The sequence below is a fragment of the Camelus ferus genome, chromosome 25, assembly GCF_009834535.1.
Source record: "Camelus ferus isolate YT-003-E chromosome 25, BCGSAC_Cfer_1.0, whole genome shotgun sequence".
NCBI classification, from domain to species: domain Eukaryota; kingdom Metazoa; phylum Chordata; class Mammalia; order Artiodactyla; family Camelidae; genus Camelus; species Camelus ferus.
The window spans coordinates 18,056,077-18,128,165 of NC_045720.1; the positions used below are offsets into that span (position 1 = coordinate 18,056,077).

The window sequence follows — 72,089 nt, forward strand, 5'->3', positions numbered from 1 at the left end:
AGCAGTTTGTCAAACATGCATTGACTTCCCCATGAGACTAATGTCCCATGCTCTTGCCTGAACACTTCTGACAGTGTCTGAGTTTTGTACAGCGGGTGGGTACGTACACCAAAATGTAGACAGTTCTCAGAATATCAGGATGGAGCACACATAAGACACTGCTTCTCCAAGAAGCCCATTTTTATCTTATTTATTTCGGCAGCTAGTAAAAATTTACTAATTACATTATATATTTTTATATCATTAGGAGCACAATATATGTGCAGTTTCATGTCATTATTTCCATTTTTCTTAGTATTATAACATATTTTCCTATGTAATTTTTTAAACCGAAGTATAGTTGATTTACAATATTATGTTAGTTTCAGGTGTACAACAGAGTTATTCAATATTTTTTAGATTACACTTCATTTTAAGTTACCAAAAAAAATTTGGCTATATTCCCTGTGTTGTACAGTCTGTCCTTGAGGCTTATTTATTTACTTATTTATTTTTAGTTGAAGTATAGTTGATGCACAATGTTATATAAGTTACAGGTATACAATATAGTAATTCACAATTTTTAAAGGTTATACTCCATTTATAGTTATTTTAAAATACTGGCTATATTCCCTGTGTTGTACAATATCTCCTTGTAGCTTATTTTATACCTAATAGTTTGTACCTCAGTCCCCTACCCCTATATTGCCCCTTTCCCCTTGTCTCTCCCCACTGGTAACCACTAGTTTGTTCTCTATTATCTGTGAGTCTGCTTCATTTTTATTATGTGCACTAGTTTGTAGTTATTTGTAGCTTATTTACTTTACGCATGGTAGTTTGCACCTCTTAATCTCATACCCCTATCATGCCCCTCCCCACTGATATCCACTAGTTTATTCTCTGTATCTGTGAATCTGTTTCTGTTTTATTCATTCGTTTCATTTTTAGATTCCACATATAAGTGATGACATGAAGTATTTGTCTTTCTCTGTCTGACTTATTTCACTAAGCATAACACACTCCAGGTCCATCTGTGTTGTTGCAAATGGAAAAATTTCATTCTTTTCATGACTGAATAGTATTCCATTATATACATATACCACAGCTTCTTTGTCTGGTCATCTGTTGATGGACGTTTAGGTTGTGTCCATGTCTTGGTGATTATAAACAGTGCTTTTATGAACATTGGGCTGCATGTATCTTTTAGAATTAGTGTTTTCATTTTCTTTGGATATATACCCAGGAATGGAATTGCTAGATCATATTCTAAGTAGCCCGTTTTTGAAAGTGGTAGGATTGAAAAGTAATTTTAGCTATTGGTACCCACATTACTCTCTTGTTTTACATTCAACACAGTAGAAAACTCCAGTTTTGATGATTAGCTACCCCACTGACAATTATATGTTCTATCTTGTTTATAGCTTCTTCTCCAAATTTCAGTACACTTGTATATATCAACATTGCCACAACAATGCCATGTGAAAACCATTCCAAAACCTAGTGCCTCAAAGCAAGCATTACTATCCCTCACAAGCATGTGGATCATCTGGGGTTGTTGTCTCTGGGCTTGGCTGATGGTGGTTGGCCTCACCCCTGAGTCTGCAGTTAGCTGGGGACCTCTGATCTCGGATGGCCTCTCCAGCATGACCAGTGCTTCACTGAGGTCACTAGATTGGCTCTTCTGCTCCATGTGTCTCATTCTCTAGAAGACTAGCCTGGGAAAAGGAAGAAGAAAGGGAGCAGAAATCCACAAGACCTTTTAAGGCCTAAACTTGGAACTAGCATTTCTTTATTCTACTACATTCTGTTGACTAAAACAAGTCACGGTGTCAGTCCAATTTCAAGGATTGGGGAAAAGACTCCACCTCTTCATAGAGGATGTGGAACAGATTCATTGCAAAGGGCATGGTTGCCATAAACCACTGACTTGTGCTACAGTTGGTAAAGCCAACTGTATACTGGAAACCTTTACACCCTTTGTATACTGGAAACCTTTACAGTTGTCTTTTATTTAGAGATTGAAAACATTTCTCATTACCTAACTTCTGGCTTATTTTGACTTTCAGGGTGACTTTCAAGAATAAGACGTACAAATCCCTGAGGCTCACACTTTGTTAGACCCCAGAGTTGAGCATCCTGACCACGCTAAGCAAAAATCATATTAAGCACAATGAATCAGACTTCCAGGGCCCTTAGGAGAGAGAACTTCTAAACCAAACCAATGGCTTCTAGCTTCCAACTCCTAATGTGTTTGAGCAAGAGTACTCTTAATGATTTAAAGAAATAGTATAACCTGACTTAAAAGTTCTCTGTGAGATTAAGTAGAAATCAGCAAGGCAGTGGGTCTCTTGTCCAGAGAAAGTAAGCAGGGAAGTCCTACAGGTAGATGAGGCCAATCTGACCCTAACCTGAGTCTATTCAAGACTTGGGCCAATCACTTGATCGTTACACTCATACCAGTTGAGTGGTTTGAAACTTCAAACAAGCTGTCTGAGATGAAAAATTCTGTATGTGCCCCTCTATCTTGAAATTCTACAAGAAACACCCTTATTATTGACTTATCTGCCTATAAGAGCCTGAAGTACTGCTTGGACCTGCCTCATTACCAGCAGGAAGGGTCTCCATTTGAAAGCTCCAAGTCCAGAGCTTTAGAGGGATGACAGCCACCTCTAAAGCCTACCACGCTCCTATCCCTGTTCTGTGCTGGCCCCAGTAGCCCTGGGCAAAGCTGTCTAGTGCTAACAAATGATAATTTTAAAAATCAAAACCCCCACACAGGAGCCTATATATTTGTACAGAAGGAGAAATCGTATCTGTGTTTATATACTTTATGAGATGGATTATTATGAAAATGCAGTATACATAATAAAATCCCCCAATTCTTGCTTCCTGCTGACTTGATAGTTGGCAAAGCTAGCTTTTCAGAAACTTAAAAAGCAAACTAATTTGCAGAATAGATAGGAAGGGCTCTGTGTGATTCTCAAGTATAACTTGCAATTCACAAGTCTTTCATCTGTCCTCACTTTTTATCTGCCCTTCTTCCCTTGAATATTATTTGAACCGCAGCATTTCCATCAGCATGAAGATTGTGAAGCATTGCCTGAAGGCTTCCCTAAGGAGTACAGAACCATCTATACAGATATTCTAAGGTTCTTTTAATTATAGGACAGTGTCTCTGGACGTTTGCCATATGTCATATCGCTTGGTGAAATCCAGTCAGCTCAGGATTAACCTGAATAATAATCATCATAGTATGTTACACAGTAGTAGTAGTGGTGGTGGTGGTAGTGGTGGTGGTGGGAATAGTAGCAGTGGTGATAACCGTAGGAATAGTAGTAATACTAACCACCATCTTGATCACTTTATACACGTTGTCTCACTAATTACCCTGGACAAGCTGTAAGATAGCTCTTTTAAAAGCTGAGGAAACTGGCTCCAATTTCTCGAAACTATACAGCTAACCCAGGTTCATCTCATGCTCTTAGCTGCTTTTCTGTGTTGTTCCTAGAAAGACTAAGATCTTGCTAATTTGCCTGTTGCACAAGTCCTAGGCCAAAGCCACTGGACCAAGATTACTGGCGGCTTTACGTAGAGATGCTCCAGCCGCAGCTGGCAGGGAACTGACATACCCAGGGCAGACTGAAACACGTGTGAGGGACAACCATGCACCCGACGTGAAGCAGCATAATGGAGCTTAGATCCCACCTGGGCAGAAAGACGCATCAGAGTGTGTGGGGTCTTGAGATAGGCTGACTCCAAGCAGCAAGCATTTGACAGCTACTAGGACAAAGGAGCAGAACAAAGTGACAGGTGCCATGCAGCAGGAGGCCCAGCAGCTTACTGAGCACGTGGCGCAGGGAGGTCAGGCGCCAGTCTCACAGCCTTGGGCACTATCAGCACTCAGGTAATTATAAGTACTGGCGCCCTAAAGCGTCAGCTCCTAATTGAGTTCATACATGTCATCCACGCGTTCGTAGCAGGGATTGTTGTTCACTAGACCAGGTGGCTGTGTAAAACACAGAATAACCAATGTTTTTATTATTTTTAATTAAGTAATTTCTGTATACTTTAGGTTAGATTCAATATATTTCAGCCGCTGGCTTCTGTCTTTAAAGACTGTAGAATCTAGTGGGGAGTTAGGGAACAAACAGCTCCTGGGATTTATTTTAAAAATTAGAAGTATTGTAGTTGATTTTTTTAAAAGAAACACTTTCTTGAGTTATGACTGACATACAGACAGCTGGACATTTGTAATGGGTGCAACCTGACAGGATACGTGTACACCTGTGAAACTATCACCACAATTTATGCAATAAACCTATCTGTCGTCTCAAAAAGGTTCTCTGAAGATTTGTAATAACAGGCCCATACTGATAAACTGAGAACTTTGTTTATTATTGTGTAACACAAGGGACCAACCCTAGCCAAAGCTTGCATTTATTCATTCATTTATTCAGCCAGTACACATTTCTTGAGCCTCCATTACATGTCAGATACTGTGTTCATCACTGGCAGGTACTTACAGTCAACATAGGGTGGCAGGGAAAAGTCATTTGAAAAGTCTGTGTTTAATTATAGAAGTGATTAGTGCTACAGAGAAGTTCAGGATGCTATGGGGGTGAAATACAGGGTATCTACCCCTGGCCTAATTTTGTGTCATTTAAATCAAGACTTGAATGAGAATGTAGCCTATACTCCGTTAGAGAAGGTCAGAATCTTCCAGGCAGAGGAACAGAATATGCAAGGTCCCTGAAGGAGATAGTTGGGATTTCTGATGAATGGAAATATGCCTGGAAGAGGAACAGAGGGAGGGAAAGAAAAGAAGTACCAGAAGAGGCTAGAGAGATGAACCATGGAGGACATTGTCAACCATAGATTATTCTGTAGTTGACACAGGACTTGATTCTGACGGCACTGAGAAGTCACATGAGGGATTTTAAGCTGGGCTGTGACAAGCCAGGAATTCTTGTAAGCACTTATATGTATGTTAACTCTTCAACCCTACCCTAGAAATTTGATCATCCCTCTTTCACAGATGGGGAAGCCTAGACTTAGAAAATTTCAGTAACTGATGTCAGGCAACCAGCAAAAAGCTAAACTTGGATTCACAGCTAGGTGGTCGGGCTCCAGAGCCCAGCTCAACTGCCTCTGATACTGAAGGCAGATTCCTATGCCCAACACACCATGTGGCCAAACCAACTGAAACATCGAAGTTTGGAGCAGAGAAAGGTTTATAGCAGGGCCAAGCAAGGAAGATGGGGTGGAGCATGCCCAAGAAAACCTCGAACTCCACAAAGGGTTTCAGCAAAGCATATTTAAAGGCCAAGTAAGGGAGGGGGTCACAGGTATGTGATCAGCTCGTGCACAGTTCTCTGCTTCGTTGATGCGGAGGGAACAGGGCATCAACACGATCAACCCCTAGGTGCCAGAAGGTCTGGGGGCCATGTGCTCACAATCATCAAGTAGTTCATCTCTTCCCTTAGGTGGTGGTTTTTAGCATCTGAAAAACTCAGGAAATACATATGAGATACTATTATCTGGGTACTTCAGAGAGGAGCTACAGCAGAGGATGGGGAGAGGAGTCTGTACCGGGAAGATCCCATAGGGTCCTGCTCTAATGATGAGCTTTGTGCTTCAGAGGAGAGTGAGTTGTTGAGTTTGTTACATATATGTCATATCAGTGGGTTATGTGAGTGAACAAGAATAGACTAAGATCTCAAGAAGAAATCACTGGTCATCTATCTGCCTTGGGTACATACGGCTGGTGGGGGCCTTTTGACAAACATGACCATCACTGGCAGAAGTACCTTCTGTGCTCATAAGACATTCTGCACTTAAGAGGTTCTGCAAAGATGGGAGGTAGTCTGTATTTCAGCAGCTTCCATTAAGCTGTCATATACCTTCCCTGCATTTCCTGCCTTATAGCAAACCTTGGATTAATAAGACCTTCTTTACTTGGTGGGAGTTTTTCCCTCTCACCTGCCCAACCATCCTGTGTTCTGCTCCTGCTGTCACAGTCTAATAATTGTAATGTGAGCTGCACAAGGTCAAACCCAGATCTTGGGCCCTTGAGTGATTGGGAATCATGTAGCTATTACAGCCAACTTTTAATGATGACTAGAAAGTATTGAAAGTTTTGAGCCTTTCTTTTCCCCAAATGACCTGTGCAATAGAGCAGTGATAATCACTCTCATAGGTAAATGTGCCTTTTCTGAAATTCTAGGTAAAACTCCACCCCCTGCAATCCGAGTATGAAAAATAAGATGGCTGTAGTAGAAAAGGCTTATCATTTAACTTTGTTTTGTGTATTTTTATATATGAAAAATTGAGAGATCTTCTCTATAGATGTAAGTATATATATTTTTTAATTGAAGTACAGTCAGTTACAATGTATCAGTTTCTGGTGTACAGCATAATGTCCCAGTAATGCATATATGTACATATATTCATTTTCATCTTCTTTTGCATTAAAGGTTATTACAAAATATTGAATATAGTTCCCTGTGCTATACGGAAGAAATTTTTTTATCTATTTTTATATATAGTGGTTATCATGTGCAAATCTTAAACTCCCAGATGTATACCTTCCTGCCCCTTTTCCCCCAGTAACCATGAGATTGTTTATCATGTCTGTGAGTCTGTTTCTGTTTTAATTAAGGACTTCAGGTTATTGAGATTGACTGGTTTTCAAAATTTATTTTTTAAATAAGCAATACATTCACACAAACACAATTTTCCACCCATATCACTGCAACATTATATACATATCTATATAGAAATACATATATGTATATAGATATGTACATAGACAAACTTCTAGTCCCTCATTCTTTAAGTAGAAAAATTGAGGCATAATCAAGACCAGCAAGTTTCTTAGGACAGTCAGTGTTTTCAGGACCTGGCACGTGTGGGTGGCATTCCTGATTCTATAGCTAATGAACCTTGATGATGCTTTGAGTTTTATTCAACAGCTGAAAAAAATTTTCTCTGAAGCTATGTGCTCATCATCATCACCATTATGATTCATATAACTGCCTTTCTCAAATGAGGCAAAGTTCACTACCCCTCAGGGTAGTGGGTCCAGGAGACAGAATGCTAAAAAAAAAAAAAAGGCGTTGCTTTACTTTCTTCGCTTCTAGGCTGCTCACTCCAGCCCCCATCTCGTCACCTCACTGAGAAATTTTGCTCCTTAGTACCAAGTGAGGGGCTTAAAGGCCCCTTCTTGACCCTCAAGTCATTTTCCGTGTTATCCATGTCTCCTTAATGAGCAGAAAGCATGTGCTTTGGGCTGTCACAAACCTGGGTTTGAATCTTAGTTCCATGACATGTTAGCTTCGGGAAGGTGACTTATCCTCTCTGAGCTGTGTTCCATCTGTAACGTGGGGGTTACCATACCTACATCAGGAAGTTCAGTTGAGAGTCAAATAAGAAAATGCATTTAATTTCTCAACCCAGTACTTGACACCTTGCCAGGCACTGTTAATGTTATTATAATGTTACGTCAACAATATTTCACTCTTATGAGTATCCTTTATAATTCGGAAAAGGCTAGACCCTATTTTCTCACTCCAGCATTCACTCCTGTCCCTTGTCCAAGACTTCAGATGGGATATGCCGAGTTCAGGCCATTACTGCTATTTTGATTATTTAACATTCACTGAACACTGAGATGGCGCGGCATTTGCGGGGCACGGAAGGAGGTGGGGCAGCCTCTCCCGCTCTGAGTTGGGCTGGGAGCGCGAAGCTGGCTGGGTGTGTGGCTGAAGTAGCACAGCCAAGAAAGACCATCTGGACCAGTGCAGTCAGGGATCCCAGGAGCCCTGTGGGGCCTCGGACTAAACCAAGTTATTTGGCTTCTAATCAACTTAATATTAAAATTCTCCAAGCCCTCCTGTCTAAGATGCTAATTTCTTCTAAAGAGGTGTGTGATGTCGAGAATCCCACATCAGTCAGGCTGCTGATTTTTTTTCTGCCTCACCCCCCTCCTGTCAGCTGGATTGATCCACTGGAAAACAGAGACTTTTCCTTTATAGTAAAGCAAAGCCCTAATTTAAATAATCATCACTGCCAGACCCTTACCTTGAGAGGCCTGAACACATTTGGGGGTTTACGGCTCTGTCACTCCACTAATACTTCTGGGACAGGTGCCAGCTTCCCTGTCTTGTGAGGAAAGTGGGCAGGCTTTTTTGAACCCACCTCACCTCCTAGAACCACCTAGCCCTTGACTTTCAACCCTTCTAAAAATCGTCTGAAGGCCAAGGGTGTCCTGAATTCCAACACAGCATTAGTACACAAGCTGTCTCTTCCAACATGTCAGTTAGTGATAGGATTCTTTTCTAAGTCATAAAATGCATCCTGTGATCACTTTCCTTATTTCATTACCTGCTTCAGCCAGGTCAGTGGCATTCGGAGAAGTCTGTATCAACATTCCCATGACAGGTTAAGTAAGATTTTCCTATTAAATCCCTGCGTTATGAAGCTAGCCTATGGTGCTAGTGGTGGGGGAGGGTGGGGGTTGTGATCAGACGCTCTGCCTCATTTTCCATTGAATTACCTTGAGTTCCCCAGAAACACAGTGCTGCTCAGTCAGTGTTTGCTGAAATGAGAACAACAGTTATTACCAGAAGAATTATTCCTCAGCCTCCATGGATTTATCTCTGCAGCCTCACGGTCAAGTAGTCTTACAGGAAGACCTCAATAAGCAATTCTCGGTAATTCAGACAAGCAAATAGTCAGTGTGTACGTGCGTGTGTGTGTTTTAGGTATGTTGAAGGTTGGAGAGGGGAAGCAGCTATACGCCTGCAGAAAGAGGTAAATCTGTTGTACGACTTCTGCAGTATGAGCCGTGCAGTAACCACTGCAGTTAGTAGTGCTAATAATGACGATGATGATACCTGCTGATTATGTGATGGTGTACAGCTCACGGAGTGCTTTCATCTGTGACATCCCATTTGATCTCCGTAACAGTTGAAGGGAGTAGGAAGGGTCAGGATACTTATTCCCATTTTACGTGTGGGGAGACAGCTCCAGAGTCAGCCGTGAACAGTTTACAGTGACAGAACTGGCCCTGGTGACACCAGTCCTGTCACACTTCCTACCTCCATTCCATCTGCTCCCTATGCTCCACTCCCTTAAGGCCTGATCAGAGATCATGAGCATTCCTATGTTTTAGAAGTTGATACATTTTGCAATTTTTCATTAGACAAGTTATCCCACGATTGCCTAGATGCAAGGCACAAGGATGGTTTCTGGGGGAAGACAAAAAGCTAAATAAGACAAAGAGCATGGCTTTTGACTCAGAATCTATTCATGAAAGTCAAAACTGTAAATACTTTTTTGTGAAATATGGTAAGTGCCTACAAAGTGTCGAATAAGCAAGGGAGATGGAGGAACTGACTCTTGAGGGAGGAAGGCAGAGAAACTTCAGAGGTGATCTCTGGCAAGACTTTAGAGGATGACTAGGAGTTTTGTTTTGGTTTGCTTCCAGTTTTATTGAAATATAATTGACATGCTGTTTTATAAGGTGTATAACATAATGGTTTGATTTATGTATTTGCTGCACAGTAAGTGTAGTTAACATCAATCACCTTACAAAGTCACATTTTTTTTCTTGTAATGAGAATTTTTAAGATTTACTCTCTTAGCAGCTTTCAAATATACAATACAGTGTTGTTAACCAGTCACCCTGCTGTACGTTACATCCTCAGAACTTATTTGTCTTGTAACTGGAAATCTGTAGAATGTGAGTTATTTTTAAAGAGGAGAAGGGAAGTGAGGGCATCCCAGGTAGGGGCAGTGAGCCAAAGCACGGAGCCATGGACCGTGACGGCCTGCTTGTGAGCAGGTGAGCAGCTCAGCGTGTTACAAGTATAGGATAACGTGTGAAAAGTGGTTATAGATGAAACTGGAAGATGAAATCAGGCCAGATGACGCCAACTGAGAAGTCTCATTTTTAACCCTGTGTATGATGTATATGTTCAGAATGTAGCTGTTAAAAAGGCAACACAGTTTGTAAGTAATACAACTTTAAAATTCCTTCTCTGGAGAAAGGCCAGGATTGGCCCAGATCAGGTGTGGGAGGGATACAGGCCTGGAAGTCAGCGGTGGGGATTGTCTGGGTACCATGACTTTTCCTTGGTGGCTGCATGAAGGAAAGGGACAGCTTTCACAGACCCAGAGGAGGAAATTAGGCCTTAAAAGCAAAAAAAAAAAAAAAAAAAAGAAAAAAAAAAAGAGAGAGAGAGTGAGAGAGAACCAAGTCTGGGTTTATTTTATTATAATCTTGTTTAAATGTTGGTGATGGCAGGCAGGAGAAAAGCTCCAAAGGAAAGCTGCTTCTTGGGAGCGTGGAGACTGACTCCCATCTAGTCATCCAGCCTCCCGCCTCTAACAGCTGATTCTCCTAACACTGATCATGGGGTCTGTTTCCCTGAGTGCAGTGTTTTGCTTCCTCCCTCTCCCTCCCTCCCTCTCCCCCCCACCCCCCCTCTGTGTTTAAAAATAAAGCATTTCCTTACAGGAGAGTTTTGAGTACTTGGTAGATCTTTGATGAATTTGAGAATGTATTTTGCAAAAACAACAGAGAGCTACGGAATTGCTGCAGGCCAAGTTTCTGCTGTAGCGCCCCCTTCCATCCAGTGGAGAGCTTTGCATTTGCTAAAATTCCAGCTTTTCCCCATGGCCTGCAGGGCTTCCACCCAGTCCAGCTTATGTCCCTCCTCCCCTGGCCTTGCTCAGATGCTCAGGCACATAGACTTCTTTTCTTTTCCTCAGATACCAAGTTCCTCCCGCCTGGGCCTTCACACACACTGCCCTCCCTCTTCTGTCACCACTTTTCATGGCTGGTTCCTTCTTAATATTCGGGCTCAGCCCAAATGTCATCTTCTCATAAAGGACCTATGTCATCACCCTGTACAGATAACTGCTGGATCCCCATGTCTTCCACAGAACCTGGCACATATTAACCACGAAAATCTTATTAAATAAACAAGTGGATGAAACAGGCAAGGCAGTTTAGGGTGACTTAAACTCTGCCCTCCAATGGCATGTGTATTTAAAGAGCCCCAATTTCTGTTTGACTTTGCTAAGTGTGGAGGAAGACGGCTGTCTGTTATTAAACTTGCATCACATTATCTCCATGTCCTCCATCCAGGATACACATGGCTTATGAGTCAGTTTTACTCTGTTATCCCCTACGTCTTACCTTCTCTCTCCTGCATGCCATTCTCCACCCGTCTCCACGTTCCCAGTTTATTGTATTTCTGTGCACAATAAGAAAGGAATTTACACTTATTATCTGGGATAATGTCCTAGCATACCAGACACTGTGCTAAGCATTTTATATGCATTATCTCAATGCAACTGGCTATAAATACTTTCCAAATATTGTCCGGTCCTACAAATTTACATTATAACTGCCTTTGGGGTTATATCCAAAAAAATTATTACCAAACCAATGTCAACCTTTTTTCCTATTTTTTTTTCTTCAAATAGTTTTACAGTTTCTGGTCTTATCTCAAACTCTTTAATCCATTTTGAGTTGGTTTTTGTATATATTGTGAGATAAAGGTCCAATTTCTTTTTTCTGCATGTGGATCTCCAGTTTTCTCAACACCATCGTTTGAAGAGACTGTCCTCTCCCAATTGTGTGTTCTTGGCACCTTACCGAAGCTCAGTTGACCATCAATGCATATATTTATTTGGGGGATTTCTATTCTGTTGTGGTGGGCTATATGTATGTTTTTATGCCAATACCATACTATTGATTACTGGACCTTTGTGACACATTTTGAAATCAGAAAGTGTGATGCCTACAGCTTTGTTCTTGCTCAAGATTAGTTTGACTTTTCAGGGTCTTTTGTGGCTCATGAATTTTAGCATTGTTTTTTTTTTTTCTATTCCTGTGATAAATGTCAATGGAAATTTGATGGAAATTTGATAGAAATTACACTGAATCTGTAGATAACTTAGGATAATATAGGGATTTTAACAGTATTGAGTCTTCCAATCTATGAACACATGATATCTTTCCATTTATTTGTGGCTTCTTCAGTTTCTTTCATCAGTGTCTTATGGTTTTCAAGGTAGAGGTTTTTTTACCTCCTTGGTTAAATTTATTCCTAAGTGTTTCATTCTTTTATATTCCAGCACTCACATTCCAAGCTCATCTGACCCTCAAGTCATTGTCCAGTAATTGCTATTGTACAGTGAGAAGCACTGATATCTCAGTAACTGGAGAAAAAAGTGAAGTGAAATACTTCACCAAGTTCTAGAACCATCAGTAAAATTTCATTAGGAAATGTGACTAATCTCATGATTTGACTGCACCTGAGCAATACCATCATAAAATACATTTTTAAAGGGAGAGCAATGCAGGTGTGTTTACTTCTCAGAGTTGATACCTAGCATGTGAGTATTAGGATTTTTTCAGGACCTCCAGGGTTTAGATATTCGGTCATTTCTTAATCCATAATATAAATAAAAATCTTCTTGACTAATATAAATGTATCTACATCAGTATCACACTCCCTTACATGTGTCTGATGTGTGCCTTACTTGATCAATAAGTATTAGTAAAATCAGTTGGAAAAAATGAATTACACTAGTTAATGAATTAATGAAAGTTTCAAGATGGGGAATTAGAAGTTTTCTTTAAAATCTCTATATTGAAGTATATATTATGCAAATGTTTATAGCCAGATAGAACACTCTCCATAGTTGAGGTATAAGTGGTAGAGTCTAGGGTGTTTAAAAGCTATCAAAATAATATAAATTATGACAATAATAAGAAGAAAACTAATGTCCTCATGAGCTGTGCTTGATCACAGTGCTTCCCTCAGAATTTTCTCTTTGGTCAACATTAAAGATAGTCTCATCTAAGATCCTGAAAAATCTTCTCCATGGTTTATAAAGGATTGGAGATTGAATGGAAAGAGAATTTGCTTCTTGTTTATGAATCCAGGACTTACTGAGCCAGGGAAAGCTGAACTGTCCTTCCCCTATCCAAATTCATACAAGGTTCCGAACTCTACGAGAAAGTAGAAACCAGAAAAGGAGGCTTCATCTTTCTGGGCTATTAATTATTCATAGAATGTATTGCTTTAATGAAATGTCCACACAGGGTACTCATTTTTCTGGACTTCTGCCATGTCAGAGACAAATTTGGAGGGGAGAACGGGACAGTAACAGAAATTTTTTTAATAAATCCCATGCACCTGTCAAGTAAAATCCCCTATTCATCTCTGTAAAAAATAGGAGAGGAGATGGAAAAGAAACAGGGCATTAGTTTATTAAGTTCCCACTGAATCCCATTTGAAGAATGCAGTTCAACTTCAAACAAGACCCCAAAGTCACATCTGATGCTGATCCTATTGTGTAGGCTAACTCACTATAGTTTACGATATCTCAGCACAGCTGGCACCCCTTCCTCCTCTGTAGTACCCCAAACACTCCTCAACTCTACAGATCTAGGGAAATAGCATTTGACGGTACCATTGGACTGTGTACAACAACCACATGGTTTTAATGGCTGCAAATAGGACAATTATGCTTTCAGCAAACTGGTACCTCTTTGAAGAAAGGAAATACAGGGCAATTATATTGATACATTGTCTCCTGGGGCTTGCTTGACACACCTGGAAGGAGTGCAATTCAGCCTGACATCTCTGGTCACTTCCTGGCCTTTATGGTTAAAGAAGCACAAGTGTGTTTGATTTTTTTGCGACTGTCGAGGGCGACCACTGCCTCTGACCACCATCCTCTTCCCCTGCTGGGGTTTCACTGCAATGACTGGGATGATGTCAAAAGGGTCTCTGATGCTTAGATCACCTTTGATCTCTCTTAGACCGATCTGCTCCCCAAATGGGTTCTTCCCTCCAATAAAAGACTGTGAGTGGACGTGTGTATCCTCATCTCAGTCCTGACTGGCGTCGTGAGAAACATTTTCTCTCCTGATTTTGGTGATCAAAAGACAATGCCTTAACCCAAGCTCCTTTTCCTGATTTTGTTTTCAACATACATTAACATTTCAAAATAGAATTTAAACAGGTGCCCAGTAACAGAATGACAAACGTTAAGTGTGAAATCTGAAAGTGAGGGAACTGAATCACATATGGTCACCTTTTTTTTTTCCTTCTTAACATCCACCTGCCCTGGACTATTAAGTGCTTTCCTCACTGTCACGCGGCGCAGGACTTGTAAAACTGGGGATGTGGGTATTCAAAGACAACATTTGCTTGGTGCCTTTAATGATTTTTGTAAATAGTCATTTAAGCAGACTGCCCTGCTATCCAAAACGAGGAGATGAGCTGAGAAAATCATTTCCTGAAGGTACTTGAAAGCTAACTGCAGAAAGTGAGGTTTGTCTCCTTGCGGGGTTTTCTGGCTCCTGTTTCACTAGGTGGGGATGGAGCTGGAGAGCAGCATTCTCCAAGAATCTATAAAATGTGTATGCCCAGGGGCACTTTTTTTTTGGATACCAGAGTGCTCAAGGCCTTTGTTGGCTTACAAAATTTAACAGATAAGTGAATTATCCGAATATGCCAATGACAATTTAGAGACCAGCAGGAAAAAAAAAAAAAAAAAAAGGACCTGGTTAGAGCAAGTTGCAGCTACATGAGAGAAAGAGAAGCCAGGAAACCAAGGAAGCGATATTTCACAGGAACAGGGTCAGAGGTCTGGGAGGTCTGTGACTCTGCCTTCATTGAACTGGACAGTTAGACTTTGCAAATAAAGGCACCGTGAGTGACTCATTCAGCTTTTACTTCAAAGGTAAAAATAGAAGTTTTGAGAGCATGTCAGAAAGGGACTTATTTTAATGAATCCGGGATTCACTTACTAGGTAAAGCTCTCTCTGATAAATATCTTTATCTCAGCAAGTCCCAGTTGTCCCATGTGAGAGGAAGGGCCCTTTAATTCTCACCAATAATTTTGCCACTCTCTTGGGGGAGTGTGTGGATGACTCTAAACCTTTTCAAAGTTGGCAAGATACAAATCTCCGTGCACACACATGTACATGCTCACTTTGTGCATAACAAGAAATTGCCGTTAATATTTACTGAGTGCTAACTTCATGCTCTGCACAGGTCCAACCTCTTTAAATTTCTTCATGTATTAAATTCTCTGACATCTGAGTAGGGAGGTTTTACTCATCAGGAAACAGGGACACAGCATTTAAGTAACTAGCTCGAGGTCACAGAGCTAATAAAGGGGAGAACTAAGGCTCATACTCGGGCAGTCAGCAGAACTGATGTTCAGAGTGTAAGCATTCCTCCTGCCCTGCCCTTCAACATTCCCATTTCCCATCTGTAACCAAACATACGGAGCACATAAATTTCTTCTATGGGCCCTAACATCACCATAGAGCCCTAGATAAATCTTGACCGCGTGCTGGATGACAGAGAAGCATGTTAAGGATGAAGCACGATAGCAGAGTTGGCCTGATTTTAGTATTCTGAAGAATAAAGCGTGTGGCTTTGAAAGGGATGAAACAGCATTAATGTTTCAATAGCCAGAGAAGTAATGTTTCAAATGCCACAAAGTGAAGAATTCTACTACACTATTCCAGTAACTTCAGTGGCCTGGAGTTCTTTCTGACCGTGCCAAGGAGGAGGCAGAAGAGAAGCAGGCCTTCCACACTGATGCCTGGTGCGTGAAGCCTCGTGGCGGCAGCTGCTCTTTGATCTCGGATCCTGAAAACTCCCTTTCAGATTGTATTGACTTTTACACAAAAACACCTACCATCCCGACTTTTCCACCTAGTTGACTAAAGAAGCAGAATTTCAGTGAAACATCAGAAAGGACCGGGAGCCCTGCGGCAGTCCCTTTGGTTGACATACAAATCCCTCTGCCTAACGATGACCCAGCCTTCAATGTGTTTCTGACATAAAATCAAAGATTAACGTGATTTCAAAAACAAAACAGAGCAGACAGTGACGCTGGAACTTGTGTTTGCCAGGTCATCTGGTCTGAAGAGCTCTGTCCTGCACAAAATACAGAAAAGCGGAACCATTCAGTGGCCCTTGAGACAGGAGAAATGAGTTGGCGTGAACCATCCCTTCCATTTTGAGAGCCAGCTGAGGCAAGAGACACTAGGAGCCTGAGTGGCTCTAATTCTGGTCGCTAAACGTGCCTTCTGAGGTAGGGGACATGTCTGTGTGTCTCCACCAGGCAGGGCGAGCCGCCCGCAGAATACTGAGTAGCTGTATCAGCGGTGCCGGCTCATTTGCAGAGATGGCACAGATGTGACCTCCTCAGTCAAAGTCAATGTTTTCTTGGCCCTCGAAATTTCAGAAAAATACAAATGTGAATGAAAAATGATGGTAAGGCCCACATATGGCCCCAGAGTCATTGCCTCAGCAATTATTAATGCCTGCTGGGTTTCCAGCACCCTCCTGGATGCTGACAATGACATAAAAATCATCCAGGATAGAGCTCCTGTTCCCCCTGATACTCATAATGATCAAGTAGCAAAAATCACATCGTTTTAAACATCACGGAGTTGAACATTTTCTTTGCCACCTATACTCTGCTTTTCAAATTACAAACCAGCAGATAAAAACCAGCACGACTTACATGCAGTCTTCCCTCTGCCTGGGCTGCCCTTCCGTTCATCTGCCTGGAGAACCTCCACAGGTAACTCCGCGTCCAGCCTGGCGGTCAGCTCAATGACATGAAGCCTCAATGGCCACGCCCACACTGTGGTCCTCATCTTTCTCTGTGCTCCCTTCATACCCCATCCCCATGGTTACCGTTTAAGACATAATTGTAGATACCTGGGGGTCTGAAACTCCCACTTAGTGACCGCCTTTGATGGAGGTTCTTCTAGACTCTGGCTGCTCTTTAGAATCATCTCTCGGTGTGTTAAGAAATACAGAAGTTCAGGTTCCAAACCAGACCCACTAAAGCCTTCATACCTTTAATTTACTTCATTTTCCACAGATGAGAGACATACAAAAAGTAATAGCAGAATTCAAATCAAAAATACCACATCCTTAATATCTGAGTCAGGATCCAATAACCCAGTGAAACGTTTCCTGGTTTAGAACACACTGTTTTTGCTGAAGGCTGAAGTGAGCCTTCCATTTCCTTTCTACTATTTAAACATAAATCTTGAGACCGGTACGTTCAATTCTCCCTGTGTAAAGTGGGAGTGGGAGGGAGAGACGGATGACTGGATCCGCATGGAAGACCTTGGCCTAACTTATTCACTCAGTTCTCTGCTCAGGGGACTTGGAAAAGAGAAGGAAAGAACCGTGCCTGGCCTGGATCAAGGAGACACACTCTTGCCCAGGTTTATTTACCAAGGAGGCAAGAAGAGAAAAAATGAGATCATGTGTCCCTGGCTATAAGACACAGTGACCTTGCCTAGGAGTAAACCCCAGTCCAAAGAAGGTTCTAGTCTCAGACAAACCATATTAAATACTCCTGCCCCCTTGTTGGAGGATTTGGAAAGTGAACAGAAGTGGATCTGGCATCGTGACCTCAAGTTATTTCCTCTTATCCCATTGGCTTCTTGTCCAAAGACAGCCATCTTGAGTGCCAAGACTTCCATGCTCCAGTCATCTGCCATTTTCCCCATTTAACCTATAAGTGTGTGTGTGTGTGTGTGTGTGTGTGTGTGTGTGTGTATTACAACTGGGAGTGGAGAGTGCTAATGGGAGCTGGTGGGTAGAGCCCAGGGCTGGGCCAGCCTGGAGTTAACATCCTATGATACACCGGAACAACATTCTGTTATTGTGTTGGAATAATTCCTCCACCACAAAGAGTCATCCAGCCCAAAGTATCAGTAATGCCGAGGTTCAGAAACCCTGGATTGGAAAGTATATCTATTGAGCACTCACTTTTTACCACACAAAAACCTTGTCATTTACATTTGTTATCCCATGTAATTCCAACAGAAACCCTCTGATGAAAATATAATCCCTGTTTGCAGATGAGGAATCTAAAGCTCAGAGAAATTGAGGACCAGCTAGAGGTCACAGATCTGAAAGGGAGCAGAATGGGACGGACAGCATGGTTTCTGATTCCTGCTCACGGCCATTCCTCTACTGCAGAGTCCCCTGTTTCCACCCTGTCACACTCATCTCCCTTTCAGATCCCCATTGTCACTGGCATAGCACAGGGTCTCTGGGGGCACAGTCTTTTGGCAGGTCAGCACACAACCACTTCAGTTAGTTTAGGTTTCCTCTTTCTTTAGCCAGACTCCTGTGTAGACGGTACAAAGCCAGGGCCACCTTAGACAGGTGCCACTACCGAAGCACGGTCAGTCCTTTACTTCTAAACTCAGCAAGTTATTCATCCCAGTCTTTTGAGGAACGTAGACCTGTTTTGGTTGCATGCACTTCTGAAATAATGGCTGATTGTCAATGCCGATTATTTGGTCAAAAAGAAAGAGCCAAAAAAAACAAAAAAACAAAAAAACCAAACTGTTCAAACAGAGAGCATAGATGGGATTTTGGACAAAATAGTTCTGGGTTTCAGCTACTTTCTAACTTGGATTTGCCGGTTTCTCCTGCTTCATGTCCTGCATATTCCTTAACTCCCCCTTCAGTTCGTACCCTCCAGCTCCAAGGACCTTCCTCAGTTCCTCAGACGCACCCAGTTCTTTCCTCAAGGCGTCCATTCATTCTCTTGCTTCTTCTAGAATGTGCTTCCTTCCACAGTGTGTTTGGCTACCACCTACCGTTTTGTTCAGGTCTCAACTTGGATGCCATTTCTTCAGAGAGACTCTCTATTGACCTCCCCCAATCTAAATCAGCCCCTCTTCCTTCTGCTGCTATTTGTAGTACATTCGTGGCGGTGTTTACTAGTATAGTGCCCGTCTCCCACCAAAGGGAAAGAGCTCCATGAAGGCAAAGGCCATGTCACCTTGGTTTACCAATGCTCAGCCCATAGCCTGCATTGAAAAGTATTTCTAAATGAATGAATGAATGAATGACATTAGTTAAGGTGCTTAACCTCCATCAGCCTTATGCCCTTATCTATTCTATGATGATATTAATTCCAACCTTTCAAAGTTATCATTAGAATGAAATGAGGGGACATATCTAAATAGCCCAGTGTAATACTTCAACAAGCGTTGGTGCTCCATAAGCATTCAAGACCTGGGAGCTCTTCTCTTAATTCTTGGACTAAATTATTTTCCATGTAACTGGGGGTAAATACTCTGCCTCTCTGTGCCTCTTTGTTTTCTTGTATTATTAGGCTGCACCATATGAAAACACTCAAACAGCAGCAGCTTTATAATTTTTCATTTGTACAGGCCTTTTATAGAGAGAAGTAAAATGTAATTCAGTCATTTCAGACGTATCACAACATAATGTACAAGCAAGATGAGGAGAGGGACTTCTCTCCCATTTAGTGACTAGTGATGTTGACAGGGAGTCGAAAGATACTACCCCAAATTGTGACAGCATCGTGGGAAGGTCATGTTGTAATGGAGTATTAAGCCCCAAATTCCCTTTTACCCCTGTCTTGACTCTCCTTTTTTTTTTTTTTTTTTTTTTTTTGCTTTTTGTGGTCTAGAAAGAATTTTATGACTCTTTCCTTGCCACTGATTCCTGGTAAGACTTTCCTGAGTTCCCCTTTGCCCGCTCATCCCGGAGATGTGTTATTGAGGTTTTATTACCTGCAGTTACAAACAGCTGATATTTCAGCCCCAGTCAAGAATCATCTGTGTACACATTTCTGTTACTGAGCACAGCTACTGATGGGTTGATAATCCAATTGACTGATGAATCTGAGTGCATTTTCATTCATGGTGGATGGAGCTAAATAAAGAAGGATAAAATGTGCATTGTACTGCATCATGAATTTCTCAGGCTTCTCCCTTTGGTTTCTTAGACACTGCGGAGCAGCACGGAGTCGCCTGTTGAAATTGAGGAGCTGACGGTGTGACTGAGCTAGTCCCGGGGGTCTTCACAGAAAGGGCAGTCTGGGTCCTGGTCGGCTGGAGATTCCATCTGAATGGTGAGTGAGTGCACAGGGAAGCTACCGCTGAGGGCTTGAGCAATTTCTCTCCGAACAACCTGGCCATCCCGGCTGGCTGCTGTTGATAAAGAACCAGAGTGAGATGGGCACTGATTGCACACACTTACAGGGGCGACTGCTGATCTCAGCTTCAAGTACTTTGTCTTTGACCTGGTGGGCTGGGGCACAGGTTGAGCACTCAGAAGGAGCCACACGGGCTCTGACAACCATTCACACAGACAAGGCAGGGGACATTCTAGTGCAGGGGAGCATTGCATCACCATGGGAACTCCTGCCCACAGTCCTCTCTGGGGCCCAGCACTCCTAGGAGCTGAGGATGGAAGGTAAGATAAGCCATGGAAAAAGCTGTGACAGAATAATGATTTCTCATGCAGCCCTGCTCACCAGTTGCCAGGGTTCTCCGGGTGGCCACCCTTATATCTAACCAGGATTTATATCAAGGCTAGTGACAGGAACCAGGAAGCAATTAGAGCTCCCACAGACCTTTCTGAGAGCAGCAACCCTCACTACCGTCTTTTCTCTTGCCCCAAAAGGTATCAGGAGGCTGGAAACTTGCCTCCATAGCATCCTGACTGTTTACTAGGCTCTTCCACTTGCGGTGAAATATTGGTGTAGCGGATGCTGTAAATTCCCTGCAGCCAGATCCAAGCCTCCCAGCAAAGATCAGCATGTCTGAGAAAGCACAGTCCTGAAATGGCCCTTCTTGTACCTGGCCTCTGAGTAACTCAGTGGTTTCTGAGCAGCCTCATGTATCACCCTTGGCCTGAGCTGTCTCCGGAGGCAGTGCTCATTTTCTTGGCCCAAGGATGCATCATGAACAAAATCACCTTCTCCTTGAAAAAGTAGTTTTTAGAATAAATCCCAAATTCTAGGAGTTATCTCACATAGTTACAGAATTTCTAATCATCCAGTAAAGGAATCACCATTAATTCCAACTAGTACATGTTTTAACTTTTTAGAACCTTAAGGATGGGACCTGTGTCTCCTTCATCTTTCTCTCTTTGATAAGAGGCAGAGCATCTTACACACCAAAGATCCTCAATGAAGATTTCTTGTGAACCTCATTCCTATTACTTAAACGATAGGACACCCAGTCAAACAGAGTTTAAGGCCTTGAAGTTTGGGTGGCATATGAGCCTTTCGTTCTACTCTCTAACCCTCTGCAGTCAGCCTCCTCAAGGGCTGGCATCCCTATCACTGTTGCCATGATGACATTGATGGGGGGAGGAAGGTTTTCAAAGGCCCTTGGTAACACAAGACACTTTACAGTTGTTCCGACAGGCCACAGACACTAAGGACTGCTCTACAAAAACGAAGGAAACTACTGACTCCACAGGACAAGGACTGAATTTTGTCCAGGGTGTTTAGGAACTCACTGACCGGCAGCAACGTGAGCTGAGAGAATCACTTGGTTCATTGTTAGCGCCCAGACATGCAAGCTGTGCACAGACACCACCCCATCCACCGCTAGGATGAGCTCCTTCACACCACTGTAGTGCAGGTTCCTAGGCGCACCTGCCAAGAGGAAAGAGCGGGAGGCTGTTGTTATTCCACCAAATCCAGCTCACTGCCTTGGCTAATTGGGGTTGCAGTGTCCCAACTAAAATGTTAACTTGCCCTCTCCACTTATGGCTTCTTATTTCAAATGTTTATGAAGCAGATTCACATGACTACTTCAGTGGTCTTAATGTCAATCAAAGGTTCACAAATAATATTCACAGATTTTCTGTGCAATCATCAGCAACATTAACCATTCTTCATTTTCAGGGTGTGTTAATAAGCCAATAGTGCTTTTTCCAATTACCTTCGCAATCATCTGGCAAGCAAAATGAAATGACGTGAGATTTCATATCAGATTATCCCAGGTTAGCATTCTGACTACAACTATTGAGAATTTCCCCAGCTCTTGGAATGTCTCTGATCCTCAGCACATTTGTAGTAAAATAGGGATGATAACATCGTGTAGTCAACAGCGTCCTTGGGTGAGCAAGCGAGAAAACCTCTGCCCTTTGTAAACTGTAATGCTGTACAAGTGTTAGCTGTGCAGCAGGTCACCTGGTGGACTGTGTTCATGGGGGATCCTAACATCATAATGCCATCTCATTACGCAGTCTGTAGAATCTCTATTATTTTAGGTACATTAGCCGGGGTTTAATATCTGGGCCGCAGAATGTAATAGTTTCACTGTCATCCTTGTTTCTAAAGGAATAGTGAGGAGTCTGGCAGCCAGTCAGCTGTTCCTTGGGGCTAAAGGAACTGGGGTGTGTCTAGCCCGGAGAAGAGAAGGCTAAGGGAGGCAGGATCACCTGTTTTCACACATTGCAAGGATTTTCATATGGAAGATGAAGGGATATGAAAATGGAAGGGCACTTGCTTTGGCTAGCTACAGAGAAGCCAACTCAGTGGTTGGTTAGAATCATAAAAGGTAACAGTTTGATTAAAAATTTTCAAAAGATCAACTCAGCCAGCACAACTCAGGTGAAGCCATTCGATGCAATAGGTAAATCCTTGCCAACTCAAGATGATCCAAAGAGGATGCTGTAGAAGAGATCTCTAAGGATGACCACTTTTTAGCTTCCACTTCAACCATATATATGCAAACACCTGCTGTGTTTGTTAAAAATAAATATGCCTGGGCTCCGTTAAAATTCCCCTGAGGAAAATTTCTGTGGCTGTGGCTCTGAGATATACATGCTTTCAGAGTGGCTGTCAACCTTGGATGCACATTAGTGTCATCAGAGGAGACTTTAGACGTCCTGCTGACCAGGTTACACCCAAGACCAATTAAAGCAGATTCTTGGAGCTAAGACCCAGCGTCAGTATTTTCATCGCTCACTTGGCGGCTCTAGCACAGCCGAGGCTGAGAACCATTGCACTGAGATTTACCAGCTACTGGGCAGCTCTGTCGTCTCAAGCTATGCTGCATGTTTTTAAAAAAAAAAAAAAGAACCGTCAGCGCCAGCTCCTGTTAAATCAGAGTCTCTGCGTCAAGAGCCTGGGCGTAAGTGTGTTTAAAAATGCTATTAATGAGCAGCTAGTCGAGAACTACCTACTTAAAGGGAGGAGGGAATCCTTAACCCTTCTTTTCAGGATTTAAGAACCTTGCTCATGGGGGCTTCCTCCTTGGGGCTAACTGAAAGTTCACTACAGTTTGAGCTCAGTTGAGTCCCACTTCGTGTTCTTTCATAGAACAAAGAGCTGGTCAACATAATTTTTTACTCTATGAGCTGCACAGAGCTCAGGGTACTAGAAACAAATTAAAGGAGTTCTTTTCTCATGTTAGCCATAGAATGTGCATGGAGTCATGGGCAAAAATGTTAAATGATTAATAATAATAATAATAATAATAATAAATAATAATAATAATAATAATAATAATAATAATAATGAGGAGGAGGAGGGGGAGAAGCATCAGCTGCAGCTCAGCACTTGGCCCTCAAGAAGGGAAATGGATGCCTCTGTGACGTAACAAGCCAAGCATTGTCCCCGTCCGAGCGAGGAAGTTCACTGGTTACTCAGTGGCGTTTGACTCCACTTGCTGTTTCACTGTGATCAGCGCTATCACCTTCTAAGAGTTAGAGGGCCCCTGGGAACAACACCCTGAAGTGTGTGCTGGGCAGTGCATGCCAAGCGAAGGAAGGGCGAGCGGCCGTGAAGGCAGGTGCCCTCCGAGGCTGTCTACCTTTTGTCCTCTGTGTTGTGTAGAAAAGAGACGCTCAGCCAGTGCCTGGATTGTTCTGCTCATCTGAAGGTTTGATACGATGCAAACCTCTAGTTGTGACTGAATTTTCCAAGTGCTGCTTCCAGTGTCCTCACGTAGGGACCCCTTAGGCGGTATGAAAAAGTGGGTCTCAAAGAACAGTCCTCGGCCCAGCAGCGTCAACATCTTGTTAAAAATTCAAAATCTGGGGGCCCTGCCTTACTGTCTGAGGACCTGTGGGGTGGCCCTAGCAATCTGTGTTTTAACAGACCCTCCAAGTAGTTCTAATACCACTAATGTTTGAGAACTCCTGACCGAGCCTGAGGAGCAGTTTATATATTATAATGCTGCCCATGGGTAGATTTATGCAGCCTTTCTAAGGTCTTTTCCATCTATTTGGGATTAAATTTTTAGTTTTGTTCTATCTCCCTCACTGTCTGTCTCGGGTGTTTGTATGTATTGTTTTTACACTCTGCCGTAGCATTTAACGGTTGCTTGGAGAAAGAAACAGAAGCCAGTTCTTTTTATTTATTCCCATGTGAATAAAAATGACAATGTCTGTTTTCACAAAAATTCCTTATAAGTTTACATTTTCTCTGTTATACAAACTAACAGTGAGCCTCCCTTGAGGCCACTCCCTTCTGTGATGCTGGGGAAGAGGAAACGTTGGGGCTGAGAATAATAATTAAATCACCCCTACCTTCCATGAGTAAGATGGAGAAGTCCTTTAAGATAGTGACGGTGCTGGCCAGAACCAGGACAGAAAAGACAAATGTGCAGATTGGATCGGCCATCTTATAGTCTGGCTAGAAAATACAGGGACCTCGGTTAATTGAATTCAGGCCTCTCATGTAAAAAGTCTGATTGATAAACAAAGTAAACATCCAAGCTTCCTTCACCCAGTCACCCTCCTGACACTTAATAGCCAACTCAGGGGCAAGACTTCCTTCTTCTAAGTGCTCATCTCTCAGTGCCTGAAGAAAGGGAGACTCTAGGCCATGTAATTTCCCCCTAAGTGAAGAAGTAAAGGGAAAAATATCCTTGCGTGTTCTCCCAAGAGGCCTGATTTAACTTCTCTCAAATTAATAGAAGTCCAGAGTATGTGGTGAAAACACACACACACTTGTACAATATTCAGTGACTTCTCAGCCTTAATTATGACAAGGAGACAGAGCGTCATCTGCTCGGAGGTCGCCTGGGACCAAGGTGCAGCTGGAGCGTGGTCTTGGCAGACTGGGTTAGTTTCTTTCTTTCGCTCCTAAGTATGACACACACTCGAGGCAAGCATCTTTAATACAGTCCAAAGGGTACGTACTGAGGCCTCATTCTCTTCCTCTCACCGCTGGAGCCCTTGGCCTCAGGGTGAATCACCTGCTATTCTGCCCTTGATGAGGTTTTGTGCCACTAAAGTTTGTGCCTCAGTATTTCTAGGAGGCTCAGTAAGAGTAACCTTGGCAGGAACACTCTCAAACTCCAGCAACCCATACAATTTTGAACTATTTTGCCTTAAACTTAAAGCTTTCAGTAAGTATTTGCTCCACTGAATTCAGACACGCCATTGTAATTTTTATGCACGTGTTTTCATTTTTTAGTAAAAATAACAGAGTCCCTGCTGACTGACAATCATGATGCTAAACACTCCTCTCCTCCATATCCCCCTGCCTCCATGCTCACCCACCGCTGGTAGTTCTTGGTATTACCAAATAGGGATCTGTAGTGAATATTTGTTTAGGGTCAGAGGCCCACCCAGGATCTATTCTAACTTTCCATTAACACCCTGACTTTTTGGGAAGAAGTTACCTCTGCCCCATGGCAGGTGATACTGGAAGGGCCATCAGTCAGGTCCTCTACCATCCCCAGTCAGGCAACAGATATAAGACCCAACTTAGTCTATTGGACTCCCTTTCCCAGAAGTATAAATCTTCAGCAGAGTGACAAGAACAGGGAAAAAAAGATTAGTTGAATCACATTTATCTTAGCATGGTGCCTGGAACAGAAGTTGGATAGTTTCTGAAATGTAGGTCCCAAAAGTTGCCCTTACTTTTCCCTTGATTTCTGTACAGGAGTAGATCGTACATCCAATAAATTTCAGCCCAGTAAATCTATTTTTTGCTTAAGTCAGCTAGATATCTCTTCTGTTGAGTGCAACCCAAGAACCCTAAGTTATTCGTGGTTCCATTGCTGTCCATCTTAACCACATGACAAAAGGAACTACTTTCTTGAAAGACTGACAGCCCTACAGTAAAAGATGTAGCTTAGGAATTTGGAAAATCTAAGATTTCAGGCTTTGAGTGTTTGTTTATTTAAACCTTGAAAAGTGATTTGTGTATGCAAACAAGCTGCCCACTCTCTTTTAAGTTAATATTGGAGGGTCAGTTTCTGTACCACCTAATCTGCTTAATCTCCAAAGTTACTTGGATAGTAAGTAACTCAAACATACTCACCTTAAAGTAGATAATAAGTGCACTGGTTAATACGCTGATGCTCTGAAATAGATCTCCAAGGGCGTGTACAAAGGCAGCTCTAACGCTGGCATTAGCTTGCACTTCTTTGTGATTGTGGCTGGGGCGTCTCTGGTGCAAAATCACACTTAGTCTGGAAGAGAGGACAATGTTCTCAGCACACATGAGCTTAACCCTTAAAAGCCTATGCAGCATTAATGGAGAAGTTGATGACAGCCTGCATTATCTAAAAAGGCAGAGAGTTGAAGCATCAATGCTTTATAATGGGCTATTTTGGACTAATTTTGAAAACAAGAGTAGCATAGAATTTAAAATTTTTCATACACGGACAGACGGTGAAGATTCACCTCAGTTTTCTCTTCCATCTACTTATGCTACTCTGTTTCACATTAAAACTGGAAAGCATCACCTCTTAGATAAAAGCCAAGTATTTGACAATGAGGAGGGGAAATATCATTTGCTGAGTGTCTACTGAATGTCAGGCACTGAGCTAGGCTTAAAGCTGAGCTTTGGTGAGAGCTTAACTAATTGTATTGGTTTCAAATGCAAAAAGCAGCAAAAAGGAATGAAACAAAATAAGTGGTGAATTTCGTCAAGGTTAAATTTTTAATCTTTAATTTTGTTCATTTCTATGAGAATTTGAAATTGAAATCATTTCCTAATGGCCAATGATGAGAGTACCATGTTTATGTATAAGTAGCTATTTATCAAGAGACTGAAATATATAAAGGCATTATAATATATACAAATGTTATATGTGTATATAATACGTTGCAAAATTTAACATTTCCAGTTTGAGTCAATGAGATTAGTAGTAGGCCCTATAAATTATGTACCCAATTCTATTTATCTACAACTTCAGGAATAATACCTCTTATGTTTTGCCTTGAAATGCTTTCTGTACATTTTGGAACAAAGATTTTTAAAAATTACTGTTTAGTAGCATGAATCCCAGTCTATTTGCAGGTAAAGTGTCTGTTACATCTCAGGTTATCATCACAAAGTGGAGTGACTGCTGGCCACCAAAATTTGGCCATTACATAATCTATACTTTTTAGAGTGTCAGTGTTTGGGCAGAATTTCACCCTCAATTAGGAATTACCATTCAAACTTCTTCAGACAGCCTAACATGCCTGGCAGTTAATAGGCTTTCTTTCTAGGTCTGCCATGCATCCTCATCATATTGTCATTTATTCTTTTATTCATTTTAAATTTAAAAAAAAACAACTTACTTAGAGACTTTGTATGCCAAGGACTGTTAAATGTTTGGGACATAAAGGTACAAAGAGACGTGGCCCCTACCTACTGTAGCTCTGAGTACAATGGAGAGGGCAGAGATTTTAAAAAGACAAACTTGAATGGAAAATTCCAATTATGCTAAGTCTGTTAAGACCTGGTGCTACCGATAGTGCGCAGAGGAGCCTGATTTAGTTAGAGAGACAAAGCAGTGCGCTGGACTTGAAAGGTTATATTTAAATGGGCTAAGAGAGGAGGTAATGTTTCAGGCAGAGAAAACTTAGCATGCAGTACCCTGAAGGCTCTGTCAATAATCTTCATCCTAGAATCCCTTAGCAACTTCTATTAGAACTTTCTGTCCTGCTTTTGGTTTCCTAAGGAACAGATTTATTCCCAAATTACAGTTCTGATATCTCTGAAGTCAGACAATACAGCATCTAGCAGCACTTGAAACCTGCAATCCCAGTTCTGGGAGAAAACATTTGTCACTTAGTATCCTTATCCATAAATAACTACCTATTTGCACAGGGAAATCAGCGCTTTTCAATTCCCTTGTCTAAGTATGAAAAGCACTTGCAATATTAAGGTTAAAGTTCAAAAGCAGTTGCAGTAAAAAGATTTGGATGGTATCTATTTAGAAAGTCACACTTTCATCAAGGTCCCAGATTTACGTGGTAGTTAGCTGGGAGCATCCTTCATCTTCATGTAGCATCGACACAACCTGTGTGACTCAGGAAATTATTCATGTGTGTATTGTTCCTGCTGCCCTGCGGACATGTTGCTCTCCTTATGCAAAGATGACGGTATTGACCCGCAGTCAGCAGGACCGTGCTCTGGCTTATTTGTCTCCTATAGTGATAGATTTGCATTGATCTTCCCATACTTTTTCACCCAGTGCCAGTGTGAAACACATTTTTCAGGTCAACTGGGTGGAAATTGGGATCTAGCCAGCGACAGCAGATCAAATACCATTCTTCTAATTGTTTGGCTCAAAGATTCTGAGCAACAGTTTGCAAACTGAGAGGTGAGGAACTGAGGCAGGCACAAGGCAAGGGCATGAGAGTGATTGCAGAAATGTATTCCGTGCTCAGACTGTTCTCTAATTACAAATATTTCTTTGTGCCCTCTCTTAAAAAAAAACACACTTTAAAATGCCATTCTTCTGTCACTGTCTTCTCCACTTTTATGCGTAAACCTGCCTCATCGCACACATCACACTGCATTGCAAGATACAGACAGATGATACGTAGTATGTGGCTTTCGTATTGGTTCCGTAACAAATCATCAACAAATCCTGTTGAACGATGTAAATTTATTATCTTACAATTCTGGAGGTCGGAGGTCTAAAATGGGTGTGTAGGACTATATTCCTTCTGGAGGTTCTAGGGGAGAATTCATTTTCTTATCTTTTCCAGCTTCTAGAGGTCACTTACATTCCTTGGCTCCAAGCCCATTCCTCTACCTTCAAAGTCAGTATTGCAGCATCTTTTCTCCCCTCTGATCTCATGCCTCCTTCTTATAAGGACTTTTGTGGTTACATTGGGCCAATCTGGATTATCCAGGATAATGTCCCTATCTCGAGATCCATCCTTAACTTAATCATATTTGCAAAGTTCCTTTTACCATGTAGCTTAACAGACTCAGAACTTCCAATGTTTGGGATGTGGAAATTCTTGAGGAGCCGTTATTCTGTCTACCACAGATGATAGATGATTGACAGATAGATACACAGATACGTAGATAGATACATTGATAGATAGATAGATAGACAGACAGACAGATAAGTAGAGTTGCCCCAAATCAGACTATCAAATAGGAAAGAGCAAATCAACCAAAAAGGATCAAAACCCCATTGTCATGAGCAAGCAAGTAATTTATTTGGGAAGACCAGGCTGATATGGCAATGATCACATGTCCAGTAGGACATGATCACATGTCCCATAAGAATGATTTAAGACTGCCCAGATAAGAGAAGGGACCAACAGATGGAACCTAAGGAGAGAGTTTGTCTAACACAGGTTAAGGAAGAATTTTCATGCAGTCATAATGATGCAAAGTTCAGATAGACGGCTTATGAGAGAAATAAATTCCCTGTCAATCTGTTAAAATATATGAAACTAATGACCATTTTATGGGGATGTTGCAAAAAGAGAATTCAAAAGTAAAAAGGGAACTAAAGTAAATAAAATTTAAAGTCCCTTCCAACCCAGTTCTCTGGGAACCCATAATGTGTTCAACAAAAACAGAGTAGGATTAAGTCACATCTCACATGGAATCATTAATTTGCATGAAAGAGTAGAATGGTCAGAAACTTAATTCTGGGTCTGGTGGATCTAGATTCAAATCCTGCTCTGTGCTACCTCGTAGGCAGTTTATTTAACCTCACTGAGCTTCAGTTTCCTAATGTGTGAAGTATGAGTGTTGTGAACATCGAGCCTGATAATGTAGATCAAAAGATCTTAATGCAGTCTCTGATGCATGGGAAGCTTTCAAAACGGTAGCCATTAGAAACCAATATTAAAACACACTATAACTTAAACTAGCACAACCAGCCTTATTTTCAGTCTTAGAGCCATTTGAACATTCTATCAGGTCTCTACCACTGTCACAAGTGGAAGGATTAAAAACAAATGATAACAATAACAACAAAAACCCATAAATCTATGTCTAGACAAGCTTCATGGGCAGTATGTGAGTGACTTACATAATGTTGGCTGCCACTGCGCAGCTTGAAATGATGATCATCATGGTTGCCTGGATCTGGTAATTGGGGTACAGCAAGCGTTCACACGCCAGGTACACCAACACACCAGTCAGCACCCAGATGCATAGGATGGACAGCAGGGCACCAAGGATCTCTAGGGATTCAAGCACAGAGACACCCATACACAGAGTTTGTAAATCACCTTAACCTCCCCAAGAGTCATAAGACATTACTGCTCTCCCCTCTCCCCCAATTGAAAAAAAGCTTCACACTAGTTCACTCAGTGATTCACAAAGCAAAAGTTTGGATGGATTTTAGCACTAAGATGAGACGCTTTAATGTTGCATTCATAAAACGCCAGCATGCGAGTTCATTATGCTCCATATTACTAAGTAATTTTCAGCAAATTTTTAAAGCATATTAACTGCTGCCTGCCCTTGCTGTTTTCCTGAGGTATTTTAATTTAAACAGGTGCTAAAATGATTGAAACTTATTAGGGATGAAATAATGAAACCCAAAAATAAAATGTGTTTAGAAACTCTTAATTTTGCCATAAAACATTTACAACCTACCCATTATCGGTGCCTTCTGTAGAATAAAACAGTAAAAAGGGAGGACTTCAGAGGCTTAATGAAAATGAGTTTCATTTGCCAACGCAACGTATTATAAACACAGAGGCAAACTCAATGGTATATTAACACTCTAACTGCATTTTACAAGCCAGCGTAAGGAAAAGAAGTATCAAAATGGAGGCATTTACATGAATATTTAAAGATGAGATAGTGTTCAATCTGCTGGCAGTGTCAAGTACGTTTGCTCACTTAGGAATTCTTACACCTCACCTTAATCTTTTACTCAACGTTGTGGATAGGTTCTAAAAGCCTACAACGGTCTAGAAACATTCTGTGAACCAGTGGTCGGCCCATTCACAATTTTGACCCTCCTCCTTTTAAAGCAGAACAACATAACATATTATTTCCTAGACTTCATGATTTTTACCGTATCCACATGCCACCTGTTTTATGAGCCACTTAACATTCTCCTTATTTTTTAACTGAGGGGTGGTTGATATACAATGTTACATGTTTTGGGTGTACAAGATAGTGATTCACAATTTTTAAAGGTTATGTTCCATTTGTAGTTATTATAAAATATTGGCTATGTTCCCTGTGTTATATGATATATCCTTGTAGACTATTTATTTTATATGTGATAGTTTGCACCTCTTAATCCCCTACTTTGCCCCTCCCCCCTTCCCTCTCCTCACTGGTACTCACTAGTTTGTTTTCTACTTCTATGAGTCTATTTCTATTTTGTTATATTTACTAGCTTGTTATATTTTTTAGATTCCATATATAAGTGATATCATACAGTATTTGTCTTTGTCTGACTTATTTCATTTAGCCTAATACCCTTCAAGTCCATTGATGTTGCAAATGGCAAAATTTTGTTCTTTTTCATGGCTGAGTAGTATTCCACCGTGTGTGTGTGTGTGTGTGTGTGTGTGTGTGTGTGTGTGTATCACATCTTTATCTAGTCATCTGTTGATGGACACTTAGCTTGCTTCCATATCTCAGCTATTGTAAATAATGCTGCTATGAATATTGGGGTGCATGAATTAACATTCTCTTTAAATAAACTCATTTTTATACTTAGCTTCTTCCTAAACATAGTTATCCATGAAATTACATGTTTGATGTGCTCTTTGATCTTCACCTATATGTCTGTAGAGGTGCTGCCTAGTACGGTAGCCGTCAATCACACGTGGCTATTTAAGTTTAAAGTAAGTAATATTAAAAATCCAGTTCTTCAGTAGCACTGGCCACATTTTACTATCCATTCTACAACGTTTCCCTTGAAGCAGAGAGTTCTATTGAACAGCACTGGTCTTCTGGTTTGTCAATGCTCATGGACTTTTGTGGCCAGGGTGAGAATGTTCAGATAGTATTTTACATTCTATGTTTACAAAATGGCTTTGACCCATGGTATCAGAAAGGGTAAAGTACATGTGAAAATTTGTGCAGATAAATAACAAGTGCTCAGCCAGAGGTATATGTCTTCCAAGTGTAGCACCTTTTTGGGGACTAAAAAGCATCTTCAGATCACATTGTCACCAGCTCTTTATATTGATGTTGACTGCCTTCTGTCTCTCTCTCTCTGAATGTAAAGGAAAGGCATTTCAAAGCACCCACTTTGATAAATTGTTTGGTATGAAATTAGAATTTCCTATTATTCTAAGCTTGAAAAACTACAGTCTGCAGTTGTCAGTCTTCAAACCATGGTGTGTGTTGAGCAGCACCTTTCGGTGAAGGCTGGAGTGTTAGCATGTTGGCCAGAGCTCTACCCTCAGACCTCCTTCACATTGATTTTTCTCAACCAGGATGAAAACATGGAATTGTAATTCTTTGTTCACATGATTTGCACATTCAGCCAGAAGCTCCTCCAGCTGATATGAGGAATAATACAGAGGAGGAGAAGTAGACTGGCGGTATGTGTGTTGGAATGAGGAGTGGATTGTAAAAATAAGCCAAAGTAAAAATTTCCCAGAGAGTAAACCCTCATCATACTTGGGGCCCTTCCTACAAAGAGTAAGTAGTCACTCTGTGAAAGAACCAGATCGAAGAAGAGAGGAAAAGTCAACTTTCATTCCCTCCTCTTCCCATTCCTCCTCCTTTTCTTGTTGTTGATGGCTGATTGAACACGGTATCCAGCCAAGCCATTCACTGAAAGGCCTAATGCTGTATGAGCAGTGAGATCCAAATTCTACTCCCCTCTCCCTGATCAGAAGCTCTTCAATCTCTCCAACTCTCTTGGGCTCTCTGTGCCTTACTTTGCAAAATGGCAGAAGCTTTACCCTGCCCTCTCTCTCAGATGCAGAGTAATTTCATGAATAATATCATGGCTGTTACCATATACTGAGATTCTCGAGCTGGGATGATTGGTAAAATGCTGTGTGTGTTCCTGTTGTCCCGTTGGAGTAGAGGTAATGCCATTAATCTGCTGTTAGCTGAATTAGCATTGAGAACCCACATTCCCACGTTCACATCTATTTTACTCTGTGCATCAGAGATGTGCCTCTAAGGGATTTTCATACAGGGCTTTGTTTTGTCCCTTCCATTTTTATCCTTGGTTTGACTCTGCAGCACTACTCCATGCTAATGCTCAGTTGATGTACTGTACCTGCTCGGTGCCATCCAAATGTTAGCCGCTTGGAGGGGGGCTTCGACGACAGCCACAAGGAGAAGAGACTGAGCAGGAAACCAGTCAGGTCAATTGAGAGATGGGCAGCGTCTGTGAGGACAGCGAGACTCCCAGCAATGCGCCCACCTAGGGGGTGCAGAGTGGTAATGGGATTAAGGCCCCAGAGTGCAACTTGATTCACGTGCGTACTCACCAGGGTTGGTGGACATGCCACAGACTCACAGAACTGAAGACGAGAAAGGGTCTTAACGTTGATTTAACCCACCTCTCTTCCCCAAGTTGACAAATACAGAAACAGACACAGAGAGTGGGTAGGATTTGAACATGTAGAAATGAATTGCACAAGAGAGGCTCTTCCAAGGAGAACTAAGGGACAGAGATTAGGAAGTGTGGGGGCACATTTGAAGAACATCCCAGTTAGACTGAGGCATAAGGATTCAAAAAGGGGAATACAGAAAGATGAGGCTGCAGAGGTAAAAGCCAGGATGGAAAGGCTCTCCAGGCTGAGGACGCAGGATTTGCCCGTAAACCAGGTGGCACAGTCTGGCCCACTGATGTACTTTTATTTGACTTGTAATTTTACCATAGTCTTCACCACTTCCTTCTGCTCCACTAACTTATGTTGTCCACCTGGGTCTGAGATCCCTGTTACGAATAGGGGGCAGCAGTAAGAAGGGCAGGCACCTTCCAGTGAGATTCTTGAATGCAGCGACAATCCAATAAAGCATAGGAAGAGAACCCAAGCCATGGGAGACCTGCCGTGTTTTTCTCTCCATTTGCCGTGTTCCCTCTACTTCTGTCTATTTCTCCTTTGAGAAAAGACCTCCAACCTCCAAAATAGAAGTTAAAGGACAACCTTGTCTTTTCCTTCTCGAGCAGGGCTTGCTGTCTGGGAGCAGTGACAGTTATTGCTCTTACTCCGTCTTCCCGGCAGAGAGCCTCTGCTGACTGATGCGTCCTCCCCAGAGCTGTTTATTGCCTTGTGTGCTGCACAGCGATGGGGACTGTCAGTCGTCAGCCCCCCGTCATCAGGCTCACCTTGTCTCAACTAATGATTAAAAAGAATTACATACAAGGTCCATAATTGCAATAACGCCCGCAGATCGCTGGCTGTTGCTGTAGTTAATAACTGGTTTGTCGAAGTTTAATGGTCTGAAGCAAAGCAGTCTTCAAGCTTGTTACTGAGCTGTCAGTGCAAACACTGAAATGATTCATTAGCCAAAAAGCAACATTTTGCTAACCTTCCAATTATCCTCTAATGTTGCTCTATCTGCCAAACTCGGGCCTGAGAATAAAGCTGTGTTAATAATGCATTATTTCTTGCCCGGAAAATGACTCCATGCAGATAAGCAGCATGCTGCCATCTTAGCAATGAAGGATGGCGAGGATTCTGTGGGCTGGGCTAAAACTGTGCTCAAGTCAAGGAATTGAAGTCCTATAAGGGTCCTTCAACAGGCTCAGCCGAGTCAGGAGGTGACTGAGACAGAAAAAGGGCTTGCTTTGGAAAAAGCATGTCTGTATGGAGACCCGGGGGCTGAGAACCGTTTTGCAACCGTCCGAGCTACTTATGAGAACAATCTAGAAAACCATGGGCAATCACGCTGAATCCTACGGAGCAAATGGTTTTTAAGAGGTAGTTTGCGAGTGAACTTGCATTTACTTCTGAAAGCATGGGGTATTATTGACAATTAATCCCATCATCCAGCTGGGGTTTATTGAGCCCTCACTGTGCACGGTGCAGGGATGGGTATGCAAAGATAAACAAAGTTAAACAAACCGCAGTCCCTCTCTTCAGTGATCTCATTGTCTAGCACTCCCCGTACGGAAGACATGCGGAATGGGCCAGGGGATCAGAAAGCCACTCTTGCTGGGAGCATGAGAGAGGAGTAAGAGTTAGCTAGAAAAGGAGGATTTCTCAGGAAGAAATAAGAGCAGGAACAAAACCACAGAGAAATGAAAGAACATGGCACCTTTGGGGGAAAGTAGGAGGTGTGGAGTTTTGGAGAAATAATAGGAAACGAGACTGGAAAGGTAGCTTGGGGACCCTCGTGTAGGGTGTCAGACATCATGCAAAAGGATTTGAACATTATCCTAGAGGATAGAGGAATCTATTTAAGACTCTGAGGCAAGGTCATGACATGTTCTGATTTGTATTTAAGGGAGAGATCTTTGCCAGCTATAGGGAGGATGATTCTGAGCAAGGAGAAGCTGGAGGGTAAGGCACTGGGAACAGCCAAAGGAAACTGCGAATAAAGCCATGAAATAAGACAGTAACAGTCACAGTTCTCGTTACTTGGGAAAGCGTGGAGAGGGATGCACTTACAGCAAGGTAGGAGAGGCACTAAGGACTAAGTCCTGGAAACAGACTCTTCTCGGGGCCTGTGGGGTGAAGATGACAGCAGGAAGGGGGCCCCTTGGACCTGGGGCTCATGTTCACCTCAGCTTTGGAGAGCTGGTGTTAAGTACATGGGACGTTTTCTGTGGAGAACAGACACATGCTGCCAGGATTGAGAGAAAGTAGGTGTTCCTCTGCCAGCAGTGTCTTGTGTCCCATTACTGGACAACCCCAGGGTATGCTATTAATTTGCTTTTTAAAAATTCCAGAGTTGTTTCATGAATAACATTTCTATATCCTATAACGTGCCATGTCAAAAACTCATGGAGTGGTTTGTCAACAATCATTTAAAACACCACAGTTTGCATTGGTATGTTTTGACCTTCTTCCATTTTTAATACCAGGAACCTCAAAAAATAGAAGTAGCCTAAGCCACTGAGACACCCTGGCTTTAGTGCAAAATATATACCCTTATAGTAAAGCTTGTGGTTATCCCACTGCCCAGCTAATAGCTTTCTCTGACTCAGAGAAAATTAGTTTTACTCTGAGATACTTAGCATCTTCCCAGCCTGCCCCCAGCCCTGTTTTCCCACTTAGCAACCTGGCGCTTCCTCCATCCTTGCTTAGCTCTGAATAGTCCTGCTTCAGAATGTCTTCCACTGACCACTCTCATTTTCTTCCACAAATGGCCATACTTGAGCTTATTTTGTGAGTTCTCAGTGTCCGTATGTCTGTCCTCTTAAAGAGGGATGCATATTTACATTTGCAGTGTAGCTCCTCTTTAGGGCCTTTCTACAATTAGGAATTTGCACAAGCAATCAGAAAATGTCCCAACCCAGTAGGTTCAAAGGCCCATTAACAGTGGACACGTTGAGGCTTACAGCCTTCTCTAATTCCTTCCTCCTGTCTGCTCTGCACCCTGTGGAGAATTTTCTCTCTAAACACAGCTCTCTGACCTGGTTCTTTCCTATTATATATGTCAGTTACTCCCCAAGGCCTACAGAATAAATCCGGATTCCCCAGCCACGCCTCACAGTCCTTCTAGAACCCTCAGCCACCATTCTAGTTTTATTCTCCATTAACCGTGTTTTACCCCACACCACTGCCTTAGGTTCTTTCAGCTGTAAGTCATAAATGCCCAACAAAAACTAGCTTAAATGGCAGGAAAATGATAATTTATTGGCTCAAATAACAGAGCAAATCTGGGTAGGTACAGCCTAATCCTAAGGTTTAAAAGATGTTGCTGGAGCTCTGCTCTGTCTCCAACTATTGCTATTAATTTTCCTTCTGAAGACAGACTTCCTCCTCCTCTTTAAGAAAGGCCTCTGGAAGCTCTGGATTTAAATCATTGCAGCATAGTATTTTAAAGAAAAGAGGGAGTATTTTTTCCCCCAGCCTCCCTATATAAAGATCCAGGCTGGTAATCCAGTTTGGCATCTCACACCAGGCCATGCTAATGACCATAAGGCATGTGGGCCAGGAGGATCAGAACTGCGACCCGCATAATGAGGATGAGAAAGCCTGCTCAACAGGCAATACCCATCCACTCCAAACAGTGGCACCCAGATGTGGCTACACATCAGAATTACTTGAATTGCTTTCAGATTTCCTGTCCTGTTGCAGACCTAGCCACTCAAATTCTTTCCAGGCAAGGCTGATTTTCACTGCCTCCTGGACCACATTTAAGCCCCTCCATCTGAAAGGCCCTTCTCATCTCCCTCTTAGCAACCTCTCAATTCCTACTCATCCTTCAAGGCTTTGCCCAAATCCCATGTTCTGCAGGAGGACCTCTCAGATTCCCCAAAGTGATCTGAGAATAATAATTGCTTGCATGGTCAAAAATGGCTTTAGGGAGGACTTGAGCTATGGGTTGGGGTCTTGAATGATGGTCAGGGCTTTGATGAGTATGGGGAATGGGAGGGTGTTTGCATATAAATCAAAAGGCATCAGCAAAAGCGACAGAGGCCATAAGGTGCAATGATTATTTTGCATTGAATGAATAAATAGTTGAAACAGAATTTGAGTCATGTAGGGAAGTAGTAAAAGGAAAAGGTTGATAGTTGGTTTGGCAGCCAGATGGTGGAATAACTTGAAAGCCAAAGTAAGAATTTTTCATTTTGTCCAGGACAGCAGAGCTTTCCAATATATTGATCTCTTTTCACTTGGGGCAGCCTAGCACAGAGAAGTGGGGCCTAGCACAGAGAAGGTCCCTGGACCAGCCTCTTTCTGCTACCAGCATACTTGTCAGCTTACCCCTGCACCCAGTAAAATTTCCTATGCTGGCTACAATGGGGAAGAGGTTGTGAAGCACTGAGCTAGGCAAAGGTGAACTGCTGAGGAATTCTGAAGACACAGTGAACATGATGACAGCAATGTTTTAGGGAGATTAGCTCAATATCAATACAGCTCCATTTCCAAATGATTTTCTGTCAGTATCTGTTTAATTCCTTTCCTGACAACATCGCTTTCTTCTGACTCTTAAAGTCAGTTTATATATGTATTTAAAGACTCCATTGCTGGAATAACCCAATTAATTTTGATTGCTTGCTATTACAGTGCAAAAGTATAGCTTAGCAGATTCTCCTTCAATCTCAGATTATTATTAATCTGTCACTCTTTTGGGGTAATAAAAAGAAAATGAAGCCAAAATATTGGTAACAGAGTATAGCAAGTAATAGTGGCAAGAGTGGTGCTATATGCCCAGGAGCTTACAATGTTCTTTTTTATTTTTTTGGTTAAAATCAGTTACAACTAAGATAACACTGAATAACAAATCCTTTAGATTAAATTCATAGTTGTACATAGTTTTATCTGTAGTAAAAAGAAAGGGTACAAATATATTAAATAAAGATGTAATTGAAGATATTGAAGTATGTGTTATCACTACAGCTCTAACAAAAGAAAGCTGGAGGAAGTAAAAACATTTCTTAAAGCCAAAATTATGAATTAGAAAACAAGAAAAATTTAAATAATGCTATATTCCAGAAAATGTACAATATAATATATGAATAAAATAAATAAGTATCTACCAAGTTAAATCAAGGAAAAGATGCAAAAAACATATAAACAATATTAAAATGAGAAAGGAGCCAGAATAAATAAGAGGAGACTGCCTGTCTGAGACGATCACGTTCCATTGTATGATAATAAACTTGACAATTTCAGTGAGATGAATGACTTTGGAAATTTATAAATAACCAAAATTTACTCAAAAGATAGAAATTTTGAGTATGTCCATGAATGAAGAAGCTAAAATATATCAAAAGATTATATCCAAGAATGTCTCTGAAGCCAGACAATTTACCAAGGAGTTCTTAAAAAGAAAGAATAATTACAATATTGTATGAACTGTTTTAGTTTTTTTAAGAAAAAGGAAATTGCAAAAACTAAACATTTCATTTTAATATGCATAACTCTGATTCAAAAACCTAGAAAAATCACTCCAAAACAGAAAACTCTAGTTAAATCTTCAGTGATCAAAAAAGCTATAGAAATCCTAACAAAAATATTAGTGACTCAAATTAAGCAATGCATTTGAACGACTGGCCGAACACAGCCAAGCTGGGAGGCACCACAGTGAGAACCTAAGACCAGCTCTGGAAATCAGACCGCCTGCCCACTTACAGGGATGTAACTGAAGCAGAGCGCTTTACTTTTTATGCCTCAGGTTTCTGGTCTATAAAGTGCAATTCATAATGGGACCTACCTCTCAGGAATTTCATCAGAATGAAGTAAAGTGATACATGGAAGCCACTCATCACAGTTCCCGGCACATAATAAGCATTAAATAAATATTAGCTGTTGTCACATAACGTCAGAAATGCATCATAATCTCTTAATATACATATCAACGATGGGTCAAAAAGTTTTAAAATAGAATGAATTTAAAAGGTTTTTGATAAAAATCAACAGTCATCCTTGATTGTTTGTTAACCACTAAAAAACTAGGACAAGGAGAATACTTCATTAGCATAATAAATATATTTAACCCCTCAGGACAACTAAATAATTGAACATATGATTTGATTTAGCATCTTATTTAAGATGATAAAAATATGAAAAATACGAGATATAACTATTGAAAGCAAGAAGAAATGTAGATTTTTGGTATAAGAGAGAGTTATCTTCTGGCATGGGGAGGGGGGATGAGAGAGGAACAAGGAAAATTAACTGAGCTGCACTTGCAGTGACAATAGTTCACATATAATGTTGAGTACCAAATGAATATACAAAATGGAAACTTTCCAAAATACAAAAAGTAACCATCTAGAAAACAAGACATGAGAAAAGAAAGACCCCACTCACCTCTGGAAAGAATAAGACAAACACATGACATAACTATAAGTAACTCTAGCAAGAAATGGGTTGTCCCTGTGTTAAAACAAACAACCTAAAAGCACAAAACCTTGTTGACAGATGTACAGTATTTGGATAAATGGAGAAACATAGCATATTCCTGGAAGGGAAAACTGAGTATTTTAAGGAGACTTGTGTTTCTAAATTAATTTATGTACCAATAAAATCATAATTAGATTTTGGAGGAAACTGAGCAAAATGATTCTCATGTTTAATTAGAATAATAAACAGGAATGAACAGCCTTTACCTTCTTTTCTGTTAAGCTAAGCATAATGAGGAGAGAACAACAGATATTATAACATGTAAATATACATTAATTAAACATATTACTACTGACAGAGACCAGCAACACAGATCAATAAAAACACTTTAGAATCTAGCCCTATTATTTATAAAAACTTGATAAATGATAAAACTAACATGGAGAAAAATCAATGGAGGAAATAATTAATTATTCCATAAATGATGCTGAAATCTTGTTAGCTATTTTGAAGGAGAATTTTCAGTCCTTAGAGCATATATAATTTAACATTGACTTAAAATTAATTGTAAAGAACTGAACAACAACAAAATGATAATTATCTTCTCAGTAGATAGAGAAGGCTTACTAAGCATTAAATAGTGAAAGAGTAGTAAAAGAAATCAACTCAAAATGAAATGTTTGATAGAATTACCTATGTAAAGTTTGAAACTTCTCTAAGTCAAACCAAAAATTGAACGAAAATTTTAAAATAAACAATAAACTAGAATAGTATTTATATACAAATTTAACAAAAGTTTAATATCCTAACTATATAAAGAGCTCCCAGTGATCAATATAGAGAATTACAAATTGTTTAAAAAAACAAGTGAGCAATAGATATTAAAAGGCAAATAGGAAACGTGTTAACAGAAATACAGATCTCTAATAAGCATGCAAGTAGTATTCTAACAGTAACAATTAAAGTAATGTGTATGAAAATAAAGCATATTCATCTTTACATTAACAAAGATTTTTAAAAGATGAAAATAAGTTTGGAGAGAGAATCACCCTCTTTGTGAAGCTGGCAGACATAGGAATTTTCAAGCTTTCTGGATAGCAGTTTGGCATGTGCATAAAAAAGGAATAAAAATATTCATGTCCTTTAACCAATTATTTCCACTTATAAGAATCTCTTTGAAGAGATTAACCAGAAAAGCAGGCAGAGTTTTATTCAAGATTTTTCATTGCAGCATTGCCCATAAGCAGGAAAAACTCTCTGAATTTCTAACAATAGAAAGATGGTTATGTAAATCACAGTGGAGCATATTATAGAATATTGTTCAGGCATAAAACTCTTTTTAAAGAGTATTTGATGGCCTGGCCAAAAGCGTTCAGTATGCTCTCAATTATGTTTAAAAAAAAAAAAAACCTTGTGAGCTATGAATAGAAAATATATTGTACAAAAATACTTCATAGTGTTATTGGAGATTATCACTCAAATGGAGGAATTGTGACAAATTTTATTTTGTTTCCTTCTATTTTCCAACTTATCTACAATGAGCATATTGTTACTATATATATACAGAAAATACTCAATCGTTTTTTAAAAAGAACTTAGGTAACCCTCCCATAACAATGCAAGGTTTTGTTGGTTTACTTGTTTAATCAGAGAAGTCTTGAGAAATACTCACCCACAACCTCTGCAATCATGAAAAAGAAGCATATTCCTGAAGCAGCACAGAGTTTCCACTTGGCTTGGACTTGCTCCTTCGCCCTGTTCCCCGTGGCCTTGGAGTTGCTGTGGCAGTGATGGATGGCTCCTGATTCCCGCTCCTCTGGCTTCTCTCCAGGATGTTGATCTTTATTCAAGGGTTTCTGCTGGAGTTCCACGCTGTGGATGAGTTTGACAGAAGCAAGACGTGAACGCGGTTGCAAACCAGCATCCCACTGACAGCCCTTTCCATTCTCAGAACTGCGAGGATGGCATTTGCTGACTAGCTAGGACCCTACCAGACCCAGCTCCTTCTACAAGAAGTATTAAGTGTAAGGAGCAAGCAAGACGTTTCCTCCTGAATTCTCAACTACTAAAAAGTTTTGCTCCTACTTAGTCAAGCTCTTATTCAGTCCATACAACCAGTGATTAAGAGATGGCAAAGGAAAAGGAGAAAGGAGGCAGATACACTTTGGTGCATTTCCTTCCCCGTTACTTCACTTTGAAAAGATTCTGGACATTGTGCTACAAGTTAAAATGGGGGCAGTAATGAGGTTGTTATCATCAATGAGTAATGTGTGTATGAGCCAGCCTGGTGCTTCAGATACTCACTACTGGATGCCATCACTCTCCCTTTCTTCTCCACAGCAACACTGCTAATAGATCTTAGCACTTTTTCCCTGCTGAGTCCACATGGACCCTGAGAAACCTTCTTAACACAGCTTTGCGGAAATCTCAACCGATCTATCAGAGTTGTAATGAGAGTGAAACCTACTTATGCTTCCAAAAGCGGGCAGTGCATGTTAGTTCTGTTCAAATATAAAGCATTGTTAGAGCCATTTATAGAAATACAGAATTTCACAGATGGAAGGATTGTAGATAATATTTAGTCCAACCCCATGGTTTCCTACCTGAAGTAATTAAGGTTCAGAGAGGTGAAGTAATTGCCTGAGGTCAAATAGCCAAGAGATGGCAGAGCTGGGATTCCAGGCCTAGTGTTTTTCCACTGTGGCCACACTGCATCCCTACCTAAACGTCAGTATACCAAAAACCAGTTTTTACTGATGCAATGATCGTGAACATTTGTATTTTTAAATAAACGTGTTAGAAGACAGTAATATGATTCTTAGAATTAGCAATTTTGCATTCATGGCTTTAAAAGATACAAAAAGGAAACAAATTAGCCTCCACTTGAAGAGTTACATCATTTGTCTTAATCACCATCTAGAAAAAGAACTGATAGTTTTGGCTTAAATGATGATTATTATTACAACTCTAACTATGATAATATTGGTTTTTTTCCTGAATAAAATGACATATATTCATTATAGAAAATCGGGAATTACAGAGAAGCACAAAGCAGAGAGAACTCTTGAGAGACAACTGTCATTGATGGCTTGTTTAGCTTTGTAACATATAAACCTACTTTTTAAACTTAGAGTCCACATTAATTAGGATGTTTTTGATTGCAAGTACAGGAAACAAAGCTCGTGCTGAATAAATTAATAAATGGGAATTGATGGTTCTGCAAGTGAAAATATCTTGAGGTATCAGCTTCAGCCTGGTTTATCGAAGCTCCAAGGCCATTGCCCTGCAGTTCTCAACAGCTCTGCAGCCTTATGCTGGTTGTCCTTGTGCAGTGGAATGAAAATCAGAGCTACGTATTTGGTTTTTTCTGTACAAGAAGAGAGAGAGTGGTCATTCTCCCAAGTGGTAAACAAGAGTCCTGAGTTACATGTTGATTTGGCCAACCTCTCTAGCCAGGGGAATGTGGATGGGCGAATTGGCATAGACCTTGTTACAGTCAGAGATGGGCTAAACCCCACCACACTGATTCCTGGAGCTGAGAGTGGGGTAAGTGCTACCCACATCACATGGCTGCAACTCAGTGGGGATGGGCGGAATGGATTGTGGATGAAATGACAGTGTCACAATAGGATTCTACCAAAGACCCAGCTTTGGAATCTAATTTTTAGCTGTATGTGTTGTTAGCATTTCCTCAATTTATTAAATACTCTACATCATTATTTTAACAAATAGGGAGCATTATATTTAGTATAGATATGTCACACATTTAGTATAGATATTCAGTATTTTCTATTATTGAACCATTGACTTTTTTCTAGGTATTTGCTTATATAAACCACTGTGATTCATATCCTTAATCTTTGCTCAGTATCTTATTATTTACTTACAATGTAATCCTGAAAGAGAAATTACTTGGCTAAAGAGTGTCTATATTTTTAAGGATTTTTATGTATATTGCTAAGTTGGCCTCAGATTGTTTTTACCAGTGATGTTAATAGCACTCAGGATTTTGAGCAGTTCCAAACAATCTTCATATTAGAATAAGAACCATTTAGCAAGAAGCACATTGGGTACTTATATCTATAAATTTTCACCTTTGTCATGTGATATATACCCTGATAATAAACAACCATATAATGCAGTGGTGTTGGTCACCAATGACCATCGACTCAGAGGAGCTGGAGATCTAATAAAGGATGGTGGTTTCCTTTTTTCTTGTGCCGGGAAGGACAGGGTCTCCAAGTGTTCTGGCGTTGTTCATATAACCAGCGGTTTACTGTGGTCACATGAAGCTTTACTCTGTTTTCTATTTTTCATGAATCTCATGGGCAGAGAAAACCAGGTAGTAAGCGACCAGGAGAGAGAACTCATCCTGGAGCAGTTTAGAAGGCAGACCAAGGCAGGAATCCCACCAGGGGCACAGCCTATAGGCAATGCCACAAGAGGAAAAGTGCAAGAAACCTGGCCAATTTTTATTTTTAAATCCTGCTACCTTGTCCTAGACCTAAGAATAACCAACATGGATGCACTCTGAGCCAAGACTATTCCTTGAAGCACTCTTTGAGCCGAGATTTTTCCTTGAAGCACTAAGCGAGAAATCCAAAAGCAGGACTGAAATTGGATGCAGTGTGTTCATAGGTGAGTTTTAGGGGAAGAGGCAGGAGTCCCCCATCTTCACGGGGCTCCCCAAAGGGTCTGTGATTCAAAAAGAAGTTAAAAACCAAAGTTAAAATATATTCCTTGTCATCTCATAAGAGCAAAGTGGTCTAAGTGTCTCTAGATGCAATATAGGCTCTTGATCTGAAAAGCGATGCAAATTCTAAGAAGAATTTTAAAAAGAAGATTCTGAAAAACAAATGCTAGATTGCTTCAAACATGAAATGTGATTTACTGTCAAAGAATAAATCACCAGATTCCCATGCATTCAAACACGGTCAGGGATTTGAAAAGCAGGAACAATAGGCCAGAGCAAAGAAACTTACTGCAGCATCAGCGAGAAAAAAAAGGGAGGGAGAAACAGAGAAGAAAAATAGGGAAATATTAGAAAATTTGATGTCAGTAGCCTAGAACTTTGAGTTCATCTCTTAAAATAGGAATTAGAAAATGGAGCTTTATTTTGTAATCTTGAAGAAGAATTTATTTTATTTTTAGTTTGCATCTTAGTTTTGTTTGGTGGTAGAAGTCAAAACCCTTTGTTTCTATGTCTGCTTTTTATTCCCAAATACTACTCCATTGTATGAATATACAACATTTGATGGACATTTAGGTTACTTACATTTTTCAGCTATTATGAATCATGCTGTTTGAAAATTTATATACAAGGTTTTGTGGAAGTATGTTTTCATTTCTATTGTTTTCCTATCTGTGAAATATCGATCTCATATACTGAGTTGAAGAATGCTCACTTTTCTTTTATGTTCTGGAAGAACTGATATTAATTCTAGTTTACGTATTTGGTAGAAATCAATAGTGAGACAGTTTGGCTTAGGATTTTCTTTGTGTGAAGTTTTTTATTTTTTAATTAAATCTCTTATTGTAGGTCTGCTCAGATTTTCAATATTTTCTCTTGAGTTAGTTTGGAAGTTGATATCTGTGAATTTTTCTATTTCATCTAAGATTATGGATTTTACTGTATGCAATTTATCTTTAAATCAGCTAAAGAAAAGAGAAGGGTAAACATGCTGTCTTTTATAATTACCTACATAGTTACCTTTACTGGTGCTATTTGGTTTTTGTGTATTGATTCAAGTTAATGTCTGTTGTCATTTGTTTTACGCCTGAAAATTTTCCTTTACTGTTACTTGTAAGGTGAGTCTGCTAGCAAAAAGTTCTCTCAGTTTTTGACTATTAGGGAATTTCTTTATTTCACCTTCATTTTAGAAAAATAGTTCTGCTGGGTAAAAGTTGATTGGTTGGCAAGGTCGATTTGTTTCTTCCTTTAGCACCTTGAATATGTTATCCCATTGCCTTCCAGCCTCCTTTGTTTCTGATAGAAGTCAGTTCTTAATCTTACTGAGAAACTCTTGTTCATCATGGATCTTTTTTTTCTCTTACAGCTTTCAAGATTTTCTCTGTGTGTTTTGCTTTTAATATTTTGACCATGATCTGTCAGAGTGTAGATCTGTTTGCCTTGATTCTTGTTAGAGTTTGTTGACTATCATGGATGTATAAGTTAATAGTTTCACCAATTTTGGAAATTTTCAGCCATTGTTCCTTTGAATATTTTTCTGCTCCTTCTCCCCTTCCTGTCTTTCTGGTACTTCCATTATGTATATGTTAGGACATCTAATTATGTACCACATTTCTCTGAGGCTCTGTTAATTTTTATCCATTCCTTTTTCCCTCTGTTGTTTATGTTGCATGATATCCACTGATCTATCTTCACATTCATTGATTCTTCCTTCTGCCAGCTCATATCTACTGCAGAGTCCCTTTGTTTCACTTATTGTGCTTTTCAACTTCAGAATTTGGTTTTTTTAAAATACTTTCTATTTTTACTAATGCTCTCTCTTTAATGAGACATTGTCATTGTGCCTATCTTTAATTCTTTAAAGATGATTTTCTTTAATTCTTTGAACCTATTTATAATAGCTGCTTTAAAATCTTTGAATGCTAAGTCCAACATCTGAGCCCTCTCAAAGACAGTTTCCTATTACTTGCTCTTTTTACTGCTTGTTGATTTTTCTTTCCTGTTTCTTTGCATGTCTTGTCATATTTTGCTGGAAACTGGGTGTTTTAGATAATATATTGTAGCAGTTCTGGATGCTGATCCCCAAATGTTATTGTTGCTCCTTACTTGTTTGGTTTTTAATTTGTTTAGTGAATTGGCTTGTGTAGTTCAATGGAGTATTTCCTTTGACTTTCCCTGCTTCTGCAGCCTCTGTTGTCATTCCTCAGAGTACAGCCTTGGGCATGTGCATAATCATCCTTACTTCCCCCCCCACCCCCTTGCCCAGGGATGGTGATCATTTTAATCATGTTTGCTTTGACTGTCTCTTTCCATGGTATCACTCTTAAGCTCTGGCTGCTCTGCCTGTATTGGTATCACACCCAGCTGTTGTCCTCAATCACTTGTTGATTACACTAATATTTTCAGCAGTACCCTGAGGCATAAATTACTCTACAATTCGACCCAGTTAAAGTTGAACTCTGTATTAGTCTGCTTAAGCTTCTATAATACTACAGACTGAGTAGCTTTAACAACAGAAATGTATTTTTCCATAGTTCTGAAGGCTAGAAATTCATGATTAAGGTGCTGAAAAATTTGGTTTCCAGTGAGCTCTCTCTTCCTGGCTTGTAGATGGCTGTCCTCTTGTTACGTCCTCACATAGTACAGAGAGAGATCTCTGGCATCTCTTCCCTCTTTAATAAAGGTATCAGTTCTATCATATCAGAGCTCCACCCTAATTACAGCATTTAATCTTGATCACCTCTTTAAAGGCCCTGTCACTGATACAGTCACATGGGAATTAGAGCTTTAGCATATGAATTTACAGAGGTAATATTTTAGGCTAATCTTTTGGCTTGTGCCAACTCCAGGAGGGTTCTTTTTACCTCTGTCTTTCCCTGGCTGTCTCTGTTAAACTTCTAGCTGGTCTACCATTTAGAGTGTTGCTCTGATGAAGCAACTAGTCTACTCTTGATTGCTTAACAGCAAAATCTTCATTGTTTTTGACAGTGCCTTTATGCTTGAAATACCCCATATTCTGCTCCAAATAAACTTTTCACTGATATATCATCAGTCTTCTAATGGAGAGATACTCTCTGTTCTTATAGCCTGCTTCTCCCGTGTGTAGAACCTCTGCATCACTGCACCAAAACTGAAAGAAGGAACAGCGACCCACTTATCCTGGAATGATCCCTCTGCTCTGTAAGTGGGTGCTGAAGAACCTCACCCTATGTGTGAGCTAGGGCAGGGATGTTCAGGACCTAACTGCTCCTAGACTATGACTAGGGATTGGGTGAAAAGGGGGACCATGTCTTCATTGGATAAAGGTTCTACAGTATGGAGCTGCGGCAATGAGAGATTTCAACAGCCCTTTTCTCTAGGGGTAAACGGTAGCCCTCAATTGGGAGCTGAGGGGAGAGTGAGTCCTGTTTTTTGGCCACATCTTCCCAGAGTAGAACTTCCATCACAACAAGCTTGGAGGAGAAGGAGGTTAGTGGAGCAAGTGGCTCAAATTCCACAGACTCTCATTTCTTACTGAGATTTGGTAGATTTTCTTGAATAAACAGTTCTCAATTTGCTGTATGCCCTTAAGACAGTTTCCAGGGACTAAACTGTTAAGAGTTTTTTTTAAATATAATTTTTATCAGTAAAATGGTTGTTTCATTAGGGAAGGAAGTCCACTGAGCTCCTCACACCACCATTCCAGAAGTCCTGCCATTCTGCACACACACACACACACACACACACTCACACGCACACACTCGCACAAACACACACACTCACACACACACACACTCACACACACACACTCACACACACACTCACACACACACACACTCACACACACACACTCACACACACACACTCACACACACTCACACACACTCACACACACACACACTCACACACACTCACACACTCACACACACACTCACACACACACACACACGCACACACTCACACGCACACACACTCACACACACACACACACTCACACACACACACACACACTCACACACTTTGAGGCTTCACATTGAAAAGATTCCAGTCGTCTGTTCCTGCCATCTGGCCCTGCCCTCACATTCCCTGCACTGCTCTGACATATGACTTGGGAAAAAGAGAAGCTTATTCCCAGCACCAAGAAAACCCTACTGAGTGTGCAGGTCAGCTTTCTACAAAGCTTTCTACAAAGGTCAGGTTTATGCAGAGCCCCAAAGGTTAGGGCTCATAGTAGCAAATGGATATGGAAATTGAGGGGAAGAGATACATGAAAACAGTAGTGTTCATAGCACCCACAGGGTCCAATATAACTACTTCTTGTGGAAAAATATCTCTAAAGACAATGTTCAACAATTCCTGTCATGCTCTATGTATATGCCAGCAAGAGGATGAAGTTTTCTACGAAAGAGAACAAAATACATGAGAAAGGAGATTGGGAGAGGTGAGGAAAAGAGGTGAATTAGTGAGGGAATCAAGGTATGTACGACCTCAGGACAATAGATTAGGGACCCAGAAGGCCAGTTGGTGAAAGCGTGTCTGCAGGAGAGGTGGTGGCTGGGGGTTGAGGGAACAGAATTCAGGAACAGAGGGCATAGGTCCACATCCCAACACTGCCGTAATTAGACATCCAACTTTATGAATGACATTCATTCTCTCTGGAATTCAGTTTCCTAACTGGCAAAATGAGGGATCAAGATAAATGATTTCATCAAGGTTCAATTGTTCTTATTTAGAAAAAAAAAATAAAAATGAGTTCAACCGTTTTTATCATCACCATATCCTGAAAACCATACCCATTTATGACATGAATAAGATCCTGTGACCATAAACAGCTGTCTTTGTTTGTATAACAGCGTGCTAATGGTCTATTTTAATGAGAAGAGAAGTATGATTATTTTAATAATGTAGAGATACTCTATTAATAGTGTCCATAGTGTTATCAGTCTGTGGTTCAAAATTTCTGCCTAACCTAACATGAGGCTTTGCTTTTTATGATCTCAGTACATCACATCTCATATTATTTTCTAAGAAAAATAATTCTTACAACATGAGATAATAGATGTGCTAGACTCTTTGTCATATATATTTTTAAGCAGAGTTACAAATATCCTAAGGAAAAGTCTCTTTGCAGTTGCTGAAACATTTGATGCTATCAAACACAGTGTCACCACTCTTTGGAATATTGATTTGGTTTCAGGAAACAAAAACATTATACATATTATTAATGGGTAAATATTGTCTTATTCTGCTCCTAACATGAATTTATTTCAGATTTTCATTCATTTAATCTATGCATACTAAGTTTGTTTTTCTTTGCATGCCACTCTGATTGAATTCCCCAAGTGCACCAAAATCTTATTCCTAAATGTTTCTTTCTTTACCAGGAACTTACTTAGTCAGGAAAACTTTTCCTAACCCTACTTCCTATGAAGGGTTTCCCTAACCTTACTCTAACTCCTTTTTAAAATTTTTCAGTTCTCAGCCTATCACTTCTGAAAGCTTTCTCTGACTCCCAAAGTCCAGCTAAGACCTAGGGTCCTTTGAGGGAACCTTCTTATTGTATGACCCCAGAATAACACACATGCTGTTTTGTGATTGCCTCTTTCTTTTATGCATTCCACATCACATTCAGAGTTTCAAGAGGACAGAGATCTGGGACTAGGAATGTTTCCATCTCCATTATATATCCAGGCATGTTCAATCAGTAATGGCTAAATAAGGGGGAAATGAGTGAATATGCACAGGGCACTGTGGGAGATAGTAAGAAGAACTAGGGCTATGTAGAACATAAAACTCAGCTATATTTATTACGGGTGTGTATGTTTGCTAATGGTGATATATAATTAAGAAAATAGCAGTTGACTTAAGATCCATGTAATCACAAATCTGCCACATAGTTGACAAGTCTTAATTCTTTCTAAATATAATTTAATTTAATTTACTATCTATCTTAAAAGTGGGAATAATTGAGGAAAAGAAAAGTAAGCACATTAAATTATATATGTCAGTTTTTTAGAAGAAAATCTACAGGTGAAAAATATATTACTAAAATGTGTCCTTCACGGACTCAGGATATTTAAGGAATCAAATCAACTAAACAGAGGATTGCATTTTTCAGGATATGAATTATACAAGTCGGTCAACAGTTTATAAAATTTTACAAAATGCCCCCTAGTTGGAACAGCAGAAGTTTCTGAAGCAGTAGGATCTAGGGGCTTATTGAATATTCAAGACACAGAAACTTGTGAAGCAGAAACAGACGTCTGTTACCTGTCTAGTGTGAAGGCATACATCTTGGTGGCTTTGTCATTCACAAGATAAGTTCTTTCGAGAAACTCCATGGTGGCCGGGATAAGAGCTCTTGCTGTTGTGGTGGTGGTGGCTGCGGCTGCTGCTCTCTAACTCCCTGTCCAGTTTTGGACGCAAAGCAGCCTTACGATTATTCACACAGTTTCCAAAGAAAAAATAACAAGGCTTCCGGGATTACACTAACAAGCCTCCCACATCAGTGTTCTTGGTAGATGTGCTAAAATGATAGCCTCCGTGGACTATCACCTGGCCTCGTTCTCTCACCCACAGAAACTCCTTTCCTAGGGAGACTTGCACGTAGGATCACGTGAAGTGTGTGTGTGTGTGTGTGTGTGTCTCATGCTGTCTGATTCCATTGCGCTTTCTAAGAGGTAGAGGAGTTCAAGGGTTACCTGCTAATTGCTGATGTAGGCGTTTGTTCTTCAGAGCACACCTGGCTGAGCTGCAAACAGCTACCTTTCTGTCCACTATTATTTTTTCTCTCTTCTTTTCCTTTCCTGTTTTTTTTGTTTGTTTTTTTTGTTTGTTTTTTTGGCAGGGGGTGGGGAGGTCTCTCAGCCTAAAAGCCTTTCTCCTGGGATTTAGTTCTAAAATGACCTCTAAGCAGCTATCAAGATTTACTTCTTTTCTCCTAGGACCATTTGGGGATTTCACTGCCGAAGAGAGGACATGGGTCATTAGTTACTGAAGTCTGTAATCTGAAACAGTTCCTGGTGCGGCAGCTTTGAAACCCTTTTTGACAGGCAGGAGAAGGGCAATCTCAGCTTCTAAATAAATAACAGCCCTCGTTCACACAAGAACTGGAATGATCTGTGTTCTTCCTGGCCAGGGCACCCTCTGCTGAGGACAGAAGGCTGGCCCCAGGAGTCCCTACCAGGTAAACCAATCACAACTCTTAGAAACAGAGTCTTCAGAGTTGATCCCGAAAGACCTTCAACCCCCACACTCTTATAGACAGACATTTTATTTCATTACAAAGGACTTTCCTTTCTGTATAAGACAAAGGACGATAGCCCAAGGACAACATTGCCTGGTTACACTGCAGGCATTTACGTGGGGGCCAAAGAGCATCCCAGACCTATACAGATGCACGCAGGGAGGGCAAGTGCCGGGTGAAGAAGAGGGCATAGACCCTCTGCTGCTGCGTCCTCATTTCCTTCTCCCTTCTAATGAGAACACTCAGGAGTGTGGTCCTGGAGTATCCCAGTGGCCCAGCATCTTGGGAATTTGCCCACGCTGCTGAGCAGAGATCTCCCACGATGACCTAATAAAATAAATATTGTCCACTGGATGGAGAGTGGGGGTCAATGGCAACTGAAGTCGGCAGTGAAGGGAGAAGTCACCTTTGGCTGAGAATGAGCATGTCTCGTCTCCTATCATATCTGCTGTGAAGCTGTGCCTCTTGTTTATTTTAAGATTTCAAACACTCTCATCTATAACGTAAATTCTTAGTTCTTTTCATATTGGCTCCATTGCCTCCCTGATTGTTAACATTGCTCTGACAGATGGAAACTGGAGAAATAGCTCTGGAAGGCCATTGTTCCTTGCAGGAGAAATTCTGGGTCTAGTGTTGAAGTATTTCCTTCTCTTGCATCTTTACTCTTAACTTTACAAAATGGTAGGTTATTCTGTGGAGGCAAAAGTAGAAAACCAGAAAAGAATTACTAATCTATCATGTGATGTGTGACCATACTTGCCAGCTTGAATCATTTGTGAGTAGTTTCTAGCACATGTGAGAGAAATAGAAGTCAAGTGAATGTGTGTCAAAAAGTGAAGAAACTGCTTACAGCCAGGCTGAAATCATAAGTGCAAAGAAGAGAAGTGTTATTCAGATGCAGGAAAAAGAATATTTCAACAGGGAAAAAACAATCTGGAAGTCTGAGAACCCACACCACAAGCTTTGTCACTGGGCATATAGATGCACAGACAGATTTATACCTATTTATGATTCTCTGAGTATGAACGTACATACTAGGTTGTTGATGTGAATTATCTGTGAGGTGAGGATGGCGTGAGGATGTGTGAGAAAGGTAGGGTAGGACTGATGGAGACAGGGGAAGGGGAAGATGGGAAAAGAGGGGATGAGGACCCAAGCAAAAAAGGCCAAGAAAAAAATGTATTCTATGATCTCTCCTGTTTATAAGTTGAAGTATATAAAATTGCCATTTTTGTAGACCCAATATGGTCTAAAATCAGTAATTTCATATGATTCTACTTAAATATATATGCACACACATATATATTTATAAAATGTATACATGTACATGTGTGATACATTTAAAAATAAAAAATTGAATGTGCATACTTTAAAAGTATTGGGAAATTAGGTACTATTTTCATCAAAGGTTTGTGAATTTCTGAGTGCTACCTTTGAAGATAACTTTACTATAAATCAAAGTTTCTGGTATTAGCAAAAGAGCAGGGAATGGTAGCTTACAACAAATAAAACTTCTATATTAAAAAAGGAAGTTTTGCTGCTGCAAATTTAGATGTAGATAAATTTATGATCAAGAATTGCGTGCACGTTATGTTATGTAAAATATTCATCCATTGACAACGTTAGCTTATAAACCCCTTTTTAACTGCACCGTCATTCCCCTTCCCTCAATATTCTATCAGCACACAGTTTATGAAAAATTTCCCATCTGCCCCGACTAACCTTTGGCCCACTTTTACATATTCTGCCCACCAAGGGCTAATGGCCCAAATCAGACTCCACATGAGTCACAAAATATGTATTTGGAAAGCAACACAGATCACAAAAGAAAATCCACTATATTGTTGACAGTCGATTTTAGTAGGCATTTTGTTGCTCATCCCAGTTTCCTAGGCAACCGGCTTCCAAACCATCCTGAATTACAGGTTGTCCTCTCCTCCCACTCTCCATCACAAGCTTGTAGCAACTGAAGGGGCGAAATGCAATTTATAACAGTTACCTCTGGGAATAAATATTCTGTCAGCCAGGAAAACGTAACTGACACAACCAAAGGTCTGGTTCTGCTCCGCACAGGTAGCTGTTGTCGGCAACAATTTCTTAATAGGATTTTACAAGCAGTAACTAACGTATGTGCAAAAATAATTCACACAGGTATCTTACACATGGTTTGCTGTTTCACTTGCAGAAGGGATGTGTGCATTTATGTAAAACCATTGTGATCATCCCTACGCACTAAAGTACTGAGTTCTCACGATTTGTGTTCCCAAAATTTAAACTCCTATTTCAGGAATATGTCATGTTATCATTGTTTGTATGTAACAATCCTTTAAAAAGACGTATGCAGATGTGCTTGTTTTCAAATCATAAATGTGGGTTTTCATCCTGTTTGTATCTTTCTCGTTTGTGTGTAGAGGCAGTGGAGTGGAGTGGTTTAATGTATGGGATTTCAAATTGGACAGACTTAGTTTCACTTTCTAGTTTGATCACTTTCTTTCATGTGTGACCTTGAACAAGTTACCTGACCTCTGTGGTTTTCAATTTCTCATCTGTAAAATGGGGACATTAATAGGATCCATCTTATCGAGTTCTTGTGAAGAGTAAATGAGATAATGTGTATTAACTTCTCAGCATGGTATCTGCCATGTCACCAATTTTATGTAGATGTCAGTTGCTATGTACTTGGCCGTGTCTAAGTAAAATACCTTGGCTGTCCCTGAGAAATTGACCTCAGTAGAGGCTAAGAATTACTCAAGAAATGGAAGTAGAGGTTTTTGGAAAGAAGACCTGGGAACTTGAACCCACTATTAGCTGTATGATTTTAAGAAGATGCCTCGAACTCTTTGTGCTCAACTTTCTCAAATAATAGATTTGTGCCTGCCTTAGACTCCCCGCTTAGAGTGCCATTCAGAATAGTGTCCTCAATAAAGAGCACACAACAGGAGAGGAAATGCAGACTCAATCAGTATAATCACCTTCTAAAGATTCTGGATGTATTTATTCCCACACAGACTATAAAGGTATTATTTCCAAGTTAGGTAGCATTTTCTTAGCAAGGTGGCTTTATGGCTATTACTATAGTGTGAGTTTTTCAAAAGTTCCATCCAGGAACTTGTAAACAGAGACATTGGAGATGTAATTGGATTGTATTTTAAAGAATGTTATGAAAATTTCATTTTAATCTAAAGTGAACATGTATAAAACACAAACCATCTCCTGATATGTCATACTTGAAAACGGACTGAAAGCCATCTGAATTTTATTTTCTGATGAGATCTATTTTTTTGGAGGGGGGGACATTTTTATTTTTTTATTGTTAAAGAGATTGAGCTGTAGAAATGTTCCAGCGCAAATGCAACTTGTATCTGTTGAGGAGAGAAAGACCTGAGAAAATATTGATTCTAAAACAATAAAAGAAATATTTTCTTAAGGCTGACAGATGCAAATAAATAAGACAAAATTAAACGGGCAGTGTTTTAGGGAAAAGTATTGGGGTAGGTGATTAAAATATTTGCAAAGTGTGTATTTTATTGCTCAGTCTCCATGTCTCATGCTTTCTTTTCCAAGCATTTTGCAACTTAAGCTAATTAAACCTTAAATGCACCTTCTGAGTTAGATATAGTTGACTGTGTCTTGCAAACTCCAAAGCAGTTTTCTGCTGGCTTCATAGTCTCACTGCGGTATATGTCTCTCTTCTTTATTTATTTATATTGGCAAGCAAGAGAAGGTTCCAAGGACCTAAGCCATGATTTTAAAGCATTAGAATAAAAAAGGCAGACAAAAACATACTTCCTAATATTCCAGCTTCTTGATCCATAAATACGCAGAGCATCACTGAAAACCAAAGCACTGAATTCCTGAATTTAAAAAAAAGAGAGCCCTCTTGGCATCATCTGGAATGCCACCATTTAATTTTCATGAGTAGGGTTTACTTCCCCTTAGTGAAAGTCTTGAGGGGCTGATAATTCGTCTTAGGAGAAGGATTTTCATAGCAAGCCCCCAGATAAATGCCAGGAGAGCAAACGCACAGCTCATCTTCTCCTGCGAATCTCGAAGCCTGGATTTATTTGACTGGAGGCTGACAAGCCTGCCTCTCAGGAGATAGTCCAGGAGACAAGACAAAAGCCGCCTCGAAGCTTTGCCCTGAAAGACTGAGCCATCGCTTTTTACGTCAAAGCCAAAGTGCATCAGGGGACGGCAGCTGGCTTTTCTGCTTGGAAGCACAACCACAAGGCATTGCAACTAATTCATCTCTTCTTTTAGTATTAGTGAATTTGCATCTAGTGAGTCCACATTTTTAAATGCTGCTAATCCAATTGTAGCAAATCTCACCACCACTGTCAGGGGATGAGTTCTTTGAAGTTGCATCCAGCAAGACAAATGAAGTATCATATTACCTTTTGCACCTCTAGACTCTACTTAATCACCCAGATACTGGTCAGTGAGAAGATAGTGGGAACTTGTACTTCCTTCACTGTTAGCTAACTCTGAAAGAAAAGAAAAATATTTAACAAGCTAACACATGACACATCAATAATAATATTATCTTTGGCAACAGATTGTTTTTAGGTGCCTAAGATAATACTCCCCTAGAATCTAAAAGATTTTTTTCTGTCTTCACCAGAATTGTGATACTTCATCATTGACTGAATAAACATTTCATTTTAAACGCTATAAATGTTCAGATTAAACTGCTACAAAAAATAATAACTAAGACACAGACAATGACAACCAGTGTCTTCCTATATTTTAAGGATTACTTATGCAACAAAAATCCATGTGGAGAAACAGTACACACAGTTTTTGATAGAAGTTGGTTAGAATAGGATTTGTCATAACCTGCATTTCCTAGTCACAAGTTAGTTTCCAAGAAACCTGGTAAAAATTAAACTCAGATGCTCCTTGGCCATTTTCTATTGAAGGAAACAGAAGGAGAAATCAGTTCTATAACATAAGGTCCCAGTGAGCGTTATTTCTGCATCACTTCTTAGAATCATCACTATTGTGGATGCTGCTGTCAGCAAACGGGGAATAGCTCTTTTTCTAATTTATTTTTTATTGCGGTAACATTGGTTTACAACATTATACAAGCTTCACATGTCCAGTGTTGTATTTTTATTTCTGTAAACCCCATAATGTGCTCCCCACCAAAAATTTCGTCTTTATTCATCACCATATAGTTGACTTCCCTTTATCTGTTTCACACCCCCACCCCATCTCCCTTTCCCTCTGGTAACTAATACTCTGTTCTCTGTATTTATGTGTTTGATTTTGTTTGGTTTGTTCACTTGTTTTGTTTGCTAGCTTGTTTTTTATACTCCACATATAAGTGAAATCATATGGTATTTGCCTTTCTCCATCTGACTTATTTTACTTATTTCCATCCATGTTGTTGCAGATGGCAAGATTTCATCTTTTTATGCCTGAGTAGTATTCCACTGTGTATATGTACCACATCTTCTTTATCCATTTATCCATTGATAAGCACTTAGGTTGTTTCCATATCCTGGCTATTGTAAATAATGCTGTGATAAGATCTGAAGCCATAAAACCCCTAGAAGAAAATCTAGGCAGTATACTCTTTGACATCAGTCTTAGTAATATCTTTCTAGATATATTTCCTCAGGCAAGGGAAACAAAAGCAAAAGCAAACAAATGGGCTTGCATCAAAGGAAAAAGTCTTCTGCATAGCAAAGGGAACCATCAACAAAATGAAAAGCAACCTCCCTAATAAGAGAAGGCATTTGCAAATAATATGTCCAATAAGGGGTTACTAACCAAAATATATAAGGAACCGTTCTCTTTAATCTACTTTATACTGCATAGTCATTTCTCCTTGCTAATAAAGATTAAGCCCCTAACTACAAGGAGGTGTACTGGTTTGTCCTAAGATTTGAACACACTGGATTCATTGTCTGCTCAAATACACCCTTTCCACTGTTGCCTGGCCAGATTACAAGCCTTGGGCATTCCACTCTAATCGACATCATCATTTTCTATTAATTCAAATTCTTTGCTAGGAAGATGCAATTATTTAATTTCTGCCTAATGACTCAGACAATATACTTCCCTGCATAAACTCTGCTCTGAGGATATTGCATCCTCAGGAGTAGCTTATTTGACACCTGAATCCAGCCCAACCACCCATTTTAACGTTTTAACTGATCCTGCTGCCACATCGACCATGCTATCATGCTGATTGGATCCAGTCTGTAAATGTGGGGCTTTAAGTTCTAATTCTGTCCTTTTTGCAAAATTTCAGTGCATCAGTGAATAACTTTGCTTCTTTCTGCCCAATCTCCTAACCAGATGTTGAATGACAGTGTTGAGTCACTTCAAAAGTCTCTTAATGACAAATGCTGGAGAGGCTGTGGAGAAAGGGGAACCCTCCTACACTGCTGGTGGGAATGCAGTTTGGTGCAGCCATTATGGAAAACAGTGTGGAGATTCCTCAAAAGACTAGGAATAGACTTACCATATGACCCAGGAATCCCACTCCTGGGCTTGTATCCAGAAGGAAATCTACTTCAGGATGACACCTGCACCCCAATGTTCATAGCAGCACTATTTACAATAGCCAAAACATGGAAACAGCCTAAATGTCCATCAACAGGTGACTGGATAAAGAAGAAGTGGTATATTTATACAATGGAATACTACTCAGCCATAAAAACCGACAACATAATGCCATTTGCAGCAACATGGATGCTCCTGGAGAATGTCATTCTAAGTGAAGTAAGCCAGAAAGAGAAAGAAAAATACCATATGAGATCGCTCATATGTGGAATCTAAAAAACAAAAACAAAAACAAACAAACAAACAAAACAAAGCATAAATAAAGGACAGAAATACACTCACAGACAGAGAATACAGACTTGTGGTTACCAGGGGGGTGGAGGGTGGGAAGGGATAGACTGGGATTTCAAAATTGTAGAATAGACTACACTGTATAGCACAGGGAAATATACACAAAATGTTATGATAACTCACAGAGAAAAAAATGTGACAATGAGTGTGTATATGTCCATGAATAACTGAAAAATTGTGCTGAACACTGGAATTTGACACAACATTGTAAAATGATTATAAATCAATAAAAAATGTTAAAAAAAAAAAGTCTCTTGTGAGTGAAAATAATCCCCTTCCTCCTTCAGAGGTAACAAAACACTTCCCAAGTATTTAATGTTTTAGAAACTCACATTAAATATTGAGAAGTCATTTATGGATAAAATAAATAAGATATACCTATAAGGTAAATTCTACCTAAGTAAAAATTTTAACATATTTTAAATTTTAAAAGTAACATATATACACAGCAAAATATCTTTAAAATTCAGTAAGATCGACAGTGGACAGTAAGTCCTCCTACGTGAAATCATAGGCTAAGATCCAGGGAATAAGTCAATTTCAAGAACATCCTGCATATTTTCATGGAATTCTTTGGGCATTTATGGGCACACATACACATACGACCCCTTTATTTTGCAGTCCAACTTAATGTGTATTTTAGGAATGACTTATATGTCTGTCAACAGTTATTTACATGTCATTTCTTAATTATTAATAGACTATTGTTTACAACTGTTTTAGATTCTCAGAAAAATTGAGTGGAAGTTACAGGTTTCTCATATTCTCCTGCCCCAATACATGCACAGCCTCCCCCATTATCAACACCCCCCACCAGAATGATACATTTGTTACAATTAATGAACTTATATTGACACAGCATTACCCCCAAAGTCCATAGTACATCAGAGTTCATTCCTGGTGTGGTAAATTTTATGGGTCTGGACAAATGCATAATGACATGTGTCCACCATTATAGTAACATATACAGTAGTTTCATCGATCTAAAAATTTTTTCACACACACCTTTATTAAACCAAATTTGCCTGATTTTCACAAGGCTGCTATCTAGGGAATCCTAAGGTAGCATCAATAATAAAGCTATTGTCTTTCCTTTTGCTCTTGCTGGGAGACTGCCAGGCCCGTCCTCTACCTATTGGACCAAGAAGATGTGATGGTTGCGGTTGCTGTCTCGTAACCCCCACGAGTAAGCACGTACAGGTCCGTGTCCCACCTCACATCTTGTTTACCAGCAAATTGAACAGGCTGAAGTTCACAGAAGCTGCTTTTCACTGAGAGAAAACTAAAAGAAGGAAGCAAGAAGCCCTTGGAGACAATCCAGCTCTTTGCTCAACTCTACAGTTGGCACATCCACCTCCTCCTCCTCTTCCTCCCAAGCCTTGGTGAGATTCCTGCTGCTGATGGCTAAACTCTAAGCTCATGCTAAGCACCAGTGAATTAGACAGACAAAGTTCCTGCTCTCTGAGCATTTATCATCTAGGGGAGAATGGATCCATTCGGTACCGGGTGACATACCATGGTCATCACAAACTAGCAAACATGTCCCAGTACTGCCAGTGTATTTATACTTGAAGTATATACCGTTCATTCCCCAAACCTGAGCAGAGTGAATACCAGAGCGAGTATCCCCAGCTCCAGTCACCTTCCACGCCAACATTAAAAATTAAAAACTCCTGTCTTAGCTTCTTGGATTATTAGGTCTGGCTCTGTCAATCAAAAGCAACATCACACATCACATATTATCTTCTAGTTGCTCACAGCTTTAAAAGGAAAATACTACTCTCTAGAGCCTGAAATTACAGACCCTGAAGCTTATAACACTGTTCTGAAGAGCAGGACAACTTAAAATGAAACATTTATTTTGTCAATATGAATCCAAATATTTTCCTGTCTTTCAGGGAAATGTCACAAGAAGGTGAGTCGTTTCAGACTTAGCCTAATTGTGCAAGCAATGACAGTGCACGAGAAATAATCTCTCTTCCAACACCCTCAGGGCAAAATTACCCTTGTCACTCTATGTTGTAACCCTCTTTTATGGAGAAGAGAATTTCAGTTATTACTCTTCAGCAGAGTGTTTACAAACACTTAGCAACTTATTCTTCAGTAGATGAGAGGAAATGGGAAGAAAACCACTGAAAAAAAAAAGTAATTTAACTAAGACATTAAGTAATGTGGAAAGACTAATTAGAAGTGTGACTTGCCTATTATTCTCTCCTAAGAACTTCCACGTGAGACTTCTTTCTCCTAGGTTTTAAAAATAAACGTGGTCCATGTAATAAACAGATTTGAGAGTTATCTAAAATGAACACCTGAAGATGTAATAGTGGCCTTAACACAATCAACAAAAACCAGAGGACACGTCCAGTGGCCTTTCTTCTAGAGAGCAGCATGGTGTAGAATTGGCTGTGGCTAATTTCCACTGAACTAGTTGCCTGTTTTGTTTTTTTTTTTTTTTTTTTAATTGGCACTCGAAAGAGAAAGCTTCCATTACCTGGAACAGGCTGTCTTAGACACTTCCCAGACACTGCGCCCTCTTCTTGGAATACTCCTTCTCACTATGTGCATGGATGCCACTTTCTTATCTTGAAGGTCTCAGCTGAGGTATCCCCCCCCTCAGAGAGCCTTTCTCAGCTCCCCCCATGAAAAGCAGTGGGATCTCAGCCACACCCAGTTCCTCTCCTTTGCAGTGTACTCTTCATTCCTTTCAGAGCCTTTATCACTATCCGTGGTACCCTCTTTGTGTCTGGTCTCATCTATGCCTACGCGAATGTAAGCTCATGGGGGGCAGGGGCTTTGCTGTTTCACACTGTTGTATCTTCAGTTCCATGTACACAGTGTCTGGTATATCATGACTGGACAATATAATTTTTAGAAATCAATGAACAAAGGAATGAATGACTGAATGAGTGATGGATAGATGGATGGATGGAAGATACTAAAGAAAAGTATTCCATAGTGAATCAGAGTAAACCTTTTGAACTCATGTAGACTTTTATATCTCTCTACTCAACAGCTGGATTATCATAACCTTTCTGAACCTGTTTTCTGATCTGTAAAATGGGGATAATTAGATTTTTCTCAAAGGACTGTTATAAATATTAAATACAATAATTTATATAAAATGAATTCCACATATAAAGCTAATAGTAATTGCTCAGGAAATGAAGGCTATCCATATTAATACTTCATATATAAAACCAATGTGTAATCAGGTAGGCAATTGTGCCTGAGCAAATATGAAAAAAAATCAGAAAGTACTTTCATATCTAGTTGTCAAGGGTCCAGTAAGATGGAGGAAAAGCTGTAAGAGACTAGACTTTTCTACTGTTAAAAAAAATTGGAGCTGGCAGGGGTATTAAGCCTGAAATTACACTGCTAACTGGCATGTCCTAGCAATACCCTTTGATTGGGGGCGAGGAGAGACAGCCAGAGAGAAGAAAAGATCATGCAAGCCAACACATTATGGAAACAAAAAAATACAGCTCTGACATTTACTAGTTAAATTATTATACACTAGATCCTATTTTAATTATTTTTTCCTCTTAAAATTCAAAAGACATTATTTCCTTTACTAAAACTTACAAAATATACCTTATTCCACTGCTATTTAAATTTCTAAGTACATTTGGACAGTATATATGCATTTAAAAAATATATGTGGAGAGAGCCAATTTTATTATAAGACATGAGGAGTTCTGCAGTATTTCTCATTGGTGCAAAACTAATTGGCTTTTCCCATTCATTGCACAAATATTTGTTTTTCCATTTTCTTATCCTTATAATTGCAGCTGAAATTAAAAGAAGGCACAAACAACTACCTGGCAAAATCTGGAGCAGGAAGCCTTGCATTTCCAAGCATCCTAACCACACTGGCTTTCCAAGCCTCAACAGCCATTGCTGATAGAAGTCATAGTTATTCTCCATAACGCCACCCCATCGATGGCACCAGTTTTCTATGTGCACCTCCATTCACAACAGGATTTGTTGAAGTTTTTTTTGAGCTGAAAAGAAATTTCTAAAATACACATGTTATCTAACATTCCAGAAGTAGAAATAAAAATTGGTGGCGTAAAGTCCTGGTTCCTTCATTGACCACATTAGAGTCATGCAAAACTGGGCTGGTGCCTCTTCATGTGAAATGGAGAAGAAATAATGAAAAGTATAAGAGAATGGAAAAATTAAAAAGGAAAAGAACCAAAACTCATAAGGCAAAGTTACATTTCCAAATTTGGGGACTAGATTCAAGAATCTCAATAAATGCAACAAAAAACTTTCTTAAACACCCACATTTTTTATTCTGATAAAATCCTGGGTATATGCTGATGTAACCAATTAGTGGGGGAGGGGGGTCCTGGCTTCTTGAGAGACTTGGCTTTAACCTCAAATTCCATGGTCTATGGAAATCCAAAGACTTTTCTGTATTTTGGCAACTTTCTTGGGAAACAGAAAGGGCATAAGGAGTAGAAGGGCGTCTGCCTTCAGGTTCTACTTCTAGGTAGCAGTGTATTAATCCAGAAAAGAAATTCACCTTCATTTTTTCACAGCAGAAAAATCTATGTACACAGTGCATTGGTGAATGTAGCTGACTTACTGAAGACTGAGGTCAAAGATAGCACTATTTACAATAGCCAAACATGGAAGCAACCTAAATATCCATTGACAGATGATTGTATAAACAAGTTGTGGCAAATATATATATATATAGGAATACTACTCAGGAATTAAAAAAGAATAAAATAATGCCATTTGCAGCAACATAGATGGACCTGGAGATTGTCATACTAAGTGAAGTAAATCGGAAAGAGAAAGAAAAATACCATAGGATATCACTTATATGTGGAATCTAAAAAAATTGACACTAAGGAACTTCTTTACAAAACAGAAACAGACTCACAGACACAATGCAAACTTACAGTTACCAGGAGGGAAGGGAGGGGTAGAGGGATAAATTGGGAGTTTGGGGTTTGCAGATACTAACTACTATATATAAAATAAGTAAAGAACAAGGACCTACTGTGTAGCACAGGGAACTTATTCAATACCTTCTAATAGCCTATAATGAAAACATATGAAAAGGAATATATATATATACACATACATATGTATAACTGAATCACTGTTCTGTACACCAGCAAGTAACACAATATTATAAACTGCCTATTGTTCAATAAAAAAATTAATTAGTTAAAAACTAAAAGATGAAGGGCAAAGATGAAATTGCAGCCATGTGACAAATCTAAACTGGATCTGTAGTCACCATTGTTCTGGACAGATACTTCAGTCATCTTACTAATAGGCTTAAAGGTATCCCATTGTCTTTTACTCACCTTGTCTCAATCTCTCCATCTTACTAACATTTCTTTATTCTTTTTCTACTCTTCCCGTCCTCTTGTAATCATAGGAAATTCATAAATTTATCACATTCAGAGTAATTCAGGGATAATCTATTGCCTGGTTCTTCACCTCTCAACCCTCACACTAAAAAGCTTATCAAGATATTTTCCCAAATGAGAAGAGTTCTCTTGCTAAATATAATTCTGATGCTAGAATTTTAGTAGCACAGTCTTGTCCCCCTCATTTCATTAAATAGTGCTGCATATGTGGCAATCTTTACTGCCATTCACTGATTTTCAGTTCTCCCCTTTTTGGACACAAGGGAGGACTTCTCTGCCCTCTTGAGATTGGATGTGGTCATGTCACTAATTCAGGCCAAGGGGCTGAGGGTGAAAGTCAGATGAATCACTTTCTGGTTGAAGTATTTAAATGCCGGTGTAAGATCCACCAGTACCGACTTTGCCTTGCTGTGACTACCGCAAAAACGCGTGTAGAAGTTGAGTCAGCCTTAACAACAACAGTGAATCAGCAGAGCCTCTCTACTGACCTGCACTGGACTTATAACAGGAGGAGTAACAAATCTTTGCTGCGATGAGCATCTAGCTTGTTTGTTTTTGCAGCATAATCTAGCCTCTTCTGACTTGTTCAGTATTCTTATCACAAAGACTTGGCACAGCCCTTGCTCGCCTCTCCCTGTGGTAGAAGACTGCATCCCCTTAAACCAGATTTTACTCTCAGGGGATTGAGCACTTAAAACACTTTCTACCCTTTGACAACATTCTCCCTGAGTCTCAAGGCCTGAAAAGGCATAATTTGGGGAGAATTTGCTCATGGGAATTAGTGGATCTTTCTACCCATCCACTCCCCTGCCCAGTTTTGCCTCTGCTTTGGACATCGCCTATCAAGAGCCTATCAAGTTGCTACTAACCAGGCCCTTGCTTCTCAAGGGAAAACAGAAGAAAGATTTCCCCACAGCAAGTCAATACAGATTTACTGGCCAATACCCAATGTGGGTTCTTTGTTCATTTTCTTCAACAATAGCTCCTAATGTTTTTGGTGTCCTTTTTGTGGTCTGTACCATCACATCTGAAAGTGATTGAGAAATTAAAATAAGCAATTATCTTATCTGTGAAATATATCAAGATGGACATGTTATGTTCTAGATTAGACAGCAACAGTATTGCAATCTGTGTAAATGTACTAAAAAGCCTTGAAGTGTACACATAAAACAAATGGTAAATCATACCTCAAAAAATCTGTTAAAAATGACAAAGTGAAACACAGGATTGCTTTAAATAAAGTAAAATTTTAAAAATCAAGTGTTGCTGTATGTTATAAAATCTTCATAGTACTCTGTGCACAGAAGATACCATAAACTTTCATTTCAGTATTTCAAGAAGTATGATCATGTCCCCAAGGCATTAATGGTTAATAATGAAATTAGTTCAGATTTCTAATTCATTTACATTTAAAGATTCCATCATGTTATTTTAATATTGATGGCCTATTTATGTAAATGTCATCATTAGTCTCGCTCTGATGTCTGTTTATTCATTGCATAAAACCAGGTAGGTCACATTTTTAAAACATGAAGGCTTCTGGTCAGGGGAATAGACCTTTAGTCTCTGTGTCATCTGAGTAAATGGGAAAGCTTAAGTGTTGGCACCTTCTGTCTATTGTCATGTATTAAAACTTAGGCCCAGGAGAGGGTGGTTAATTTCTCAGTGGCAAAGAGCAAATAGTGAAAGGGGAGGGGGTGGAGGCTGGCCTGAGGCCTGCCCTCTAAGATGAGACAGAAGATGCAGAGGCTTCCTTTTCATTCATTCAACAAATGTCTGTTGCGTGCCTACTCCGTGCCAAGCAGTGTGCTCACTGCTGATGCTGCAGTGGTGCCCAAACCCGGCAGGTCCCTCTCCTGCGGTGTGCGTCTCCCAGTGGTAGAGAGGAATGCCCAGGACAGTGTCAAAATACATGGCCAGCTCATTCGTGATTTGGGGAGCAGCTGGATTCTAGGATTCCCATACAGAGGAGCAGAGGCCCATGGAGGGGAGTGGAGGCTAAGATCCTCTGTGGAGTAAAGGCGGAGTGTGGTCTCCAACAAGGACACGGGGCTCTGTGGCCCTCACTTGTCAGAAAGGAGACTTAGTCTTCAGTATGGGATCAGGAAGCTCGGAGATCGTCAGTGGAACACGTGGTGTGGAACCTAATACCAAGTCCTACTAAATGAGAGCATGAGAATCTTTAAAGCTGCCTGCCTCAACGGTGGGTTCATCGGGGCCCTCAGTGGATACCAGACCTCAGATGAAGAGTCCGTTTAAATGGTGAGCCCAGCTACTGGGAGCTGTGATGATACAGACGAGGACGGGCTGTACAGCGGCGGTGAAGGCTATGAGCCCTGGGAGCAGACAAACCTGGGTTTGAATCCCAGTTCTGCCATGCATGCATGACCTGGGGCAGCTGGTATAGTCAGTATCTGTAACTGTAAGAGGTCCGTGATTATCGTAGCATCTAGTTTACTGGGTTGTTGTGATTATTAAGTGAGCTTCTGTATGAACAGTGCTCCAAAGATTGCCTAATCCTCCACAGACCCTCAAGATATGTTACCTATTATTAAAGATGCCAGGGCCTAACCTTTATAGCTGCAAAAAAGTCTCTTGATCTCATTTCCTGACATTAAGATCCTACCATAAAGCAATTAGAGAGTCTACAGGCCATACAAAAGCCAGTCTTACCACTGCTTCCAAGCCTTAGTTACTAAGTAATAAGCTTGGGTATAAACACCCAGTAAAGCAGCGTCTCATGTAAATGACCACTCTGATAGCCTGCTTTCCATTTCAGCAAAAGTCCACATACCATAGATGCTACTGCAAGAACACCTTACATTCTGTGTTGATACAACACTCTTCTTTCCCAGGACGGTAGCTTCTACCTCCTCTCAAGACACCAGGCCCCCTGAGAGCATCTTAAGGATGGGATGTTATGTGATATTAGCCATGCAGAATGAAGCCAAGCTTAATGACCACACTTATGACCAGATGATGTGCTGTAAGAATTGGGGGAAGGCAGGGAGGTTTGTAGTGCAGAGGAAGGCTGAATGGGTGGTCAGGTTAAGATGGTAGAATCATTCTTAAGGGAATGTATTCCTCTCACATTTCCCTTAGCTTCCTCTTTAACTAAAGTGAATGTTGCAAATGAAGAGGGTTACTTCTGTAGCCAGGAGTTGCTGTTTCTTTCTTGTTTGCAAACTCAGTCTAAATTATGTAGATGGAAAAGAGGGAACATGGACTGACTCCCAAAGAATTCTAGCTCAGACTTGGTCTCAAATGTTTCTGTAACATAAAGTGAATGAACTCATATGTTTAGAGACAATATCTAATGCTGTGAATTGCTTTGTGAATACGGTGGAACACTGAGATTATTGTTTAGAAAACGTTCTCAGTCACTAATCTCACAGTTTATCAGCACCACATTCAAGTTTCTTTTAGCCTTTATAAGTAGAGCCTGGCTGGAACATTTTCCAGAATACTTTTACTGATAAAGGTAATCAAAACTTGGATCTGTCTTTTGCAAATTAAGGCTTCACTCTTACTCACTATTGGAAGCCCATCAGAAGGGGACCACCATACTTGACTTCTACCAACTCTGGCTCCCCGTGGGCTCTGGGCCTGTCTCAGAGGCTCAGAGGTATTTGCCTGATTTCCAGACTTTGAGTGAGTTTCAACTTCAACTGAATTGTTTCCACTATTTTCTCTCTATAAATTCACCAAAATTTTACCATTACCTAATAGCAGCGAAAAGATGAATGACTCATATTGTTATTCAGGTAGTAAAAGACCAGGCTGATGGGTAGTTTCACACATCAAAAGAAAATGATGATGTCTTTCAAGTGAGGAGATATGCTTAGATAATGAACAGGATATTGTTAGAGACATCTACACTTGGGATGGGAGGATGTGCTGTAAAATACTACTCCAAATCTAGATTAGTTTTGGGTTGCTGTGGACTTTCAGGTTCTGAAAATATGACTTATCCAGTCTGGTAATGCATTGAGAATGCTCTGTGGTTTTTAAAAAAAAAAATAAGCTATTGATCCCAGAAGATTTTAATTTAGATTAGTTCACTTAAAAGTGTAATAAATGGCAGGGCTCACATGTTGAATCACTAAGGCAGCAATTATTTTAAGAGTATCAGTCATCTGTGCTTTGAATTTAATCAGATCTCTTTATAGCATTTTTAGACGGTGTTTGAAATAACCATATAACCTGTGAAGAGGTGTTTTGAGTTGTATGTCAAAAGTTGAAGAGAAATTAAAAAGACAGCTTATAGTTTTAAAAGACCAATAATGACAGATGGGCAGTTGCTTTTATTTTATTTGTGAGCAACTGTTGTTTTGAAAGGCTCTTTTTTCTTTTCTTTTTGGTTTTTTTTTTTTTTTTTTTTTTGAGAGAGAGAGAAAGAAGAGGGGAGGAGGTACATTATCTGGACCTAGAATGTATCTGAGTTAAATTTGCAAGACCTAAAGTTCTTTACAAAATTAGGATAAAAGCAATTACATAGTTTTGGTGACCTCTAGGAAATGAATTATTGGTCATGTTTGTAAGGAAAAGACAAATATAATAAAAAGAGAGAAAATGAGACAGACCTTGCTGTTAGCCTTAACTTCCCATTTTATCTTAGAAGCCAAATATTTAGTCTGAAAGACCTTTTACCTCTGGCCTTTTCAGGTTTCGATGAAGATTTCATCATCTTGGTTCTTGAGATGCTAGTGTCTCCCTGGTGAGATAAAGCCAGAGGGGCTGAGACCTCTAGCTCCCCCTTAAAATTCATTCAGAGCCATCTCTCCTGACATCCGTACATAAAGCAGTGTAAAACATTGCAATATAAATTACATCTGAGGGATTCATCTGAAATTCTATTCCACTGTTTAATAATTAAAAGTTGAAAACCTCTCTGTAGCTTTATAGCACTCTCTAACGAGAATCCATTTTCTTGATAAGGCATCCTCCTCCCAAACAGTGGAAGCCATCGGCATCTTCTGCAGAAATGAGTTTGGTGATTAATAAGCCCTGTCCTCCGGGATGTGACTTCATGATTGAAGTTCTTATTGTGGTGATGTTACATATTCAGAGTCCCCAGATTGTCCACCCATCTACAAGTGTTTGAATTTAGCAAAAAATACCTCCTTTTTTTCCATTCCAGCCATGAAATAGGGATGGGCAGTCGTACCCACTACACAGGGTTGTGCGCGTATTAAATGAGTCAATATGAATGACGTGCTCAGACTAGCACCTGGCATACAGAACACCCAGCCTCTTGTTAGCATCATTATTGTTTCTGTGTTATTCAGAAGAAGCTTTTCGCTTCACACAAATGAGAAATTCTTCAAAGGAGAAACACTCCTAGGAGGACAAAAATGATGGTAGCTAAAATACTGTTTTTCATTACTTTATGAATCATAAGCATTTCTAGAATGACACCATAGTAATCTTCAAGAGCCTAAACCCTGCAAAGTAGTAGGGAGAGGGAACAGTGTTCTAAGATGTCAGGGTCAAAGGCAACAATACATAGGTGGAAAAGAGCTACAGGAGGTGGTTTCAGGAATTCTCTGATGGACTCTTGCCCAAATATTGGTCTTCTATAATCCTGAGTTACACTTGAATTCACCCACGTCCAAACACTTCCTACTGATGAAACCATTGCCCCTCTTCAAATACACATATTTGGAGGATCAACCATATGTCACTATTTCCTAGGACAAGTGAATTATAAACTAAACCATCAGAACTTTTCCAATTTTACTGTTAATAGCCACTTGAGAAGAGATTTTGATGGTGGCAAGAAAAAAGAATGATCTAGGGGACAGCCAGACTACCTACCAATTTGTGAGGTTTGCTGGGAATAATAATTAATCATGCTGATTCTATTTTTATTTAAAAATCAAGGTAGACTTGAAAGTAATATCCATAATTATGCCACTCATGCATTCTGGTATTTTTTTTGGAGCCAATGAGAAAAGAGTAGTCTGACTTACAGCTCGACAATTGGAATGATCCACATTCTACCCTGTAATATATCTAAATCTTAGCCCTTCTGAGCAGCAGTCACGCATGTGTCATTAGCAAGGGAGCTCTTCCCTGTCCATAAAAATCTCTAAAAATCTCCCCCAAGCCACTCATCATAAAAGCACACAATCAACATAATATAAGCAAAAAGAATATAGTTTCCAGTAAGTCCTGATCCCCCTGCCTTCCTATCCTCCTACCCCAAAGCACTTCCTGTATTAAAAATCTGGACTCACCAGTGGCTTTGCACCTGCAGTTTCTCTGTCCAGAATGATTTTCTCCAGATCGCAGGATGACCTGCCCCTTCCCATTGCTTACTCCTCAGCTCATCTCCCACTGCTCGAGCATCTACCCAACACTCTAGAGAGTGGCTCCCCATCCTTACCCCATCTTCAGTCATGTAACGGTAGAAGTGTCTTTCTTCCACTTGTTGCTAATGAAATGGACTGATTTCATTTATTTGTTTGGCATCTGCCTCTCTTGCCCAAAAGGAATCTCAGGGAGAGAAAGGACCTTGTTTGTCTTCTGCCTGACACATAGCAGGTGCTCAATGCCTACTGGTGGAGTGAAAGAAGATTACAGTTGGGAGAGAAGGACTGTAACACAAATACTTACTGCTATTAAAAAACAATGGAGATCTCTTGAAGGACTTGGGGATGTGATCAGGAGGATCCAGGGTGGAGGGTGCACAAGGGGAGAAGTAAGTACCCTCAACAGAAGCAAAGGAATCAGAACAGAAGACTGGTGGAGGGCAGAATGGCAGGTAGGGATGATACTTGGCAAAGACAACCTTTAGCCGTTTACAAGTTTGCCTGCATCACATGCTCACTAGAGCTGTTCCTCTTGCTGGTTTTCCATTTGGAGAAACAAAGATGATTATCTTGTAGAGCCTAACATATGGTTCAGATCCCCTCATTCTTATCTCGGAAGCCTCTCTGACAGTCATTCTGAGGGCTGACTTGGTCATTTTCACACAACTATGGAGTATTCTATGGCTGGGAGCACAACGTACAAAAGGATGGCTTTCTGTCACCCCCATCCCCACTTGTCTTCCCAGTAGCCTCCAGTCTCTGGGTCTCACATGGCTGAGAAGCTGCTGAAGTAGGAATCATGAGCCTCTGGCTCACTGAAACAGCCAATTAATTCACTTTTTAAAATGAAACTGTGTAATAGGAGGGCTAGGGATTTAAAGCTGGCAGGGGTCAGCTTAACCTTCGATGGGGGAGCTCACTCTAGTGATTACCGCACAGCCTAAGCGTTCAGTAATAAAACATAATTCCTCCAGATTGATTTTCCAGTCTCTATCATCACCAGATCATTGCTGCTCCCCCAAGTATACTCCCTTGTGTTCCAACGCCCTGTTGTGGAATCTGATTAGCAATTCAGAGGGGCAAGGCGGGAGGGGAGTGTGAAACAGGAGTGCAGGGGTTCAGCAGTTGTCCTTGTCAGCGGAACACTGGCATTGTTTTTCTCATCCAGATCCTAATCTAATTTCCCCTAACAATTATTTCTATCTATAAACATGCTGCATGATTTTCCTGGGGAAAGTTTATAAACCATAGAAAAGAAAAGAGCCCCTGTTTGTAAGTGATATGTGTCTGATTTCTCTGATGTGATAGTGGATATGACAAGGTGTCCATTCCCACCTGGAGTTGGGTCATCCCTGTCTAGTGATCTGGTGAGTTTTCTCCAACACCTATGGGTGTCTTATGACCCAGCTGTCCTGAGGGTTTGCTAAAGAATCAGGTGAGAAAAATGTAGTCTCTAAGTAATCTGTCATGTTCTGCTTTTACAAATCTCTGCTTTTTTAATCTACCAGTGTCCTCACCTATTGTCTGAACCTTTCTCAGAGCAACTACATTATTGTACCGTGAATTTTAAGTATTTTGTCCATGACATCGCCATCCTAAAGTAAACATTCCATGAGGGCGGGAACCAAGCCTGCCATACTCAGTGGTTTCTCCCAGTAG

The 72,089-nt window shown here is 40.2% G+C and overlaps 1 protein-coding gene across 3 annotated transcripts; it reads right to left on the bottom strand.

The window, feature by feature from the left end:
- Nucleotides 1–17,103: 17,103 nt before the first annotated feature.
- Nucleotides 17,104–51,848, bottom strand: SLC30A8 (solute carrier family 30 member 8). Of its 3 annotated transcripts, none has more exons than XM_032467884.1 (8): nt 50,884–51,848; nt 41,617–41,816; nt 33,251–33,397; nt 30,071–30,224; nt 26,113–26,263; nt 24,369–24,474; nt 21,349–21,483; nt 17,104–20,023 (listed from the first exon to the last, which is right to left on the bottom strand). In XM_032467884.1, exons 1-8 carry the CDS (start codon nt 50,952–50,954, stop codon nt 19,881–19,883), a joined length of 1,107 nt encoding a protein of 368 aa, XP_032323775.1. In that variant the 5' UTR covers nt 50,955–51,848; the 3' UTR covers nt 17,104–19,880. The 3 variants fall into 3 exon arrangements, with proteins under 3 accessions (XP_032323775.1, XP_006186546.1, XP_032323776.1); XM_006186484.3 differs by having other exon boundaries at nt 17,104–20,026; XM_032467885.1 differs by lacking the exon at nt 21,349–21,483 and having other exon boundaries at nt 17,104–20,026.
- Between the last annotated feature and the right edge of the window lie 20,241 nt (nt 51,849–72,089).

Excerpts from the sequence above, each read along its gene's own strand:
- SLC30A8 (XM_006186484.3), bottom strand. The coding sequence starts at position 50,954 with ATGGAGTTTCTCGAAAGAACTTATCTTGTGAATGACAAAGCCACCAAG. Across the intron at positions 41,817-50,883 it reads TATGCCTTCACACTAGACAG|CGTGGAACTCCAGCAGAAAC; the intron begins GTAACAGACGTC and ends ACTCATCCACAG. Across the intron at positions 33,398-41,616 it reads CATGATTGCAGAGGTTGTGG|GTGGGCGCATTGCTGGGAGT; the intron begins GTGAGTATTTCT and ends TGCACCCCCTAG.